Source organism: Sminthopsis crassicaudata, chromosome 2 (assembly GCF_048593235.1).
Source record: "Sminthopsis crassicaudata isolate SCR6 chromosome 2, ASM4859323v1, whole genome shotgun sequence".
Classification (NCBI taxonomy): Eukaryota; Metazoa; Chordata; class Mammalia; order Dasyuromorphia; family Dasyuridae; genus Sminthopsis; species Sminthopsis crassicaudata.
Genome location: NC_133618.1, coordinates 98,107,570 through 98,179,658, shown reverse-complemented (window position 1 = coordinate 98,179,658; position 72,089 = coordinate 98,107,570).

The window sequence follows — 72,089 nt, the reverse complement described above, 5'->3', positions numbered from 1 at the left end:
TGACATGTTCTGAACTGCTCTGGAAGATGACAGTGAGACAAACTGTCCTTTGCAAATCCAAGGGATTCCACTCTAGGACAGTTTGGTCCAGACATTTCTTTTGGATATGCTATCAGTATAAGCCTTTAATAATCTTTTTTTTTTCTTCTTGAGCATTTATGATTTTCTTAAATCGCTTAACCCTTGGAGAAATCCTTTCTTAATAGGAACTGCTGAGACTAAAGAAAGTGATGGGAACTTCTGTTGCTGTGGGGGAGAAGGCCTAGTGCCCACAAAAGACTTTGCCTAGTAAAGGATACTAAAAGGGGTAAAACAGGGCAATGAGCTTAGTTGGTAGATCAAGAAATTTATCACAGTTCATCCTTGATTTTAGAAATTAAATCTTCTACTTACCAAGCTTCTCTTTGCTTTCCTCAAATAGATTGCCATATTCTATTAAAAAGATGGGCCCATAATAAATATCATAACATGTGTAAATATATTAAGTAGTTATTCCAAGTATTTAATCAATTCTCCTGGATATCTTTTTGATATTAAACAAAAATTGTGGTTGGAGTGTGAACACATTAGGTATTTAAATATTTATTGAATCATCCAAATCATAGATCAGTTCTACTAAAGAACACTGAGATTATACATAATAGATACTAGAAATGTGGCTGTCAGTCAAATATAAACCTCTGAACCCTGTGGTTAGCCCCACTTTTATTATGTACATCTCCCAAGAGACAATATTTTTATTCAAAATTATATATGTATGTGTGTGTGATATTCATGAAAAGGAATCTTATAAAATTGTTTTCTTCTATAGACATTAGCTAAGAATTCAAATATTGAAATGAGAAATGAGTACATATATATTTTCTAGGAAAAAGATACTACTACATATAGATCTAAGAAATATGCAGCAGTATAACTTACCTGTGGAAGTATTTTTAGATTTCTAATGGGATATTATGGAGCCAGGCTTTTTATGGCCTGAATTTTGTTCAAAGAGTCTTGCTGGTTCTTCTCTGCAACCAAAGCATAGTGAAATATTAAGCAGTGATCTTGCACTAACTTATTTCTCATTAACTTTTTGATTTGAATTTTCATCTCCCTATTTGCCTATATATATTTTTCTAATAGTTTTTTCTTCATTAACTCTTTAGATATTGTATGATGTTATTATAAATCCTATAAGCAATAATAATTATCCTTTCTTATATGTTTGGATAATATGAATTTTTTCTCAGATCTCAAAAATGTACCATTTAGAAATGCAGTGACACCATCATGCAAATATCCATTTATTTGCTATTCCATGACCAAAAAGATACATAAATAGATCTATCTATATTTAAATGTAAATATAGATAAATGTATATATACATATATATATATGTATATATACATATATACCTATCTATAGGCATATAGACATTGAACTTATATAGGCATATTATGTGTGTATTGATGTATATGTCTCTACATGTGTGTATACAGTTACAGACACACAGCTGTGTATATAGAAGTGTGAGTGTGTGTGTGTGTGTGTGTATGTGTGTGATGAAGTAAGTGGTGGGGGCCCCTCATGTATAGTCAAGGACTCATATGTTACAAGGAGATGAATTTTGAAGAGAAGCAAAATAGATATTTCCAGACTCTTCTCTCTTTATTAGTAGTTCTTTATCCTTTCAGGAAGAGAAGATGCTGGAGCCAGAAACCAATACGCTGCTTTCCTCAGAAAGAGGGAGTAGAGGTCCAAAATTATATCTCTCTATCCCCTTAAAGATTATTTATCTAGGAAATATTTTCCTATCTACTTTTTGATCACTTTGTTATTTTGCAGGAAAGAAGAACCCCAAGCTCTTTATCAAAGACTTAATCCCTCCCCCCTCCAATATTAGTTTACATTGAATGTACAAAGAGAATAGCAAAGAAATCCATTTATGCAAATAATAACAAAGCAGAAAAGCTAGACATAAGAGAATATATACCAGATCATACAGAGTGAAGGAGCTCTCTCTTTGGGAATATGATAAATCAGTTCAAGATGAGTGTCCTGAATCTCACCCAAAGGAAAACTCCCTAACATTTCTAGAGTAGCAGTCTTGGAATAAGGACCTGATGAAGGCTGTCCACTTTTCTCATGTCTTCCCATAACTTTTTCCTTCAGCAGTCTAAAGTAGAATCAGCTTCTTCCATCTCTTTTAAAGCTGAAAGCCAACTCCATGCTACACTCAAAGAAGACTCTTGCTTAAAGAGTCCAATGGGGAAGCACCATTTGAAAGGTCCCCAAATAGAGAATGGTTGAAGATGGAATCTAGCTATCTCTGTACAACTCTCATCTCCCTATATGTGTCAGAGACTTTCTCTATCAATAAAGAGAAAGTCTGACAACAATGGGCATTAGGGCAGGGATATACACATACACACACACATACACATTTATATATATATATATATATATATATAAATGTATATACATATGTATGTATGCATACTGTGTGTGCCTATACAGTGTGGGCACATATACATATACTTGTACATACATATACACATGGTCTGGGGATGTCTACATATACATATTTCTGAAAGATGTTATGAATAGAAAGTCCCCAGGTGGTGTAGAGTTTTGTTTATTTTTTTTCTTCTAAAAAGTCATTATCACGGAAAATTAAAAAAAAAAAGTTTATGAGATGTGTGTGAGTGTGTGTGTGTGTGTGTGTGTGTGTGTGTGTGTGTGTGTGTGTTAAGGTCTTTTGATAGCAAAAGGTTTAAATAGGATTAAAAGGTTTTTGTCAGGATCTCTATTCATTAACTGCATTAAGGGGAGGCACTGTGAATCAATGTTTGACTTTTACTTTAACCTTAAAATGTCATTAAATTCCACACATGAAAAGGTTGATACAAACACCCTTTTTACCTAATTGACAACACTTTCATTCTCTGTAGCATCTTGTATCAGAAAGGCAGCATATGTGGAAGGGGTAACAAAGGTCAAGAAGAAACTTGAAATATTTAGCGTTTGGATAGAAATCTTTATGTGTGCAGATATTAATAATTAATTTTTTCTACCTTTACCATAAAACAATCATTATTTTTAGTAGGAATTACATCGCTTTCTAATGAATGGATCTCATGGTAGAGTACATCATTCAGAGTGGAAATTATTGATTCTATCCCAATATTCGAAGCTATCTAATAACCTTTTACATATTTTTACCACCCAGTCCATTCTGAATATTTTAGGAATTTTTGTGGCAGTTTATTATTTTAGACAAGTTTCTTTATTATTATGTAATTAATCATGATGACACAACAACTAAATAATGCAGAAGAAAAAATCTGGCATGTAGGCAGAGAGAACATCGAGTAACCTTAGTCACATTTATGTGGTCAGTAAAGGATGCAACTTAATCCTTATAGCTGAGGGAAAAAATAAATTCTAACACTGGACTTACTAACTTTCAAAAAAAGAGAGGCAACTTTTAGTTGCTAGTGAGACTATGTAGTTGTTCAACAAAGAACTCTAAATTCAAGCTTTGTCTTCCTAAATATTAGATGGTGGCGTCATTGAAATTTGCCCCATTAATTTTTGTTAGCAAAGTATAGCATGAATATATTCTAAAATAGGATATTCTATTTTAGGTAGAATGTCAAAAGATAGGTTATGCTCTGAAGATAGGTCTTTTTAGATGCATTACAATGCTACATTTTGCCATTTGTTGAATTTACAAATATCCTGAGAAATAACAGTTAACATTTAGATATCAGAGTTTATATCCAAATGTATATATATATATATATATATATATATATATATATATATATATATATACACATAGATAGATAGATAGATATAGATATAGATATAGATATAGATATAGATATAGATATAGATATAGATATAGATATAGATATAGATATAGATATAGATATAGATATAGATATAGCATGACACAAGAGAAACTCTTCTCTATGATTTTTTTTTGCCTCTATATCAACAATCTGAAGTTTTAAAACTCTAATTTCAGTTTTATAATTTTTTTTTATCTAGAAGATACAATCAATGATAAGGAAGAAGGAGAGTTGGATAGGTACTGGAAAAGGAAAAAAAAAACAGCCCAAAGCTAGCTTCTACACAACTCTAATTTACTACCACAGATATAATAATATTATTGTTGCTGTAGTTAAGTCATTTATGAGTCCTTCCCTTCCCACTGATATGTTTGGAATTTTCTTGGCAAAGACACTGGAATGCTTTTTTCTTTTCCAATTCATTTTATATATTGAGGAATTGAGGGGAGAAACTTAAATGGTTTGTCCAATGTCACACAACTAGGAAGTTTCTGAGACCAGTTTTTATATAAAAACAGCTATATATGTATACACATGTGTATGTGTGTATAAAACTATTACATAAAATGTTTATTTAATATTTAAATTATCTATTATTAAATAATATAATTTAACATGATAGCATGAATTAAATAACATAATAGAAAATGAAATATAATATATAATGTAATCTTGTAATACAAATATAAGATATAATTTAATATAAATGTCTTCTATATAAATTTTATTACTACCTAAAATTATATGTTATAAATATATCTAAAATAATTATATTTTATATATGTATATGCATATGTATATATAAAGAGAGAGAGAAGCGTCTATATCTATATCTATATCAATATCCATATATGTTTTTTTTCAGTTTTCATCTAACTTTTTGGTATTATGTAAACTACTGAGACACTTTGTAACTTATAAGTGGAGAAATTATAATATTAGACTAAATTCTTATCAATTTTCATAGGTTTTGTTTTGTTTATTTGAGTTTTTTTTTCTTTTGGTATGTTAGGCTGTTGTTTTGTTTTTGATTTTGTTTTGTTTTGTTTGAGGGAGAAAACCATATTATTCTAATCACTCCTATTAAAGGCAACAGATTCTTACATGTCACATATTGTTAGAGAAAAATACTAATCAATATTATCTCTAAAATGTTCTATTTTAGAGGGCTGTTACACATTTACATTTTAATGTGGTTAAGGCTAGAATCTTAATATTTTGCTTACACACATAGATCTAAATATCTCATTTTTTGGTCATGTAAGCTATAATTGCTGGAATTCTATCTTCCCAGAAATCAGCTGGAGTCTGGATCACCAAATGTCTTTGTTCTTGATCTTTTACAATCAAGGTGAGGGGATTAGATCTAGCAATCTCCACACACACCTTCCTCCCTCAAATGTCAGGAGAGAATTACCAATTTCCTCTTCCTCCTCCTACTCCCCCCACACATGTCACTTCCCCCTCTTTGTCCCACCAATCAAGTCAGCACAGAACAGCTGTGGAGGGTCAACCTTCAAACAAGTTAATAGAGAACTGTCCAGTTGGCAATTAGTCTCACGTGCTTCATTATCCAAGTGCATTGCTCAGTTCTAGCCCTTTACATATAATAGCTAAAAATTTTAAGTCATCTTGTGATTATGTAGTAGATGAAAAATATGTCTTGAAAATAGAAATGAATATTCTGGTGACAGGTAACTTTATGTTCACTAGAAACATTAAATTTTAATGTGGCATCTTTCTTTAGATGACCCTAATAGAAATGCTAGCTTTAAACTATAGCTACCTCTAGGCCTTAGTTGTGACATTAGTAATAGAAACAAATCAATATGTCTATTAAATTTTATTAACATTCTGAGATTAAGAGAACTATTCATATTCATATTGGTAGTAAGTGAAGCATAAGTCATGAGTCCTATTTACTTGAATTACATTATCTCCAAAGTCCCTTCTAGCTTTTAGTTCATGATTTTGTAAGCACATGTAGTGGGGAAAAATCAGTACACATGATGAAGATTAGCAAAACAGTAAAAAAGTTAGATTTGGAGTAGAAAATCACAAATCCAGTTAAACAATAAATATAAGATATCATCGGGATATCATCTAAGTAGAGAATGTTTGGAGTTGATTAAATGTAATTTAGAAGTACTATTATATGGTAATTATTAGGACACTTTAACATTATGTAATGTTATGGAAACATTTTTATTTACACAATGTTATATGATGTACATTAAGTAAGGTATGGGCTAGGATACTATAAAAGTACAGAAAAATAATCTCAGGGATATATACTGAATTGAGTTTTATGTGTGTATGCATATTAATATATATATATATATATATATATATACACATATATATATGTAATATATATTTGTATGTATGTATGTAGAAATTCATGTATGTTGCAGCATACATGTAAAACAGGCTACACATGCTTGTGTTTAGTAGCATACAAAACTGAAGTTAGACATATTTATCAAGAAGATCAAAATCATGCCTCAGACATACTGTACTTATTCAGACTCTGTCATATCCTAAATTAGGATAAAACCCTATTTGTCTCTAATTGAAAATAGTATGTTACAGAAGGACAAAATCAAAAAAATATGTAAATATATATAGATAAATACACACACACACACACACACACATATATATATATATGTGTGTGTGTGTGTGTGTGTGTGTGTGTGTATGTTCAAGACATCAGACTAATAATCTATTATATAGAGTTATGGTGAAATGTTGTCATCCTTCATATACAAAGAGGACCAGCATGATATCATTATGTTAGGGTCAAGATAGAATGTCTTTGACAATGGCTGATTAAATCAATACTAGATCAGAAAGCTCTACACAGACTGGACACAAATATTCTGCGTGAACTTTTGGAATGGAAAAAAAAATCTTCACTCCAAATGATATGGAGAAATAGCATGGAATAACAGATAGTATTGAAGCCAGGAGTATCTAGATTCAAATTCTGCCTTTCACACATATTGACTGTGTGCTAAGCAAGTCATTTAACTTATTATTCCTCTAAGCAATTGTCTAAAGTTATAACTTTCAAAGAAACTCATGATCTGCAGGGAATCTCTTACCCAGAAGATCACTATACTAGTGAACTTATAGGTGTGTTCATTCTTTCTTCTATTAGACTTGTATGTGGGTGATTGTTGAGGTACTAGAAGTGAAAGAATATACAAAATCATAACTTTAAGAATCATGAATTAGTGGGTCTAGTAAATAAAATGTTCCTGGAATCTACTAGTTGATTAATTGATATTGATTAATACGTTGCCAAATGGGACATTACTTGTTAGGAAAAGTAGTACATGAAGATATTTCAAGAATTGTTTAATCAAGTGTGGAATGTTTTAAACAGATAATGAATGGCTGTTAGCCCATACTCTTATGCATACCTATTGATGTAGAATAAAGATCAATTTAAGATCATTGTTTTTTCCAATTAAGATATCTTTGTTAACCTCTGAGAGAAAAAGATCATGAGAGTTGAAAAATAGAGGTGACAAAGTAGAAGGAGTGAACATAAACTTTCAATGAATTACCTTCAAAAGCTATGCTTCTTCCTTACTTCCAAATAACATGCTTCCCAAAACCCACTCAATTTTCTTTTTTGATGCTCCTAATAATTACAAAATATGCAGGTTTCTTGCTATAATTATACAAAATTTAACATTGGGGAAAATACAAACACTATTCATGTGGGAATTTTCTATGAAAAATTTAGAAAGAATTTCTTCTACACAATATTCTATAGGGAAGAAAAGATTCATGGTTCACTAATAATGGGATGGATATCTACATAAAGGTCTAGTCTTATAGTGCTAGAGTGGGTAGGATAAAACGGCGGTGCCATAAAAACCTTATCATAACACCAAAGTCATTCCCACAGCAATGTGAATTTTCACAATTTTGTCTTTTGGCTTAAGAATAATTGTTTCCCCAAAAGTCTCCTATCAAAACACAAAGCCATAGGTTAGGCATCTTCCTACTCTTAGGAACTCTTTCGGTTAGTTATCACAAAAATTCACATTCTGCAAAAAGAATAAAATAAAAGTATGTGTAAATCAATGGAGATATAACATATGCTTAACAAGGCCATGAAGAATTCCTCTTTTCCACATAAAGGGAGCTAAGGTCCTGTAAGGAGAATCTTGAAGAATCAACAAAAGATTGGCGTAGTTACTGGAACTTCTTTGGTAGAAAACCTAAAGATATTTAGAAAATGATGAATGTTGGAGCCTTTGTAAAGATTCAAATCCAAACATTTCAATATGTTTAACAGCATGGTCTGCAATAACTGAAAAATATTAAAAGAACGTATATATTTATTTGTTGTTCTTTATTTTAGTCACTGAATTCTTGGTGTAACATTCTATATAATTTATTCCTAAGTCATATCTTTTCATTCCACAAAACATGTTAAAAAGATGTGGTGAAAACCAGTTTTTAATCAGCATATTCCTTTTCCTCTAGGCTGTTCTATCACCTTGCATATTTATCAGGGAAATGGAATTATTTTAGACAATCCAATATCTGGCTATGTCAGAGTAATGTGCAACATCACCTCTTGGCCTGAGTTAATTGGAATGAATTTCTGAAGCACAATAGGGATTTACAAAGCTAAGTATGGTGAGAAACAGAATTCTAATTGAAATTCTTGGTTTGGTGATGAAAGATGAAAAAAAAGGAGACAGTTTCAACAGCAACCTAATTAAGGATCTCGTTTTTTTTAATATCTTGGCAACTTGTTTAATATTGAAAAATGTTGTATAATCACTAGTTCTTTTCAAGGAACTGGATAGTCTTGTTTTTTTTTTTTTTTTTTTTTTTTTTTTTTGCACTGAACTGATTTCTGAGATTCAAAAAGAAATAAACATTTATTATTTTACCATGATATAAATAGTACCAATGAAATTTCTGCATGAATCTTTTGCTTTCATGATTTATGTTTAGTTTATTAAAGATTTTGTCACATTTTGTGAGGGGAAAACAAGATAATTTAATGTATACACACATACGCACACACACACACTAAACACTGTGATTTAATTGAGAAAGAAATAAGGAAGTATTTTTAGAAATAGAAAGGATTTAAGAGATCATCTTGTTTAACATTGCTTAAATACCTCTAAGGTTGGAAAAAATCCACCTTAAATTGAGGCAACCCAAGTCACTTTTGGATAGCATATTTCACTGACAAGAAAAAAGACACAGAAAGATATTTCACCCAAATTACATGGCTAGTAAGCATCCTAACAGAGTAAGAATTTGGACTATGGTCATCAGACTACAAATCTGGTAGTTAGACATAAGTAAATGGATATAACAGGGATAGGGAAGTTAAAAGAGAGAAACAGAGACAGAGAGAGAAACAGAAAGAAACAGAGATAAGACACAGGCAAAGACAGAGAGTTTATATAATAAAAATAAAATGGCAAAATTTGGATGAATAACTTCCATTCTTATCACAGAATTTGAGAACTAGAGAAGGGTTTCTGTAGGTCTATAATTCATTGAATAAAAGAAGACTCCATATTCTAAAAATAAATCAAGTGGATGTATAATCACTAGAAACAGTATAACAGTGTATAAAGAACTATCTAAATAAGTATGATGCTGGAAAATTATGTGGGCAAGTGTTGTAATCTATCATTGTCCCAGATCTCTCTGTAAATCTAAAAGTTGCAGATCTGCATTGATAAATGTAATTTCTTTTTCAGTAGTTACCAGTTAGGTGGTATAAGGGATAGAGTATTAGAGTTGGAAGACCTCAATTCAAATCTAGCTTCAGCTATTTAACTTGCTCTGTGTCTCTGATCAAGTTACTTAATATCTCTCAACCTCAGTTTTTCCATGTGTAAAATGATAATAATAACAGATGTTCTGGGCTTGTTATGAGCATCAAATAAGATAATATTTGTAAAGTTATTTTTAAAACAAAATGTCATAGAATGTTAGTTATTAGTAATAGTATCAGTCTAATAAAATCACAGTTCCAGTCAGTTTATAAAGTACCTATTATATGCCAAATATTCCACTAAGAGTAGTCCAGTTTTAGATGTGTTTGTGTATGTGTTTGTGTATGTGTATATATATATATATATATATATATATATATATACATATATATATATATATATATATATGTACAAATACACATTTTACAATTTATTGCTTTTTCATCTTCCCAACAAATCTGTGATTGTAAGAATTATTTCTGTTGTATAATTCAGAAAACTATATAAGTTTACATATTTTATAAACTATGATAAGATTAATTGAATTACCAAGAGCCACACATGGCTTTGGACCCATGTCATATGATTCAAAGGACAACATTTTTCCTGCTAACATATACTCCCAGTAAGGAAAGGAGAATGAAAAGTTATTAATGCAAGAAAATAATTCAGAAATAGAACTAGGAGAGGAATACAGACATGAGCATAGCTGACTTAGACACTTAAATTTTTGTTGAGTAGATTCAGAGTCAATCTTTTTTTTCTTTCAGAATAGCACTAATTGCTAGGTTAAGTGAGTTATTGAGTCATATATGGTTTTGAAGATAGGTTATATGGGGGCAGCTAGGTAGCGCAGTGGATATAGCACCAGCCTTTAAATCAGAAGGACCCAAGTTCAAATATGGTCTCAGACACTTAACACTTCCTAGCTGTATGACCCTGGGCAAGTCACTTAACCCCAGTCTCAGGGAAAAAAAAAAAAAGAAGATAGGTTACATGATTCAAATGTTATATGGCTCAAATGTCATTTGACGTTTTCCCTATCGACACACAGTACTCAATAGAATATATAATGGTCAATATGTTTTCTGTTAATTCAATGTTCTGATATATAACTCTTTGCATGTTATCCCATTTGCAGAAAAGAAACTAGTTTCATTATTCTCTGTATGTCAGAAATAGAAGAAACATGTCAAAAGTCACAAAGAAGTGGATTTTTAGTTATCTAGATATCAAATAAAATTCCCTAGTAGTTAGAGCTTTCCTAAAAGAAAAAAGACTAAGTCAATTCAATAAGCATTTAATAATCCATAATTTTACTATATACTGGGTATCATGCTAAGTATTAAAATATACAATAAAAAAAAGAAAAATAACAATTCCAGCCATCATAGAGCTTACATTCTAATATAGGAATACAACAGAGAAAGAAGGGCTAAAAATCAAATAAGTGCAAGGGGATATCAGGGAAATGGAAAAATGGAAAATTTTGGAAATTCATCAGTAGAACTGGGGGAAGTCTTTAGGTATGAGCAGAGTTAATCTGGACACCGATTCAACATGAAGTTTCTGAGAGAAATTCATCAACCAGAAGACAGGTTATAGAGACAATGAGATCTCTGAAGATGAGTAGGCTACGTGTTGATAGCAGGAAAGAACAGAGTTAGGAGAACTGGGAAAAGAGTTAAGTAATGCTCTATTTTTTGACATCTTCAAGTGGAGCCTAAATGATCACTTTCAAAGATGATATAGAGAAGATTCTTAGGCAATTCAATTTTTAAAAAAAATCCAATCTTAATAACCTAGTATGTGCTAGGTGCTTTACTGAGTTCTGGAAATACACGTATACTGAATAAAACAATCCCTACTTAAAAGGAGCTTACATTGTAATGTAGGTAAGAGAGTGGACTAGATGAACTGTTGATTCCTTTGGCTTCATGAGATTCATGATTTTTAGGAAAACATGAGTTTTACATCCAATTTTTTTTTTCAGCAATAGGACATGAAATTAAAAAAAAATCCTATCAAATTAATGTCCTTATCTTATCTTGGGAGTAGAAAAGAAGATATGGATGATTTGTTCAAAGCTTAAGCCAAACTTTTTTTGTTAGAAAGCATTACAGAATCTCATTTTTTTCTTTTTCTCTCAGAACATTGTCCAAAGGTGCCTCTGATGCCAGGAGATGAAGAGTGTTAAACGTCATAATAAATTTTTTAATGTCTAATTTTTAGAAGAAGAATTTTTTTTAATCAAAAACAGAGCCACAGGTAATGCATTTAAAAATTAAATATAGTCTGGCTTAAAATAATGGAATTTCTTCCATCAGGGCTGTTACATAAAAACTTTCCAAGGATTAGTTAATAGGTACTGCTGCCAATCATATTTATCAACATGCAGAGTTATTTTAACAACTTGTTTATTATTTATGTAACATGGACCCATGATATACATTCACATACACACAAAAATGACCCCAAACATTTAGTTTTATCATATTTTATTTAGGCTTTATTTAATTTATTTAATTTTATTTAAATTTTATTTTTTGTATTTTATTTAGATTATATCAACAAAATGGACGCATGGAATTTTAAGTAAGGGCAGAAGGGTAAGGTAAAGATATACACATCAAATAACAGAAGGCACAAGGAGAAGATCTGTATCAGGTAAAATTATAGATTAACCAGTAAACAATAAGGGATCAAACTGGAATTGGTAAACTAATACTAGAGTAATAGTTATTTTGGAATGTGCTTAAGTAAATAAAAATAATAAATTATTTTATCTTTATCATTAAAGATTATCTTATCATTAAATAATCACTCTAGCCACAATGTAATTATAGGTAAATTTGGAAGTTCCAGCTTGCTTTATGCCTAGATGTCTTAAGGAAATGGTGATTATAAGGTCAATACATACATACATACATACATACATATATATATATATATATATATATATATATATATATATATATATATATATATATATATATATATTACTGAATCTGAAATAGCAAGACTCAAAAGAATCTAGATATCTTTGAGAAGAAACTGTAGATTAATCAAACATCTAGATGGATTTAGTCTTAATCATACTGTGGAGATTCCTGTTCCCTCTAAGATTGATAGGTTATAACAAATGCCTTATAATAAGGGAGGAAAAAAAATTATATTCTTGGAGGAAGGAGGAGGAAAATGTTTGGAGGAAGAAAACAATCTATTCCTGTCTCTTCAACAGGATAAGACCTCAAGCTGACCATAGGAAAATGTTAGTTGTAGTGAGGAAAATGATGGAAATTGAATGCTTCTATATTTTCCAGGTGAATAAGTAAATAGAGTTAAAAGACAGTTGATGACAGAATAAAACCCAGAACCTCAGTCTCCTAATTCATAGACAATAATTTTTCCATTATTAGTTGCTGATGCCAATGAATATTTGTCATTCTAAAAAGTCGCAATTGTGGTTCTTAGAATAAATCGCATTTACTAGTAGAAATATTTGCTATATTGAAAAGGTTGCCTAGTCTTATATCATGAAAGACTAGATAGCATAATGGATAGAGTGCTGAAAGTGGAGTTAGGAAGTACTGAATTCAAATCTAATCTCATAAATTTACTGGCTATATAACCACAAGTTACTTAAACTTTTTTTTTCTTACTTTCTTTAACTATAAAATGAAGATAATAATAGCCCCTATAGGACAAAGATGTTGTGAGGATCAAATGAGATAATTATTATAAACTTAGAAAAATACCTGCCACATAACAGTAAGCAATATCTAGATGTTGACTATTATTATTGATAATCACATCAATAAAAATAGTAGTTAGCATTTATACTGTATTTTAAGATTTGCAAAGTGATTTTAAGTTATTGTATCATTTAATCAATCCTAGGAAATCATCACTATGATTATTCACAGTATACAGAAGAGGGAACTGAAATAGATGAAAATTAGTAACCTACCTGGGTCACATAGCTAGAATGTTTCTGAAGATTCTAGGTCTTACTGAATTTATGTTCAGAATTCTATCCACTAGGACTCCTACCTGTAAGGCTTTGAAATTTCAGTAATCAGTGTTACTTTTAGGATCATACAATGTAGGCAGAGTAAGTAAGATCCTCAAAGTCCAGTCAATTCACCTCACCTACTGTGACTAAATCCCTCTAGATGAATTTATCAGTAGTCTATTCTTTAAAAAAAAATAATAGCCAATTTTTAAACATTTTATTTATTTTCTGGTTGTACATGGATGTTAACTTTTTTTTAAATACACATTTCTTTACAAATCATGTTCAGAGAAAAAAATCAGAACAAAAGAGAAAACTCTATAGGAGAGAAAAAAAAAAGTGAACATAACATGTGTTGATTTACATTCAACCTCTACAATTGTCTTTCGATGCAGATGGTGTTTTTTTATCCAAAGGTTATTGAGATTGCCTTAGATCACTGAATCACTGAGAAGAACCAAGTATATCATAGTTGATTTTTGTACTATTTGCTGTTACTCTATGCAAATGTGTTTCTAATTCTGCTTGTTTCATTCAGCATCAGTTCATGTAAATATTTCCAGACTTTTCTAAAGTCAGCTTATCCATCATTTTTTATATAACAATATTAGTCCATTATCTTCATATACCGCAACTTACTCAACCATTCCTCAACTGTTGAGCATCTATTAATTTTCCAATTCTTTACTGCTACAAACATTATTGCACATGTGGGTCCTTTTCCTTCCTTTATGATTTCCTTGGAATACAGACCCAGTAGTGGCACTACTGATTCAAAAGGTATGCACAGTTTTATAGACCTTTGGGCATAGTATCAAATTGTTCTCCAGAATGGTTGGATCACTTCACAACTACACCAAGAATGCATTAGTATCTTAGTTTATCCATATCCCCTCCAACATTTACCATTATCTTTTCCTGTTATCTTAACCAATCTGAGAGGTATAAGGTGGTACCTCAGAGTTGTTTTAATTTGCATTTCTCTAATCAAGAGTTATTTACATCTTTTTTTCACATGATTATAGATGGCTTTAATTTCACAATCTTAAAATTATCTCTTTATATTCTATCAATTAAGAAATGACTTGTATTCTTATGAATTTGACATAGATCTTTACATAAATTAGAAATGAGACCTTTATCAGAAACACTGGTTGTAAACTTATTTTTTTTTTTCCTGAGTTTTATACTTTCTTTTTAAGAAAGTTCTTCATTTTTCTGTTGGTTTTATTTCTGCAAAAACTTTTTTTTTATTTAATGTAATCTAAGTAGTCCATTTTACCTTTACCTTTCATAATGTTCTCTACTTCTTCTTTGGTCATAAATTTCTCCCTTATCAAAGATCTGATAAGTAAATTATCCCTTGCTCTCCCAATTTGTTTACCATTATGCCCAAATCATGTACTCATTTGGAGCTTTTTTTTTTTTTTTTTTTTTTTTTTTTTTTTAATAAGAGGTGAGATGTAGATCTATGCTAAGTTCCTGACATATTATGAAATTTAGAGATTTAGTAAATACTAAGTTATCACAGACATTGATTATTGTGTCATATGTGTAACCTATTCCACTGGACCACCATTCTATTTCTCAGCCAGTACCAAATAGTTTTGATAACTATTGCTATGTTTTATGGATAGTACTGCTAGATGACCATCTTTTGAATTTTTTCCATTAATTCCCTTGATATTCTTGATTTTTTGTTCCTGCAGATGAATTTTGTCATTATTTTTCTAGCTTTATAAAATAAATTTTTGGCAGTTAGACTGGTATGGCACTGTACAAGTAGAATGATTTAGGTAGAATTTTCATTTTTATTATATTAGTTTAGCCTATCTATGAACAACTGATATTTTTAAAAAAAATTTTAGATCTGATTTTATTTGTGTGAGAAATGTTTTGAAATTGTGTTCATATAGTTCCTGGGTTTGTCTTAGCAGGTAGACATCCAAATATTTTATTTTGACAACATTTATTTTAAATGAGATTTCTTTTTCTATCTCTTCCTGCTGGGATTATCAGTACTGTAGAAATGATGATTTGTATGTGTTTATTTTTTTTAATTAAAGCTTTCTATTTTCTAAAATATTTACATGGATAATTTTCACATTCACCCTTACAAAACTTTGTGTTCTATTTTTTTCCCTCCCTTTCTTCCACTACTTCTCCTAGACTGCAAGTGATCCAAAATATGTTAAACATGGGCAATTCTTCTATGCTTATTTCCACAAATATCATGTTGACAAGAAAAATCAGATAAAAAAGGAAAAAAATGAGAAAGAAAATAAAATGCAAGCAAAAGACAACACAAAGAGTGAAAATACTATTTTGTAGTACACATTCAGTTCCCACAGTCCTTTCTCTGGATGAAGATGACTTTTTTTCATCACAAGACCATTGAACCATATCGATCAGAATTGATTATTATATAATCTTGCTCTTACCATTTATAATGACCTCTTAGTTCTGCTCATTTCCCTTAGCATCATGAATGTCTTTCAAGCCTCTCTGGCATCATCCTACAGTTCATTTCTTATAGAATAATAATATTCCATAACATTCATATACCATAACATATTCAGATATTCTCCAACTGATGGGCATCTATTCAGTTTTCAGTTTCTTGCCACTACAAAAAAGGCTGCCACAAATATTTTTGCACATGTGGGCCACTTTCCTTTTTTATGATAGCTTTGGTATATAAGTCCAGTAGAAACACTGTGGGATAAAAAGGCATGTACAGTTTGACAGCTCTTTGAGCATAGTTCATATTGGTCTTTAGAATGGATGAAACAGTTCCCAATTCCATCAACAATGTATTAATGTCCCACTTTTTCCTCATCCTTCCCTCCAACCTTCATGATTTTCTTTTCCTGTCATGTTAGCCAATCTGAGAGGTGTGTATTGGTACCTTAGAGTTGTCTTGATTTGCATTTCTTTCATCAATAATGACTTAGAGCACATTTTCATATGACTAGAAATGATTTTAATTTCTTCATCTGAAAATTGTCTGTTCATATCTTTTGACCATTTATCGATTGAAGAATGGCTTGAATTCTTATAAATTTGAGTCAATTCTCTATATATTTAAAAATGAGGCCTTTATCAGAAGTCTTGAATGTAATATTTTCCCCCAATTTACTTCGTCCCTTCTAATCTTGTCTACACTGGTTTTGTTTGTACAAACATTTTAACTTAATATAATCAAAATTCTCCATTTAGCATTCGATAATGTAAACCTACTTTCTTTGGACACAAATTTATTCCTTATCCACAGATCTGAGATATAAACTTTCCTCTGTTCTTCTAATTTACTTACAATATCACTTTTGATGTCTTAATCATGAACCCATTTCAACCTTATGGTATAGGTGTTTAGTGTGGGTCAAGGCCTAGTTTAATTTCTATTTTTCCTAGCAGTTTTTGTTAAATAATGAGTTCTTATTAAAAAACAACAACAACAAAAACCAACCAAACAAACAAAAATACCCTGGGGTCTTCAGGTTTGTCAAACAGTAGATTACCATAATCATTGACCATTTTGTCCTGGGAGCTTAACCAATTCCACTGATTGACTACTCTGTTTCTTAGCCAATACATAATGGTTTTGAAGACTGCTGCTTTATAATATAGTTTTAGGTCTGGTACAGCTAGGCTACTTTCATTTGCACTATTTTTCATTAATTCCATTAATTTCATTAATTCATTAAATTGACCTTTTTTTGTTTTCCAGATGAATTTTGTTATTATTTTTTCTAGCTCTAGAAAGTAGTTTCTTGAGAGTTTGATTGCTATGGCACTGATTAAGTAGATTATTTTATGTATTATATTAGCTAGGCCTACTCATAAGCACTTGATATTTTCCCAAGGCATTACATCTGACTATATTTGTGTAGAAATTGTTTTGTAATTGTGTTCACATAATTCCTGATTTTGCCTTTGCAGACAGACTGCCAAATATTTTATATTATCTACGATTATTTTAAATGGGATTTCTCTTTGTATCTCTTGCTACTGGACTTTGTTAATAATGTATACACAGGTTGATGCTTTATGTGGATTTATTTTGTATCCTGCAACTTTGCTAAAGTTGCGAATTGTTTCTAGTAGCTTTTTAGTTAAATCTCTAGAACTCTGTAAGTATATCATCATATCATCTACAAAGAGTGATAATTTTGTTTGCTTCTTACCTATTATATTTCCTTTAATCTTTTTTTCTTGTTTTATTATCAAAACAAACATTTCTACTACAATATTGAATAGCAAGGGTAATAGTGGACAATCTTGTTTCACCCCTGATTTTATTGAGAATGGTTGTACTTTATCCCCATTATATTTGATGGTTGTTGATGGCTTTAAATAGATGTTATTATCATTTTAAGGAAAACTCCATTTATTATTTTTTCCTGGGGAGTTGATTAATAGCTTGTTCTATTTCTTTTTCTGAAATGGGACTATTTAAGCAATTTATCACCTCCTCTGTTAATCTAGGGAGCCTATATTTTTGGAGAAAGTCATCCATTTCACTTAAATTATCAAATTTATTGGCATAAAGTTGGGCAAAGTAACTCCTTATTATTTCTCTAATTTCCTCTTCATTGGTGGAAAGATCCCCCTTTTCATTTGTAAGACTAACAATTTGATTTTCCTCTTTCTTTTTTCTGATCAAATTTACCAAAGGTTTATCTATTTTATTGGCTTTTTCATAAAACCAACTCTTGGTTATATTTATTAATTCAATAGTTTTTTTTACTTTCAATATTATTGATTTTTCCTTTTAATTTTTGTATTTCAATTTGATTTTTGGTTGGGGGTTTTTAATTTGGTCTTTTTCTAGCTTTTTAAGTTGCAAGCCCAATTAGTTAATCTTCTCTTTCTCTATTTTCTTCAAATAAGCCTCTAAAGATATAAAATTTCCCCTTATTACCACTTTAGCTGCATCCCATAGATTTTGGTATGACGTCTCATCATTGTAATTATCTTGGGTGAAATTATTAATTGTTTCTATAATTTGCTGTTTCACCCAGTCATTCTTTAAGATGAGATTGTTCATTTTCCAATTACTTTTTGGTCTATTTACCGCTAACTTTTTACTGAATGTAGCTTTTATTGCATTGTGATCTGAGAAGAAGGCATTTATTATTTAGGCCTTCCTACATTTAATTTTGAGATCTTTATGTCCTAATATATGGTCAATTTTTGTATAGGATCCATGAACTGCTGAAAAGAAAGTATATTCCTTTCTATTGCCATTCAGTTTTCTCCAAAGGTCTATCATACCTAGTTTTTCTAATGTTCTATTTACTTTTTAAATTTTTTGTTATTTCTTTTGTGGTTTGATTTGTCTAAATCTGAGAGTGCAAGGTTGAGATCTCCCACTATTATAGTTTTACTGTCTATTTCTTCTTGCAATTCTCTTAACTTTTCCTTTAGAAAGTTAGATGCTATACCACTTGGTGCATATGTGTTTAGTATTGATTTGGCTTCATTATTTATGCTACCTTTCAGCAGGATATAATTTCCTTCCTTATTTTTTTTAACTAAATCAACTTCTGCTTTTGCTTGATCTGAGATAAGGATAGCTACCCCTGCTTTTTTGGCTTTACCTGAAGCATAATAGGCTCTGCTCCAACCTTTTACCTTTACTCTGTATGTATCTCCCTGCTTTAAGTATGTTTCCTGTAGACAACATATTGTAGGGTTCTGCTTTTTGATCCAATCTGCTATCCGTCTCCGTTTGATGGGAGCGTTCATCCCATTCACATTTACAGTTAAAATTACTAATTCTGTATTTCCTGCCCTCATATTATCCCCAGATTATGCTTTTTCCCTTAACCCCCCTGATCCCCTTCCCCGATATGTAATTTATAGACCCCCCCTTGTGATGCGCAGCCCTCCCTTTGTTTTAGTATCCCTCCCCCCTCCCTCCAAGTCCCTTCACTTATTCTCCTTTTCCTTTTCCCTTTTCCTCTCCCCCCTTTTAATGAAGTGAGAGAGAATTCTCTGAAAAACAAATATGTCAATTATTTACTCTTTGAGCCACTTCTTATGAGAGTAAGATTCACACAATGATTCTCCCCCTCACTAAATTCCCTCAGATATGGTGTATTTTCTATGCCTTTTCCTGGGATGTAGTTTCCCTCTTTTTATCACTCCTTCCCCTTTTTCTGAAACGACCTCCTTCCCTTTACTATACCCCCCTTTTTTTTCTTTTATATCAGTAAAATCAAATTATCCATGAGTACTTTTTATATACCCACAACAGAGTTACAGTTTTCAAGGGTTCTGTGTACCTTTTTCTGTTTCTCTTCAGTCTTGTGGATGTAGATCAAATCTTTTGTTTAAGTCTGGTTTTTTTCTTAGAAACATATAGAATTCCTCTATTTCATTGAATGACCATCTTCTTCCATGGAAAAAGATGCTAAACTTAGCTGGGTAGTTCATTCTTGGTTGCAGTCCTTGATCTTTTGCCTTATGGAATATCAGGTTCCAGCCCCTTCTATTTTTTAATGTGGAGGCAGCCAGATCTTGAGTGACCCTTATTGTGGCACCTTGGTATTTAAATTGTTTTTTTCTAGCTGCTTGCTAGATTTTCTCCTTTGTGTGGTAATTCTGCAGCTTAGCCACAATATTCCGTGGTGTTCTTTTTTTAGTGTCTATTTCAGAAGGAGTTCGATGAATTCTTTCCACATCTACTTTCCCTTCTGTTTCTATTATCTCTGGATAGTTCTCTTTGATAATTTCCTGTAAAATAGAATCTAGGCTCTTTTTTTGGTCGTAGTTTTAGGGAAGTCCAATGATCCGTAGATTATCTCTCCTAGATCTATTTTCCAGGTCTATAGATTTTCCCAGTAAGTATTTGACGTTATTCTCCAGCTTTTCGTTTTTTTTTTTTTTGTTTGTTTGTTTGTTTTTGTTTTGTTTTGTTTTGTTTGACTGATTCTTGGGTTCTCTGTGAATCATTCATTTCTATTTGTTCCATCCTGACTTTTAAGGAGTTATTTTCTTCTTTCACAGTTTTTAGTTCTTTTTGTAAATGCCCAATTTCGTTTTTAAATGAATTATTTTGCTCTATTGAATTTTTTTCCATTTCCCTAATTTTTTTTTTGAGAATTATTTTCTTTTTCCAATTCAGAAATTCTATTTTCTTGAGACTTTTTTAATCTTTTCCAATTCAAAAATCCTACTTTCCTGTGATTTTTTAACCTTTTCTAATTCACAAATTTTGTTTCCCTGCATCTCCTGTGAATTCTTTATTTTTTCCAACTCCAATTTCAGAACGTTGTTATTCTCTATCATAGCTTCCCTTTCCTTTCCCCATTTTTCGTCAAACTCTCTTAGCTTTTTAATAGTCACTTCGAGGAGAGAGTTATGTGATGGGGGGCAGGTATCGTTCCCCTTTAGGTTGTTATCTGCTGACTCTCTGCTGATAACTTCCTCGGGGTTGGATACCCGCTCTTTCTCTCTATAGAATGAGTCAATGGTTCTTTTTGGCTTCTTACTCATATTTAAAAAATCTTTTGGGGTCTGTCCCTGGGGTAGGAAATTATTTATTTACTTCTTTACCAGCTTCCTTCCAGACCGGATGGATGCAGAGGATCGTGCGCCTGAGCTAAGAGAGAGCTCTGGGAGAGAGTTCCCCAACCCCTCCCTGGAAGTGCCTCACAGGTGACTAGCACTGCTGTGCTTTGAGGGCACTGTGTTCTAGCGGCTTCCCTGAGGTTTGAGACTGAACATTAAAGGCAACACAAAGCCCAGCCTGTGCATCCTGGTGGGGCGTGGATGTCAGCAGCAGGTGATGTGAAAAGCCCCTGTGCTCAAACTGGAAGTGTCTGCCAGAAACTGTGGTCCCTAGTTCAAAGGTTCCGCTTCTCTGGGACTTCCCTGGGGCTGATTTCCATAGCCTCCAGCTGAGCCAGGTAGTGTGTGTTTCCCTGGGCTGTATCCGCCCACTTCTCAATCTCTTAACTACTCACAGGTGAAAGCTAGGGGCCACACCCACAGTGCTGAGATCTGATGAGTCACCTCCAGGATCGGGGAAGATCCAATCTGGCTTTTTAAAGTGGCTTAGATTTCTCTTCTGAACTGCTGTTTTATAAGCAGAGAAGAGCTAACAGCCTGTGCCAGATTCTTCTATCTCAGTGGCTTCTCTGATCCCAGAGCCCTCCCCAGTGGGATCGGTGCAGTGTGCTAGCACCCAGCTGTCTGTGCTGGCCTCTCTTCTTCCTCCCCTGGGAACTGACCTTTTCTGTTGAAACTCCAGATTCTCTTCAGCTGGTAAGTTGTGCTTCCAGTCCTTGTGGATTCTATCAGTCCAGTGCTATTTCTGAGGCTGATTTATCTAATTGGTTGTGAGGGAGTAAGGATGTTCACATAGTCGTGTGTATCTTCTCCGCCATCTTGGCTCCGCCCCCCCTAAATCACTATTAATGAGAGAAATTCAAATGAAAAACCACTGATATAACAAAAAACAAAAAGAATTTTTGTGAGGATAAAAGAAGATAATAAGTTAAAAAATTTTTCAACCATATGAAATACCTTGCTCAAAATAAAATGTTATGAAATATATATATATATATATATATATGTGTGTGTGTGTGTGTATATATATATATATATAAATATATGTATATGTATTTATATGGATGTATATAAATAATACATTGCATACAAAAATCTTTAACTCAAAATATTAAGTATTTTTGATACTTTATTGAACATGAAAAAGTAAAAGAAATCCATTAATTTAATGTAAATACAAATTAAATTTCTTTCTGACAACAACATTGTCTACTCATTTTAATTGTACATACTGACAATAAAAGAACTTGTGATAGATTAAGGTAACATGCTCTTAGGTATCAGCCCTGGGATTTGAATCCAGCTCTTCAGATGCTACATTCATTGCTCACTCCACTGCTAGACTCCACCCACTTTGGTTTTTCCTAGATCAAACTTTTGAGGCAGGGATTATTTTAAGGCTAAACCTGAATCTGCCTCTGATCCAGGAGCCTGAACTATTTGGAAAAATAAGCTAAAACCTCTTTGCCTTTCAATCTCCCTGTGTTCAAAAAAGGATTTTAAGTCAAATTCAACAGTTAATGAAGAAATTCAACCAAGCAGCTAAATAAATGTAAACAAGCAAATAAATAAAAGGAAGTGGTTTGCAATCAAAGTAATTGGAATCCTCCTATTTCAACTCTGTTGCTAAGATTTGCCAGGAAGTTGAAGCTATTGATATATTTTCTGTCAGTTTTCATTCACTGCACTCAGCATCCTTTCAGAAATGTTGATTAGACCTCTTTTAAAGGTGAAAAAAAATGTAACTCAGATTGTCTAAGTACCGTTTTGGGAAAATCTTGAGCAATATAGTTTCTTATTTATGAATATAAATGTTATTTCCTTACCTCTTAAATCTGGTTTTCATTCAAATCATAGCTCCTAGACAAGCCCTTGCTTAGATCCTCATTCAATGAGCTTTTTCTTTTCCCAGATTAAGAGGGAAAACCTTATTAATTTATACTTTTTAAAATTATTATTTCCCAATACCTCACAAAGTAGAATGTAAGATGCTACAGAACAAGAATTACTTTAAGATTTTTCTTTGCATTCTCCAGAACTTTGCCTCCTCTCTTTCATAAAAAGATCATTACAATTTTTATTTTGGTCAATTTTTAGAGATAATTCTCTAAGTACCCAGTTTGGTAATATATATATATATATAATGTTCCTCTGTGTCTTTTTTTTTTTCCTTTTTATGAGGCTGGGGTTAAGTGACTTGCCCAGGGTCACACAGCTAGGAAGTGTTAAGTGTCTGAGATCAGATTTGCACTCAGGTCCTTCTGAATTCAGGGCTGGTGCTCTATCCACTGCGCCACCTAGCTGCCCCATTCCTCTGTGTCTTGTACATAGAAAGTTTCATATGAAAAGGAATTGGGGAATTTTACATGTAGCACTAATTCTTGGTTTCAGGTACTACCAGTAATTAATGCAACTTTTCAGGAGGGAAACTCTGGGACATATGATTTGGTGGGCCAGTGCCCTACTGCTACAAAAAAGAAAATGAACTTTATAAGGAAAAAAAAAATCAAAGCAGCATGCTTAAGGAAGTTTGTCTGAAAAAAAGTGTCTCTCCATATGTATCATTTTTTTAAGATTTAGTAAATTTTAAACTCTGTACCAGTCAGCAGTGTGATGTGTCAAACAAACAAACAAACAAAAAATACTAATAGTACAATTCATTAAGAGTCAGAGTTTTCTGGGATGAGAAAGTAATAGAAATGCAGTTTTCTACAATGATCAATACCAGGTACCATAATTTCAAAAAGACACTGATAATCAGAAGATTTAGAAGCAGGCAACCAGCCTGATAAGCCACTTTGAGTCCATGTCATATAAAAGTACATTGAAGGAATTTGGGATATTTAGCTTAAAACTTTCATTTTAAAAACAAAGTAGCAATTTTAAACTTAATTTAAGGTTAACATGTTAACAATAAGAGAAATAAAATTGCAGTGATTTACTTCTGAAACTATTGGGACCTTAAGTATGAAGACCTTATTAGAAGTCTTTAAACAGAAACTAGATGACCTTTTGCAAGTTATGTTGTACTGAGCATTCTTTGGGAATGCTCAATGGACTGTACAAGATCAAACTTCCCATTCAAGAATTTCACAAGGTATCTGAAATCACAGATTATGTCAATCTGTAACTGCTTTTAATCTGGTTTTTCTACTATGATTTTACATAATTTTGAATACATTCTTTAAGAGGTGTTTATTGTTACTTCCATTAATTGCTTTCTAGAGGTAGTTAAAAAGATTATAAGTAAGCTATCTAAATTATAAATGAAATATCATTTGCTTGTAGAAGTTATAAAACAAATAGATAAAGACTGGAAACCAGGCAGATGAGATAAAACCTCCAAAGTATAGGAACTATTCAAATAGTAAATGATGATGAAGGGACATTTGGGATAATTTAAACAGCTGAAGGAGCCACCAGAAAAATTGCAACAGGAGCCAAACTTTAGCGATGGAATAATAATAATGATGATGATTAAGAAAAAGATGATGATTACATCTCTAGAGCACATATTATATGCCAGAAACTATTTTTAGCATTTTTACAAATAATATTTCTCAACAATGTTGAGAAGTACTATTATTTCCCCCTATATTGCAGTTAAGGAAAATTAGATAAAGAGTTAAGTGGCAGGGGCAACTAGGTATTGCAGTGGATAGAGCACCAGCCCTAAACTCAGGAGAACCTGAGTTCAAATGTGTCTGGTCTCAGATACTTAACACTTCCTAGCTGTATGACCCTGGGTAAGTCACTTAACTCCAATTGCTCCAGCAAAAGAAAGAAAGAAAGAAAGAAGGAAGGAAGGAAGGAAGGAAGGAAGGAAGGAAGGAAGGAAGGAAGGAAGGAAGGAAGGAAGGAAGGAAGGAAGGAAGGAAGGAAGGAAGGAAGGAAGGAAGGAAGGAAGGAAGAGAAAATAAATAAAATAAATTTTAAAAAAATTTAAAAACTTAAGTGACTTGCCCATGAGAGTAAAACTAGTAAGTGAGACCATATTTGAACTAGTTTTCCTGATTTCATGCCCAATGATTTATCCAATTGGCCCCTAACTGCCTATGTATGTGTCAAGCTATTATATTAAAATAAGATAGGTTATATGATCCAATCCAATTAAATATCTATAAAATACTTTCACATGAAAGGCATAATATGACATTAAGGATGAAAAGTAAAAAAAAATTATATTTCTTGTCGAGGAGCTTATATCCTACTAGAGGAAGATGGCATATACATTGATAAGTATTAAGCACAACATTTTAAAAAATACAATGGAATTGTAGAATTGGATGAAACTTCTTTATGGGAATTTCTGAGAAAATTACAAGTCAAATGGGGAATAAAAAGAAATTCTCTATTTCCCATCAATGGAATTTTTTCCTCCAAAAACCCTTCTTCCTTTTTCAACTTCCTTTTGTATTTTGTCTTCTTTCATTAAAGTATAAACTTCTTTAACATGGGAGTTATATTTCTTTGTATCATTTATAGCTTTAGCACTTAGCCTACTACTTAATAAATATTTATTGAATTTATTTGTAGAAAACTATAATTCCTTTTAACATGATAGGAAGGAAGGAATATTAGTCCTAGAAACTTCAAGTAGAGTTGAATCAATAAGTGATTTCGGAGTAATAGGGGTGGATCTAGGGAATAAGAAAAGATTCCATTTGCATGGAAGTTTAAAAAAGAGTGATGGAATACTTCCAGAGAAGAAAAAAATTATATGTGCCAACCAGGATGTAACTTATATGAGCCCATGAAGTTATTGTATAATTTTAGATGAAAATCTGTCATATTTCCCTGAGTTATGTTTTTTTTCCTACTTCCTGTTGATTACCCTAATATGTAATTGATTCTTACACATAAAAGAAAGGCACACATTTCACCCAAATAAATTAAAACAAGATCCAATAACTTAACCAATTTTGCAAGGAGAATGATATTGGGGGAGAGCCAAAATAATGGGGTAAAGGAAGCACTATGGCTGGCCTCTCCCAATATTCCTTTCCAAACCTTAAGCTAATGCCTTAAATCAAATTATACAGTGGTAGAGACATTGAGATATTGGATCTTGTTTTAATTTATTTGGGTGCAATATCAAGATTTGATAGTGGCAATATTAGCAGCTGTTAGAAGCACTCTACACAGAAAGAGCAAAAGGAATAATTTGATTAGTTGGGATGATATAAAAAAATGATAAAGAGAAAACACATTGGAAAAAAAAAGAAAAGGGAGAAGAAGAATGGATAATATCAGTTCAAAAAAAAGAGGAATTCAAGTGAAGGAGAAAATGGTTGGGGAAGGCAATCTTTAAACAACACTAGAATCTAAATTTGTTCAAAGACTAAATGTGTGTGTGTGTGTGTGTGTGTGTGTGTGTGTGTGTGTGTGTGTACATACATTTGCATCCAATTTTGTATAGAAATCTATCTTGCCCATAAGGAAGTGGGAGGAAAAGGGAACAAGAGAAAAGGGGAAGTGATAAAAGAGAGAACAGATAAAGAAAGGAAGTAGTTGGAAGCTACATAGATTTTAGAGTAGTTGTTTATAAGAAATATCAATAAAACATACACATAGAGTTGTTATAGTTCACCTACAAGGAAAAAAAAAAGATGGTAGCAATCATAATCAGACAAAATAAAGAAAAATATAGGCAGTTAATAGAGATAAACAGGAAGATTATATCTTATACTAAGAGGTACCAGAGACAATGAAGTTATATTAATACAAAAGTGTATATTTAAAATGGTATAGCATCTATAGCATCTACATTCTTAAAAGAATATAGATAATTCTTTAGGATTTGTAATAAAACATTATACAGTTGACCTCACAACAACCCTTATCATATATCTGCTCATGAAATAGTGAAGTATAAATGATACTCTAGTTAGCATCAAAAGAAAAACTTTTTGCCATTGTTACCATCTGTCCCTTTTTTCTTCAGTATCTCAAATCCTCTCAAACTCTTTTAATCACATACAGTATTCAACACATACACACACACACACACATACACACACACACAGAGGCATGCACACATACACACCTTGAAGGTAATGTGCAATTAAAAAAAAATTAAAACAAGAAAGAAAATATAAATTGGAAATAATGTACAATAGTTCCAGGTAGAACTTTTCTTTCTTTTTTTCCTTCTTAAGATAGCGATGGCAAATTGGTTAAAGTTCATGACCTATCATTGCACATTCATACGATGGGTTTAGTGTCCATAGAACATTATTTGCAATACAGCTGACCTGAAATCAAAAGGAAACAAAAGTCCCATTTTTATTTTTATTTTTTTTGTTTGTTTTTATTTTTATTTATTTATTTATTTATTTATTTATTTTTGTTATGGCAGTTGGGGTTAAGTGACTTGCCCCGGGTCACACAGAGCTAGGAAGTGTTAAGTTGAGCCCAGAGTTGAACTTAGGTACTCCTGACTTCAGGGCTAGTGCTCTATCCACTGTCCCATCAAGCTGCCCCTCTAGATTTTCTTTTAATTGATGCATCATTTTATCTTCCATCACTCACTAACCCCAGTGACAGGTAAAGGCCAAAGGAAACCCAGGATTTGCTACATCACATCAACTCACAAACTCCTTTCAGGACTAGATCATAATGAGACAATAGTGATCCCAAGTTCCTTCTTAGTTATTCAGACTCTGGATGTGTAATATGAGCACAATTTTTAGAATGCATTACCTAGTATTTAATAAAAATCAGATTCTGAAAAGGTGAAAAAGTTCCTTAAGAGTCCAAAGACTTAATTTGAATGAGAGCTTCAAATGGGTGATAGGGTATAGGCTACAATAATAATCAGGGCTCAGTGAGTATGATAAGGTTTAACTTGCATGAGTTTTGGTAACAGCCTCAAGAAACAAGGGAAAGAACTTAGTGACATCTGAGTCAATGTGCATGAAAGAGCTGATCAGTGAAAAAAGGGATATTAAAAAATAGTAACCAGCCTATTTTACAGAAAGCTATGAAAGGAATTGGAGCAGCTAAGTGATTCCATAGATATAGCATTGTGCCTGTAGTCAGTAAGATCTGAGTTCAGATCTGGCTTTAGACATTTACTAGCTGTATGAATGTTGTTTGCCCAAGTTCCTCATTAATAAAAAGAGTTGGACAAGGAACATGGCTGAAATGGAAATAGCAATATAAAAGAAATTAAAGAAAAGCTCCAACAAACAAAATATATATCACAAAAATAAAGGCATGTGACTGTCTAAATAAGATAATGGATATAACTCCACTGATAAAGGATCTTGAATTCCAAGGTCTGAAGTTAAATTAAGAAGGTTGCTTAGTAGCTTAAAAGTTAATTTATGTGTCCATCAAAAAAAAAAAAAAAAAGTGTGATCTAGAATAATTAAAGAACAAAGAAACATTTTTTGAGAAACCAAATGTTTATCTTGCTTGAGGGCTCCAAAAGGATGCTATTATACTTAGCCAGAGAATAAGAAAGGTACCTGAGTATCCATGGGTTTAATTTATATAAAAAACTGAAAAACAGTAAGGGAATACTCCAATAGCAAAAAGAAATCCATAAATATCCCACTAGAAAATCTGAATAAATGATTGAGTGGAGTAATGGACATAGTGGCATTGAATAAGAAAGGCACTTGAATACCCAAGGACTTATAGTAAATATAATAATATAATAATTATATCTGTATATGTATATGTATATATAAATATGTTTATATATTTTATAATGGTAAATAATTATGAGATGCTTATAAAGAACTACAATTTCTTAAGAACTAAGGGCTTACTATTTACAATAGTCTAAAAAGAATGATAGGAATAAGCAAAGAGTTGGAAAGATACAAGTGATATAAGGCTTACATTTCATAATAGTATTTAAGGTGTAATGAAAATACTACTAGGGATAATGTTTTGTTTCTGGTTGCTTTGAATTAGCATTCATAAGGTATGATGGAATATCTCCAGAAAAACAGATATCCTTAAGTAATAAAGAGTTTAATTTGCAATACTGTTTTTAAAAACATGGAATAGTTCCAATAAGCAAAGAATGTCAGTCATTGCATTAGTCCATCTAAGTGACCCCCATTCTAATTCTGCAAAACCTTTGGGTGTAATGCTCAACCACCTTTAGGACTAATCCCATCTTCTGCAGAGTAATTCTGTTTCCTGAAGCCAATAACCAGACCCATCACCTGAGGACTAGTCACCTTTCCCAATGATGTTGTAATTGGGAGGAGCTAAAGAGAAGGAGCTAAAGAGACACTAATTCCATATTCTCATGAAATATCTCCCCAAAAGATTGTATTACCCTCATATGTAAATTGTTTTATTCCTATCTTCTAAAAGTATCTTATGTTGAAATCGGGTGGCCCCTTTCTTGATGCTTTGAGTGCCAACAAACACCTTTTATTTTAGTTCCTTAATTTGCCATTAATTGGCTAGTTTAAGGACTGATTCAAAATTTTATTTTAATGAATTTGGCAACCACAAAGAAAACCTTCACTCACCTGGCTGTCACTGGTTGAGCCCAATATCCCACATTAGGGCCTGAACTCAGATTTTTCTCTGTTTCCAAGTTAGAATTGTCTCTTTCAGCAAATAGTCAGCCATTAAGTGATTGGAGAGTTAAACTCCTCAAACTATGGAGGGATAATGAGAAATAAATCCCAGATCTCAAACTGATTCTTTTATTCATTTGTATATGAAGAAAAGGAGTACGTTCATAAGAAAAAACAATCATGAGTAGATCATATTGTTCAGCAGTAACTAGATTAGATTGTCCTTTCATCTCTGAGAAAGGTAGGGTTTGATCTTTATCCATTCTCTTAAATTATAGGGGTTAGGTAAGTTTAACAACACAAAAAGTATCAATATAGTTCATTTGGATTATTTTATTTTTTATTGTTTTATTTTTTCTAGTTATACATGACCATTAACTTTTTTAATACACATTTCTTATTTTATTTTTTTTAATTAATCCCCCCCCCCCAGGCTGGAGTTAAGTGACTTGCCCAGGGTCATACAGCTAGGAAGTGTTAAGTATCTGAGAGCAGATTTGAAATCGGGTCCTCCTGAATTCAAGGCTGGTGTTCTATCCACTGTGCCATCTAGCTGCCCCATATACATTTCTTTATGAATCACATTGGAAGAGAAAAATCAGAACAAAGGGGAAAAAACATGAAAAAAAAAAAAAAACAGAAAAAAATGAACATAGCATGTGTTGATTTGTGTTCATTCTCTATAGTTCTCTCCCTTGATGCAGATAGTGTTTTCTATCCAAAGTTTATTGAGATTGACTTAAATCACTGAAATGTAAGAACTGTCTTTCATATTTGATCACTGCAAAACCTAGTATTTCTGGTTCTGTTTGTTTCACTTAGCATCAGCTCATGTAAATTTTTCCATATCTTTCCAAATCAGCTTGTTCATCATCTTTATAGACTAATAATATTCCATTAATTCCATATACCATAACTTATTCAGCCAATTCCTAATTGATGGGCATCTACTCATTTTTTTTTTTAATTCTTTGCCACCAAAAAAAGAGCTATTACAAACTTTTTTGCAAATATGAGCCATTCTCCTTTCTTTATTATTTCCTTCGGTTACAGACCCAGTAGTAGCACTGCTAAATCAAAGGGTATGCACAGTTCATTAGGTGCTTTTAAAGAAAAAAAGAAAACATTGTGGGAAGTTGGTAGTGCCACCACAAACTTTTGAACATAAGTACCCATGGGAAAAGTGAGATTTAGAATATTACCTTTAGTGATCATTCCCAGTCAGCAACACCTGTGTCAGTAAAGGCTGCCCTGCAACTCCTTCAGATGCTAAGATCCACAGCTGTGGAGGCTCTTGGAGAATTGACTTGTCCCTTAACAATTCCCCATTTTTTTGTTTTTTGCTGTTATTTCCCCCCAGAGCAGAGTCCACAAACTGTGGAATATAACCATCATCTGGATGGTTGTAGCAGGTAAATTTTCAAATGGAGAAGAGGATTGTAGTCACTTAAGTCTCTCATCAGTCTCCTGGCTTGACCCTTTGATCTGTTGGCTCTTTTAATTACCCTGATTAAAACAGTCTTAACCTGGGCTCTTTTTCCTTAACACTGGAAAGATCCTTCTTACAAATAGCTCTGGTTCTTCTTGAAATTCTTATGCTTCTTATGTCCCTGGAAGTTGTCCCTGTTCTTATGCCCCTGGCATCCTTATCTCTGTGGCTTTTGCCACAACAATTTTCATAAGCATTAGTACTTACAAACTTGTTAATGGAAGAGTTGCAAGACAGCTTTTGCTGACACAAGTGTTGTAGACTGGGAATGAGATAAATTGGAGGCAGAAGAAAGAGGAGAGAGGTCAGACAATGCAATGGCCTCTCAGTCAGAGAGGTCAGAGAAAAGCAACTGCCTCTAAATCTCCTTGAATAATCCTCTCACACAAGGAGATCCATTGTGCAGGTCTAGGTTGGATCTCCAGCAGCTACTGTCAGGTGGCCCCTGTGTATTCCTATAGCTCTCCTGTGTATTCCAACACTTTATGTCCTGATATATGGTCAGTTTTTGTATGAGTCCCATGAACTGCTGAGAAGAAAGTATAATCCTTTCTGTCTCTATTCAATTTTCTCCAAATATTAATCATACCTAATTTTTCTAGTATTCTATTTATCTCCTCAACTTCTTTCTTATTTATTTTGTGGTTTGATTTATCTAGTTCTGAGAGAACAAGGTTAAGTTCTTCCATTATCATAGTTTTGCTATTTCTTCTTGCAGCTCTCTTAACTTCTCCTTTAGGAATTTAAATTCTATACCACTTGGCTCATATATGTTTAGTTGTGATATTGGTTCATTTTCTATGGTATCCTTTAGCAAGATTTAGTTTCCTTCCTTATCACTTTTAATTGGTTCAATTTTTGCTTTTGCTTGATCTGAGATCAGGATGACTAACCCTGTTTTTTTTTTTTTTTTTTTTTTTGTTGTTGTTGTTGTTGTTTTTAACTTCACCTGAAGTATAATATATTCTGCTGCAGCCTTTTACCTTTACTTTCACTATCACTCTGCCTTAAATATTTTTCTTGTAAACAACCTCTTGTAGGATTCTGGCTTTTAATCCAGTCTGCTATCCACTTCTGCTTTAAGAGACAGTTCACCATATTCACATTAATGGTTAAAACTACTAATTCTATAGTTCCTGTCATCTTATTCACCTCAAATTTTTCTCTTTTCTCTTTCCTTTTTCCCTTTCCCTCCTCTCCAGTATTTTGCTTATGAGCACTATTTGCCTAAAGCAGCCCTCCCCCATAGAGTTCCTCCCTCTATACTTGTCCCCTACTATTTCTGTTTTCCCTTCTATTTAGTTTACCTCTTCCCTTTTCCCCTTTCCCCTCTCACTTTCCTATAAGGTGAGAGAAGTTTCTCTGTGAAACCAACTATGCCTAATATTTTCTCTGAGCCAAATCTGATGAGAGTAAGATTCACACAAAACTTATTTCCCTCCCTTCTTTCCCTCAATTTTAGTAGGTTTTCTTTGCCTCTTCCAGAGATGTAACTTCCCTCATTTCACCTCTACTTTCCCCCTTTTCTGGTATAAACCCCTTTCTACCTCTAGTTTCTTTTTATATTATAACAGTAAAATCAAATTATACATGCACTTTCTATGTATACCCATAACAAAGATACAGTTCTCAAAAGTTGCTTTCTTTTTACCTTTTTATACTTCTCTTGAGTTTTATATTTGGAGGTCAGATTTTCTGTTTAGTTCTGGTCTTTTCATCAGAAATAAATGGAATTCACCTATTTCATTGAATGGCCATCTTCTTCCTTGAAAGAAAACGCTCAATTTAGTGAGGTAATTTATTCTTGGCTGCATTACAAGTTCCTTTGCCCTTTGGAATATCATATTCCCAAGCCCTTCAAGTTTTTTAAGGTGGAAGATCTTAGGTTCTGGATAATCCTTATTGTGACTCCTCGTTATTTGAATTTTTTGGGTTTTTTGTTTGTTTGTTTGTTTGTTCATTTTTCTGGCTGATTATAATATTTTTCCTACATCCAATAGTTCTGAAATTTAGCCATGGTATTCCTTGAAGTTTTAATATTGGGGTCTCTTTCAGAAGTTATTTGGTGAATTCTTTCAATGGCTATTTTACCTTCTGATTTTATGATATCCAGGGAGTTCTCTTTCTTGATTAACTGAAAAATAGTGTCTAGGCTCTTCTCATCATGTTTTTCCTGAAGTCCAATAATCCTTAGATTGCTTCTCATAGATCTATTTTCCAGGTCAGTTGTTTTGCCAAATAGGTATTTTAATTTTTTTCTATTTTTTTTTTCATTTTTTGATTTTGTTTGACTGATTCTTGATGTCTCATTGAGTCATTCATTTTCATTTGTTCAGTTCTGATTTTTATTGAATTATATTTTCTTCAGTTACTTTTTTTTTTAACTTCTTTTTGTATTTGTCCAACTGCGTTTTTAAATGAGTTGTTTTGTTCTATGGAATTTTTTTTTTTCATTTCACAAATTCTGTTTTTAGGGAGTTGTTTTGTTTTTCTGTTACACATATTTTGTTTTTCTGGGAGTTTCCTTTTTCCATTTTATCAGATCTATCTTTTAATGAGTTATATTCCTTTTCCAAATCCTCTTGCAAAGTTTTCATTTCCTTTCCTCATTTTTCTTCCAGCTCTCTTTTAAGATCTTTCTTAATTTCTTCTAGGAGATCCTTGTGTGATGGGGATGAGGTTATATCACCTTTTGGGGCTTCATCTGTAGACAATCTGCTTTTAATCTCCTTAGGGTTTGAAATCTGTTTTTCTCTTTCACCATAAAAATATTTATCATAAGAGTTCTCTTTGCTTTTTTACTCATTTTTTTTAATGTTAAAGTCTGCTTTTAGGGCAGGGGAGGTTTTCCAAGCTTCCTCTATAAGCAAGAGCTTCCTCTACAAGTGCCCATGGCTGTGCTGGGTCAGTGCTGACTAACTCCTGGAGCTGGTAGGTGTGGCCAGGTCCTGTGAGATTCTGACTTTAGAGTTCACTCTTTACCTTTTGTGTTTGGGTTGGATGTTTTATAACTTCTCTGCTAATTTACTGGCTTTCAGCCAGGGAAGAGTAGCCAACACTACTGTAGATTCATCCCCTGTAAATTCTCAGTTGCATGGAGCTCCCACCATCCCAGGTCTGCAGTGCTGTACTGCCATCTGTGCTAGGCCTGCTGGTACTTGGCCCACTTCCCTCTGTGCTGCTTTGAGACAAACCTTTTCTGGCAATTTTTGAAATTATCCTCTGCTAGGAAGGTGGTCTAAGTGTACCTGATCTAAAGCTATATTATATAGCAGCAGTCACCAAAACCATTTGGTATTGGCTAAGAAATAGACAGGTAGATCAATGGAACAGATTAGATACAAAGGACAAAAAAGGGTACATCTATAGCAATCTAATATTTGACAAACCCAAAGATACCAACATTAGGGATAAAAATTCATTATTTGGAAAAAACTGTTGGGAAAACTGGAAATTAGTATGGCAGAAATTAGATATGGATCCACACTTAACACCATATACCAAGATAAGACCAAAATGGGTCCATGACTTAGGCATAAAGAATGAGATAATAAATAGATTAGAGGAACAGAGGATAGTCTACCTCTCAGACCTGTGGAGGAGGAAGGAATTTATGACCAGAGGAGAACTAGAGATCATTATTGATCACAAAATAGAAGATTTTGATTACATCAAACTAAAAAGTTTCTGTACAAACAATACTAATGCAAACAAGATTAGAAGGGAAGTAACAAATTGGGAAAATATTTTTAAAGTTAAAGATTCTGACAAAGGTCTCATTTCCAAAATATATAGAGAACTGACCCTAATTTATAAGAAACCAAACCATTCTCCAATTGATAAATGGTCAAAGGATATGAACAGACAATTCTCAGATGATGAAATTGAAACTATATCCACTCATATGAAAGAGTGTTCCAAATCACTACTGATTAGAGAAATGCAAATTAAGACAACTCTGAGATACCACTACACACCCTTCAGATTGGCTAAGATGACAGGAACAAATAATGATGAATGTTGGAGGGGATGTGGGAAAACTGGGACACTGATACATTTTTGGTGGAGTTGTGAAAGAATCCAGCCATTCTGGAGAGCAATTTGGAATTATGCCCCAAAAGTTGTCAAACTGTGCATACCCTTTGACCCAGCCGTACTATTACTGGGCTTATATCCCAAAGAAATACTAAAGAAAGGAAAGGGACCTGTATGTTTGTGGCAGCTCTTTTTGTTGTAGCTAGAAACTGGAAGTGGAATGGATGCCCATCAATTGGAGAATGGTTGGGTAAATTATGGTATATGAAGGTTATGGAATACTATTGTTCTGTAAGAAATGACCAGCAGGAGGAATACAGAGAGGCTTGGAGAGACTTACATCAACTGATGCTGAGTGAAATGAATAGAACCAGAAGATCGCTGTACACTTCAATGCTGTATGAAGATGTATTCTGATGGAAGTCGATATCTTCAACATAAAGAAGATCCAACTCACTTCCAGTTGATCAATGATGGACAGAAATAACTACACCCAGAGATGGAACACTGGGAAGTGAATGTAAATTGTTAGCACTATTGTCTATCTACCCAGGTTACTTATACCTTCGGAATCTAATACTTAATGTGCAACAAGAAAATGGTATTTACACACATATATTGTATCTAGGTTATACTGTAACACATGTAAAATGTATGGGATTGCCTGTCATAGGGGGGAAGGAATGGAGGGAGGGCGGGATAATTTGGAAAAATGAATACAAGGGATAATATTATAAAAAAAAAAAAAAAAAGGAATATCCAGAGGGATATGATTATATCTTGGGGAGTTTTGGCTAACATAATTGTGTAAGTGTGGCAAATCTTTAGAACAACATAAATGTAGAATGAATGAAATTATGGAATAAGTTAATTAGGAATGATTGCCTATATCATATAATAAATAATATATTTTAGAGTCTTTGCAAAAAAAAAAAAAAAAAAAAAAAGAAATTATCCTCTGCTGGGAATTTGTTGCACTCACAATATTTGTGGCTTCTGCCAATCCAGAGCTAATTTAGAGTCTGGATTACATATGTGTGTGTGTGTGTGTGTGTGTGTGTGTGTGTGTGTGTGTGTGTGTATAAATCGATAAATAAATGTAATGTTCTGGTACTGTAATTTGAAGCAATTTCCAAAATTGTAAATAATTAAACATTTACTATTTCTAGAATTTGGGAACAGTTACAAGTAGTTAATGCATTCAGAGATGGAATGAAATAGAGCATATATTCCTTTACTTAAACTCATAGAGTAAATGAATCTGTTGTTTAGATCATACATTAGGATTTACATTTTTATCTATATACCATGACTGAAGGAAAGTCTTAGTCTGGAGAAAATTATTCTTTAAAAAGAGATGCTTTAATTGAGTCTCATTCTTTCTTGCATTTACTTTTATATTTTATTGCTGCTTTTCTAGTCCCTTACCTGCTTCAAGTTATTTCCTATTGACTCATGACCAAAAAATACAGGGCTTCATTTCCAAACCATCCCTTTAGTTTACTATGTACTTATATTCTTTTTGGCTCTTTTCACTAATTATATTTCCAGTTTTATGTTCCCTGAATTTGCAAAGGGATAAGAACTGACCTAATAAATGAATTTAAGTTTAGGGGGAATTGGTAAAAAAATGTTTTTAACTACTCATCTTTGCCTTTATTCTTCTTACCTCATAATTAACTCATTTATCTTTCTAAACTGTTATTTTATCACTTCATCTTATGGAAATATAAATATAGCCAAGGAAAGAGGAGGATATTGAGAGGAACTAAGGGTATTGTAGATCTCAAATCATAGTAGATTGCCATGTACAATCCCTATGCAAAAGATAACCTTTAATTACATAGGAGCTAGAGGTTGTAGAACCACAGACATAATGATTTACCTCTCTTCCAAACAAAGGTACTGGACTTACTTTGAACATTTTTAGTCAGTACTCAGGTTTCTTATTTATCATATCTCAGATGTAGCTTGAAACATTGAGCAAATCTGAATTTTATTTTAAGATGTTGCATTTCCAATGCAATCTCTAGTAATATTAAATATAACACAGTCCAAAAGAGTAGGAAGTCATAAAATGCACGGTTTAAAAATATTTTCCTAATTATTTTAGAATTTAGCAGGAAATTATTTTAAATATTCAGACTGATTTTTTTTTCTTTTCTTGATATATTGAATCATGTATTTGTCCTTCTAAAAGTTACTCCACATTTACAGAAAATTATTTTGGCTACAAAAAGCACATATTATCCCACATTCCTCTTTTTTCTTTCAATCATCAGAAACAAGTGACAAATAATCAAGATATTTCTGCAAGTATTTCAGCCATAAGGTGTATTTGTTTTGCATGTGTGTATATGTTCTCATTTATCATCAGAAATGAAATTGTATAATATCTGAGCAGTATCTTTATGGTGACTATTGTTCTATTTCTACTTGATTTGATACAATTAATATTTGAGTATAACATATGAATTCAATGGCTTAAGTTTAGATTTCACTCTTGAACTAAGCAAAATTCTTTTTAAAAGTAAATGATATGTTAAAAGGTGTTAGGATTCTGGAGACCTAGATATTCTTCCTAAAAATGCTCCTATCTAATTATATAAGGTTTGACAAACTATTTCAATTTTTTTCTGAATATGCAAGTTGTTAGAAAAGATTTGTTTTCTAAGGCCCCTAATATATCTAATATTATGAATTTGACAATATGTATGAAAAATTACTTCATCTGATGTATTTTCTATAGCTTTGTCAATTAGTTATCTTCCTCATCATTCTACTGTGTTTACTACTAAAAAAGGAAAGGTTTTATGAACTAATATATTCATTCTGGGGATTAGAAACTTAATTCAATCAGTTAGGATATAATTTTAATTGTTTATAAATAGATTTGTATTATTTACATGAATAGCAAACAAACCACTCATTATCCAAGAAGTTATTATTAAGCATTAATTTAGCTCTGTTTCTTTTGTTTATGTTAACTAAATGAATGAAAAATTACATTATGGTTTCACTTTAAAGATTGTGTTTAATATTTTTAATTATTTTATATTAACATGATATCTGTGTTTTAGCACACAGTCTGTTTTTGAAAATGTATAATTTGGCATAGAAAATATGAATATATATATATATATATATATATATATATATATATATATATATATATATATATATATATATATATATATATATATATATAAATATTTCCATTCAGAAAATTCCACATTTTTCAGACCAAAATACCCAAACAATTTGTTCTTTAGGTGATTTTCTTTTCTATTATTATTTCATTATATGTTTTTATGTCTGAGATAAAAATGGTGAAAAATCTACAATTATTATGTTACTGTCCTTTTTGTCACTCCTGTTGTCATTCTATTATTCTTAAAATTAAATTTAAAAACTATACCAGGTGGTACTTTTACATTTAATATTGTCATCGTTTCATTATCTATGGTTCTTTTGTTCCTTCTTAATATTATGTGTTTTTTTTTAATTTTTGTTTAGTATCATTGCATGATTGAAACTCACTTTTTTGATCACTTAATAAATATGTGTTATTTCTTCTCAAGTTTTTCTTATTCAACATGTGCTGTATTTTGTATCCATTATCTGTCTCTCTCTCTTTTTTTCATTTTATTGGAATGTTATTCTAATCACATTTAAAGTTATAATTCATTGATTTGTAGTTTCCTTATTTTTTCTTTTTCTTTTTTGGTCTTTTTTTAAGTCAGTGTTTTATCCCTTTCATTACTTTTGCTTATGTTAATTTGATGCTAGTCTGTTCTCACAGATTCTCCCATTAAAACTGCTCTAGTTTGTTTGTTTAACCCATCCTGAGTTGATTTTTCTTGAATTGTTTGGTTTGTGTGTATGCATACATGCATTAGATACATTTATCTTTTTTTCTTTGCCCTTTCTTTGTCTAAATAAATGAGTAGTTTAAAATCTCACACCATCTCTTTTAATTTAATAGTTTTAGCAAGTTTGTATTACTATTCTGTTTTATAAGATCTCATTTGGCTTTTTTCCCAATTATTTTTCTGACATTTGAGGTTTTTTCTGAATTTTACAATATTTTCTGATTCATGCAAGGTAATCCTGTTTCTTCTTTGCTATCTCAGATTCTGAAGACTTCTTTCATTTCCTTGTATGATTTATTGTAACTGTAAAGAAATTCTATTATTCAAATAGAAGCATTTCTATAATATTTTTATATTTTTCCTGGTCAATTGTAAAATCTGTTTCTTGTCATTGAAATCACATTTAACCATACCATTACATATTTCAGAATTTAGAGTACCTTTTTTTATCACTATTGGTAGATTATTTAATTCAATGCTTTGTTGATCATATTCAGAAATTTGGGACATTTTCCTTCTATTTTATTTGCATGATAGTCTTTTCTCATTTGGCAATGTGATAATGTTATGCTGCCTCTTTGCTGACATGAATTTGTCCAAAAAAAAAGGAGGAAGTTTCCATGGAAATCCTCCAGTGAAGAAAGAGAAGTCTTCCAAAAAACAGAACCTTAATGATCAATCAATTAATATATATTTATTAAATGCCTACTTGCAAGGCACTCAGGTACTGGAAAAAAAATAAAGACAAAACCAAAATATTTTCTGCCTTTCAGGAGTTTACATACATTCTAATGTGTGAGAAAATATGGTCATATATATGTACATACAAAATAGATAAAAGATAACCTTATTCATGGTGAGCAAAATGTCTCAAGTGGAAGGCAATACATAAGCTGAATCTTGAAGGAAATCACATATTCAAATAGGCAAAAAGCAGGAAATAGTGTATTCCAGGCATGGAAGATAGGCAATGCAAAGTAGAATTCAGAGATAGAGTAAGGTGTGAGGAACAGCAAGTTCAAACCTGTTCAACTGTACTCGAGTGTATTTTGCAGTGAAGAAGAAAAATAGATAGTTCAATAGATAGTGGCAGGTCTGGAGTCAAGAAGACCTGTGTTTAAATTTGGGCTCAGAAACTTACTAGTTATGTGACCCTGGAAAATTCCCTTGTCTTTTATTTGTCTCAGTTTCCTTATCTAAAAAATGGGGATAATAATAGCATCTATCTCCCAAATTATTCTGAGAACCAAAGGAGATAATAATTGTGAGTCACTTAGTACAGTGCCTGATATAAATATTCACAATATTCACTATGATGATGATGATGCTACCTATAAAGATAGAAATAACTGAGGTTTAAGTCTACAATAAGAGGAGCTCATATTGAAAACTAGAGATAATAAATATCCATTAAAATTAATTCAGTGACATTGTTAGACCTGTATTTAAGGAAAATTCTGTCAGCAATGGTGTGGAAGATAGTTTGGAGTGTGGAAAAATTGGAAACAAAGACACCAATTATAAGACTATGGCAATAATCCAGGCACAAAGTGATAAAGTCCCAAATTAGCATAATGTTTGTCTAAGTGGAGAAAAAGTAATTGATATAGCCATGTAACAAAGGGAAAAAATGATATAATTTGGTAAATGATTTACAATATGGGATAAGTGAAGGTGCAGAGTCAATAATGACACCAACACTGTAATCCTGGTTACCTGGAAAGATATTACCTTTAACATAGTTAGGTATTTGGCTCATAGTAGTCATTTAATATATGCTTGATGCCTAAATGACTAACAATAATAGAGAAGTTCTGAAAAGAGTAAATCTGTAGAGAAAAATTATTTTGTGCATGTTGATTTTGTGATGTCTGTAGAATATCCAATTTTTTAAAAATCCAATAAACATTTGGTAATATGGGACTGGAATTCAAAAGAAAGTCTATGGTTGGATAGATATAGATATAGATATAGATATATTTTTCACTCTGTTGAAGAAATTAAACCCATGAAAGTTAAGGTGGCTACCAATTGAGAGTATAGAAAGAAAAGATTTGAGGATCCAGGAGCATAGAGTGTTAAAGAAGCAGGAATACTGACTTTGAAGCTGGGGGACCTTCACTTAGTCTATTAAGACCTCAGGCAAATCATTTAATATTACTGAAACTCATTTTCCACATATTTAAAATAAGAGGATTGAACTAGATGGCCTCTAAAATTCCCTTTTAGCTTTTAATCTATTATTCTTTGATCCTTGGGGTTTACCTTAAGGGATGGAATACTGAGAGTAATTCACTAATAGACACTGAAAAGGAATAATGAGACAGGAAAAGGAAAAGAAAGAATAATGACAGCAAAATCCAAAAGCAGAGTGTAGACCTCAGAAAATGGTGGCCTTTAAAGTCCAGTGTCAGAACTAAGAAAAGACTATTGAGCTCCCATTATAAAGAAGGGAGGGAAAGGAGGAACCAAACTAGTACAGGTCTTTTCCTATTGCAGTGAATGGATATGTGAAGATTCTGCCTTTCAAAATCATTTGAATATAAGCCTCTGGTTCTTTAGTAAAATGATAGACATGAAACCTCACTCTTCCTTTTGGGGAAAAGAATACTATCAGCTAAGGATTCTAGTTGAAATCATAAAGTACAAGCAAAAAAGAACATCTCACAAATATAATTCCCAGAGGAGTAATTCCTGGAATTGAATAGCAGTGAATTGAATTGAATTGAATTGAACAGCCAAGTGTACCAGACCAACTATCAATGAATCAAAAGGCACTTATTAATGGACTATTATGTGCCAAGTCCTGAGGATATAAGTTTAAAGAATAAAACAATTTCTACTAACAATAAATAATCATGGAAGACTAGAAGGAAGCAGTAGCCAGCAGACAGGTAATCTTGTTTTACCATATTCACTCTTCCTAATGATTAGACAGATGATAAAGTATGGCACTCCTATCTCTGTACAGAAGGTAGATGGACTCCAGATGCAAAAGAAAATAAAAATGCTGGATATGGCCAATAGTTAAGATACAGTGTTACCTGGAGGAAGGACAAACCAGCCTTGGATTCTGATAGCCCTGATTTCAAGTTCTATATCTGACAAATACAGCATCTGCTATCTTGAGTAAGGGTATCCTTGAAGTACACAAGAACCTTTCTAAGACTTTAGATTGTAATATAATTGAAGATTTACATTAATAGAAGGCATTTCCTTCCATTGAAATCACAGCTCTTGATCACCCATCTGGTTAGCTAGGAAGCTAGCAGTCTTTAGATACATATATTACCTCATTGGATTCTCACAACAATCTATAAGGTAGGTATTAGAATTGTTAACCTCATTTTATAGACAAGTAAAATTAGAGACTAAATAACTCATGTAGGAGGAAAGAAACAGACACTGATAGATAAATAATCCATTAGTGGTTATATAATATTTTGTCCCTTAGTCAAATTCCTTGAAAAATAATGTTGCCTCTATTTCTCTTTCTTTAACTCTATTTTTGACTCACTATATAGCAGGTACTATGTTAAACATGCAGAATATAAGTAGATGCAAGCAAACAATCCTTGCCCTCAATAGGCTCACATTCCTATAAGGTGGCACCCAAAACAGAGCTAGCCACAAAGAAAGGATGGGGAGAGGAGCATGGTTCATAGTCTATGAAATTAGAACCATAAGGTAAAGGATTGTGGGAAGATGACAGAGTAAGTCAGAAAATGTCAAGCTCTCTAGATTTCCCTCAGAAACAGAATAAAATTGAGCCTTAGGGAGAACATAAAAAATGAAAAACAAATAAGACGGGGTAGAACAGGGATCCTTTTGGGACAATCCAAGAAAATCAGAACAAAGACCCAAGAATTGGGGTTAAGTCACTATGCAGGATAAACACTTCTAGGCTAGCTCCACAGAAACAGAATGCTGGGAACTCTGAGACTAGCTTGGTTTGGAGGTAGCCTCTATCCAAACCACAGGAAGTTTTACCTCCCAAACAAGAGAGGACTTGGAGGACTGAGTCTGGGAAGACAGTGGAGAACTTCTGCTAATTAGGAAAGCCATGCCCAATTGTGTTACTGAGCAGTGACCCTATAAGAACTGAAGCAGTGAGGCAGGGACTCTGCTGGCTGTAGGCATGTAGAGGAAGGTAGAATAGTTGGCTTGAAGTTCCAGGTCAGAGGAAAGCTGAGTGAAATTGAAATGGGAAGCCTGAAGAAACTTTGTCTCTCAAGGAGAAAGCTACCTTGAACTTTGCCTCCCTACCCCATCCAGACAAACAGGATGACCAGTCTCATTCTATTAACTGGACAGACTACCCCCCCATTGATAACACTCACTACTGATTAAGCTTTCTATAGAGTTAAATAGAAACCTATTCAATTCCAAAATTCTCCATTGTTTCAATAGTCCCAAGCCCTGGGATCTGCCCATAAAACTAAGTACCCTCAACAAACCTCTTTACAAAATCTCCTAATTGTTTCAGGGGTTTTTGTCCTCTAAGGGAGTCTCTTTCTTAGTGATATTCAGAAATAAACTTTCCTATTCTTTGCCATAGAGTGAATTCTTTCACCAGAACTCACACTCTGCCTTTAATGCCTCAGTTTAATGAGGGAAAGGAAAGGGGGAACCCCATTTCTTGGCGCAAAGATCCCATGAGGCGCAGTGTCCCCTGTAAATGAATTTACAGGCCCGAAACCCTAGATTGATAAATAAAAAGTTTATTGTAGAAATTTGGAAGTAAAGTTCAGTTAGAAAAACGCCAGGGCCAGAGGTGGCTGCTGGGCAGGCAAGAACCCTTACATGGTCGATAGGATACCATGTGTTGGCTGGGAGGGCTGCCAAGAGGGGGCTCCAGTGTGGCCCTTTTTATACCTAAGAGGAGATGGGTAGTACCCCTAAGTTCTTGGCGGGCTTTTCAGTCAGCTCAGATCAGGTGAGGGCTGGGGGAAGCTGAGCTGATAGTGGGGCTGGGCCGGATATTCAAAAGGGTTCTTTTGACCAGTATTTGTGAATCAAGGTTAGCCATGAGCAGCCAGAGAGGAATCGTAAAGGAACCTCAACTCCCATCAAGCTCATATCCCATCAAAACCAGAGGCATGACCCCACCCAAGCACCACCCTGCACTGAGATTAGAGGTGCTTACAGTAATAGTTCTCATTTTAAAAATAAATAATAATTATAACTTTTTATTGACAAAACATATGCATGGGTAATTTTTTACAAATTATACCTTGCACTCATTTCTGTTCCGATTTTTCCCTTCCCTCCCTCCACTCCATTTCCTAGATAGCAGGCAGTCTCATAGATGTTAAATATGTTAAAGTATATCTTAGATAGAATATGTGTGTGCAGATCCATACAGTTCTCTTGTTGAACAAGAAAAAAAGAATTGAGAAGGTAAAAATAACTTGGGAAGGAAAACAAAAATGCAAGTAGTCTACATTCATTTCCCAGTAGTCCTTCTCTGGGTGTAGCTGGTTCTATCCATCATTGATCAATTGGAACTGAATTAGATCTTCTCTTTGTCCATTTCCATCAGAATAGATCCTCATAGAGTATTGTTCTTGAAGTGTATAATGATCTCCTGGTTCTGCTCACTTCACTCAGCATCAGTTCATTTAAGTCTCTCCAAGCCTCTTTATATTCATCCTGCTGGTCATTTCTTACAGAACAATAATATTCCATAACATTCATATACCACAATTTACCCAACCATTCTCCAATTGATTTGCCTCCATTCATTTTCCAGTTTCTAGCCACCACAAAAAGGGCTGCCACAAACATTTTGGCACATACAGGTCCCTTTCCCTTCTTTAATATTTCTTTGGGATATAATCCTAGTAGTAACACTGCTAGATCAAAGAGTATGCACAGTTTGATAACTTTTTTTAGACATAATTCCTGATTGCTCTCCAAAATGGCTGAATTCATTCTCAACTCCATAAATGAATCAATGTCCCATTTTTCCTGTATCCCCTCCAACATTCATCATTATCTGTTCCTGTCATCTTAGCCAATCTGACAGGTGTGTAGTGGTATCTCAGAGTTGTCTTAATTTTCATTTCTCTGATCAATAGTGATTTGGAACACTCTTTCATATGAGTGGAAATAGTTTCAATTTCATCATCTGAAAATTGTCTGTTCATATTCTTTGACCATTTATCAATTGGAGAATGGATTGATTTCTTATAAATTAAGAGTCAGTTCTCTATATATTTTGGAAATGAAGCCTTTATCAGTAGTTCTCATTTTAAAAAATGAGCAGACAAAAAGAAAGAACACTGTCATAGAATGTTATAGGAACTTATATAGGAAATTTCTTCATATAGAAAATTCCCTATAGGAATAGGGAAGACTAGAGTTCATTTTGACAGGAGGGCGGTGAAGTAAAAAAAGCCTCTTGTCCCCAAAAGGAATGTTAAATGGATATCTGTTCACAAATAATTTATAAAACTTTAAAAAGGCTTAAAAATTACATAAGAGAGATTGAAAAGAAACAAAACAAAGCAAAAACTCTCCAAGAACAACAAGAATATTATGAAAAAAAAATGTTGACACTAGAAAAAAAAAAGTTTTAGAGTCTGAAACAATAAAATCATTCTTTGAAAATTATAAGTGGGCAAGGGAAAGCCAATGAAGATATGAGACCAAAAATAACAAAATTAAATATAAAGAATAAAAAAAAACCAGAATGTGAAACATAAGAAAAACTGTATATCTATAGAACAGATCAAGAAGAGAAAACATAAGAATAATTGGACTACCTGAAAGTTGTGATCAAAAAAAGAACCTTGACACAATAATACAAGAAATAACCAGAGAAAATTGTCCTGGAATGATAGAAAAAGAGAGGAAAATAGAAATAGAAAAAAAATCCAACAATTACCACCTCAAAGAGATCCTACATGGAGAACACAAAAGAATATTACTGCCAAATTTTGAAATCCCTAGATCAAAGAGAAAATCATACAAGAAAGAAAAAATAAATTACTAAAACAATACAAATATTCTGAAACTACAATTAGAATTGTGTGGGATTTATCAAAAAATATCATAAAAGACTACAGGCCCTAGAAAATATCCTATCCAGTGAAACTAACCATTTAATATTGAATGAAAAAAAAATGAACATTCAACAAATTTGCAGATTTACAGGACTTTTCTTCAACCAAAACTCAACTTTATAGAAAATTTAACATGTAAAGATTAATTTGAAGGGACTCAAGAAGGACAAAATTTATGTGTGTGTGTGTTTTTTTAATATAGATTTCCATGTATATCATATGCTTAAGATTGCTTGTTAATTGTGTAGAGCAAAAAAGAAAGATTGGGACAGACCTGAGTATAATTAAACTCTAAAAAGCAAAACTGTCTAGGGAGAGATAAAAATAGTAATTATGCTATTCCAGTGAGGTAAAGAAGAATAGAAGGGGAAGGAGGATTGGTAGTTCTGAAACCTTATATCAGGAATGGGGTAAATGGAGAACAATACATACATGCATACATATATGCTATGTAGGATATAGCACTCTCCAGAATTTATGAAAAATAAAGGGAGAAGAAAAAGATAAGGAGGACAGGAGGTAGAGAAGGGCTTGTAGATTTATGGTAGTGGGGAAATGTCTGCAAGGAATGGGAAGAGGATAAAAAGGAAGGGAAAGGGTGGCATAAGGTAAGGTGGGGTTGAAAAGGATATTTAGACTAACAGAAGTGGGATACAGTATGTATATTAATGGAAATATAATGTACAAGGAAGCAAAGAATAGAAGGATACTAATGAATGCATTTTTCTATTATTATATTATGCTTTTTTGAAATGTAAATATTTTGTTATATATTTTGAATTCTCCTTAATGTTCTACTGGGCACATGGCAATGTTATTATTTTTTTTTTCTTTTATACAATTTTTTCCTATTTTTTCCTTATTTTGTATTTAGTTTTAAATATGTTTTTTATAAAAGAATCATAGCCAGGAGGGTAAATGAGGTTGGCCAGCCTGGGAAGCTCCCTAAAATGTAGGCCTTATCAGTAACCCTCCAATAGAAAAGTGGATCAAAATTTATTGGAAAAGTTTCATAATGAGAAGACCTGAGGATTATTTAGACATTCCAGACAGTGAAGAACCTGGGGCCTGATGAAAATTTTAGGATAAGACAGAAACTAAAGCATTGTATATAATTTCCAAAACTGAGAAGTATAGCCAGGCAGAAAATATCATAGCAGAATAATAGTTACACCCTAGACTGTCAGTGGTCCTTTCCCATAAAATTTAGGATATTTGATATGTAGTTCTTCTAATTCTATTAGTCTCTAAATATAAGGCTCCATATAAGACCCCTGCAAATAAAGATCAAATTTATTTATTACATATAACTTGGTGTGTGGCATAATCAAATGTAAACCACTGAAATTTTAACTGATCAAGAGAGATTAAGATGGCAATATGAAAGTCAATAAAGTGGGTTACAACCATTGTCAAGTCCTCTTAAAATAGTGAGCAAAAAATAAAAACATTAATATAGGATAATTTTGGAGTACTAATGGTCCTTCATAAATCCTATTGGGAAGTCTGGTCCTAGAGAAAATTATGAAGTGGATTAAATTTGTTTTAAAAATTATTTACAGAAAAGTCGAGATGGAGAAGTAAAGGCAGGATCTTATCTAACCTCTCCCTTGAATGGCTCCAAATTCCTTTAAGTAAATGATTCTAAACAATTTTAGAGCATCAGAACACCCAAAAATAGAACATTTTTCCAGCCAAAGGCAGAACATTTTTCCAGCCAAAGGCAACTTAGAAGCTTAGCAAAAAAGAAAATGGAAATATTTTGTTATATATTTTGAATTCTCCTTGGTATTCTACTGGGCACATAGCAATGTTTTATTTTTTGTTTTCTCCTTTTATATCATTTTTTCTATTTATTTTTTTAATTTTGTATTTAATTTTAACTTTATATTTTTAAAAAGAATCACAGGAACACCGGGGTTGGAGTCCAGTGTACAATCCTTATGCAAGTTTCATAGGTACAGGCTGGGACCCGGCTCCAGTCCCAGCCCAGGATCAACCTCTAAATCAATGACAATACTAATGACTTTCAGACTTCCCATCCCATAAATACCAAAGAGGATCTAAAAGGTCTGTGGAACCAGAGTGGAAGCCCAGTGCATAATTCTAGTGCAGGCCTAACCCCAGTCCCATCTCTGTCATGAACCCAAGCATCAGCAAGGCAGGATCACTGAATCAGCAACAGTGATGAAATCTTTTGGACCTCTCAGTCTGAGGACACAAGGGAGGACTCAGTGGTGGCAATGAGGTGGGATCTAGTGGGCAGTCTCAGAGGAGACTTGCTCAGTTGTCAGTGGAGTTCCAGCTCCAGCAGGCTCACTTGATCTTATAGCTGCAGTGGGACAGGAAGACACCTAACAGCTCCAGGGCAGAAAAGAGTACTTGTGGTCAGAAGGAAAAGGGACCTGTATGTACAAGAATGTTTGTGGCAGTTCTCTTTGTGGTGGCCAGAAACTGGAAACTACGTGGATGCTCATCAATTGGAGATTGGCTGAATAAATTGTGGTATATTCATATTATGGAATATTATTGTTCTGTAAGAAATGACAAACAGGATGATTTCAGAAAGGCCTGGAGAGACTTGCATGAACTGATGATGAGTGAAATGAGTAGGTTGTATACTTCAACAACAATACTATATAAGGATCAATTCTGATGGATGTGGCCATTTTCAACAATGAGATGAACCAAATAAGTTCCAATGGAGCAGTAATGAACTGAACCAACTACACCCAGCAAAAGAACGCTAGGAGATGATTATGAACCACTGCATAGAATTTCCAATCCCTCTATTTTTGTCTGCTTACATTTTGGATTTCCTTCACAGGCTAATTGTACACTATTTCAAAGTCTGATTATTTTTGTACAGCAAAGCAACTGTTTGGACATGTATACATATATTGTATTTAATTTATACTCTAATATATTTAACATGTATTGGTCAACCTGCCATCTTGGGGGGGGGAAGGAGGAGAAAAATTAGAACAAAAGGTTTGGCAATTGTCAATGTTGTAAAATTACTCATGCATATATTTGGTAAATAAAAACTATTAAAATTTTTTTTTAAAAAGTACTTGTGGTCAAGATTCCTAAAAGCATTTCTGAAAACAGATATACAAACTCTATGAAATTTGGGACAGTGCACCCTACACTTTGGAAACAGAGAAGTTATTATGGTGATAGGAAATAGCAAGACTCAAACTAAGAAGAGGACAATCTCAAAACACCTATGACAAAACTCCAAAGATAAATAGGAAATGATGTCAACCTGAGAAAAAATTCATTGAAGAGTTCAAAAGAAGCTGAGAAATCATATTAAGATAGAAAGTAGAAAGATTTAGAAAAGAAATTAAATTGTACAAGAGAATTGTGAAAAACAAGACAATAGCTTGGAAAATAGCTTTAAAAAGTAAAATCAATCAAACGGAAAAAAAGATACAAAAATTCATTGAAGAAACAACTTCCTAAAGAGTACAATTGGTCAAATAGAAAAGAAAGTATGAAATCTAATTGAGAAAAAAAAAACTGCACTTTAAAAGCTAGAATTGGGCAAGAGGAAGTTAATGACTGTATAATATAACAATCAATCAAACAAATTCAAATGATTGATAAATCTGGAAGAAAATATAAAATACTTCATAAGAAAAACAACCAGTCTGGAGAAACAATCATTAGATACCTGGAGTCATAATCAAAATGAGAATCTGGACAATATAACGGCCCTGTTGTACTGGAAGCAGAGAGCAAAATAGGCATTGAAATAATCTACCATTCACCTCAAGAAAGAAATCCCAAAAGAAAGATTCCAAGGAACATAATAGCCAAATTTCAGAACTATTAGATCAAAAAAAAAAAAAATACAAGTGTCCAGAAAGAACCAATTTAAATAGTAGGAGTAACAATCAGGATTGCACAGGCCCTGGAAACAATAACTAAAATATATGGAGAACTAAATCAAATTTATAAGAATAAAATCAAAGGATATGAACAGGAACATTTCAGATAAAGAAATTAAAGTTATCTACAATTATATTAAAAAGTGCCTTAAATCACTATTGTTTGGAGAAATGCAAATTAAAACAACTCTGAGGTACCACCTCAAACTTTTCAGATTGGCTAAGATTAAAAGAAAAGATAATGATAAATGCTGAAGAGGGATGTGGAGAAACAGACACTAATGCATTGTTGGTACAATTTTCAACTGATATAACCAATCTGGACTGTGGAGTTGAACTATCCTCAAAAGACTATAAAACTATGTAGTGCTTTGATCCAGTAGTGCTATTATTGGGTCTATACTCCAAAGAGATTATAAAAAAAAAGGGAAAAGACTCAGGTGCAACTATTTTTGTGGAAGCAAGAAATTAGAAATTGAGTGGATGCCCATTAATTGGGGAATGACCAAATAATTGTGGTATATGAATGCAACAGAATACTGGTACAATTCTATACAAAATAGTGAGCAGATTGATTTCAGAAAAGCCTGGAAAATCTTGAATGAACTGATACAGAGTAAAGTGAAAGAAAACAGGAAAACACTATACACAGTAACAGCAAGATTTTATGATGATAAACTATAATAGTATTAATTCTTCTCAGCAATACAGAGATTCATGAAAGTTCCAGTAGACTTGTGATGGAAAATGGTATCTATATCCATAGGGGAAGAAAGCTATGAAGACTGAATGCAGCTAAAAAAAAAATAATAAATAAACTGTTTTCACTTTTTTTTTTCTCTTCCTCATGTTTTTTTTTTTTCCATTTTTTTCTGTTTTTTTTTCCTATCAAACATGAATAATACCAATCAAACTACCAAAAAGTATCTGATAGAGTTAGAAAAAAAAATTAACAGTTTACCTGGAAGAACAAAAGTTTAAGGATATCCATGGAATTAATGAAGAAAAAATACAAAGAAAAGTGACCTATCAATACCAGATTTCAAAATGTATTATAAATCAGTAGCAATCAAAACTATCTTGAAAAGCTAAAAGACAGGTAAATTAGTGAAATATATTAGGTGCAAAGACACAGTAGGGAATGACAAAAGTAACCCACTGTTTGATAAATCCAAAGACTGAAACTTTGGGGATAAAAATTCACTTTTCAACAAAAATTCCTGGGAAAACTGGAAAACAATAAGACAAAGTAGGTATCCACTAACATCTCACACCATATATCAACATAAGGCTAAAATGGGTGAATGGTTTAGACATAATGAGTGGCACCATAAGCAAATTAGAAAAGAAAGGTATAGACTACCTGTCAGAGCTATAGGAAAGGAAAAAATTCTTTATGAAATAACAGCATTATAAAATGGAAAATTCACATTTTTATTGTATTAAATTAAATGTTTTGAACAAAACAATGAAAAGAAAAATAGAAAGATAGAAAAGATAGAATCTTTATAGCAAGTGTCTTTGATAAAGGCTACATTTCTCAAATATATGGAGAATTGAGAGAAATTTATAAAAATACCAGCCAATGACCAATGACAAATAACCGAAACAAATGAGCAAGAAGTTTTCAAAATAAAAAGAAATTAAAGCTATCTGTAGACAAATACCTAATTCCCTATTGATTAGAAAAGTGTGAATTAGAGGCACAATTATCAGATTAGTCAATATGACAAGAAAGGAAAGTGATCAATGTTGGAGAGGATTTGGGAAAATTGTCACATTAATGAATAGTTGGTGCAATTGTCAATTGATTTAAACATTCTAGAGAACAATTTGAAACTAAGCCAAAGAGTAATGGAATTGTTAATACCCTTTGATCGAGCAGTACCAGTTACTAGATCTGTATCACAAAGAGATTATAAAAAGGGAAGAGGAACTAATGTGCAAAAATACTTTTTCATGGTGGTAAAATATTAGAAATTGAAGAGATGTCCATCAATTGGGGAATGAATGAATAAGCTATGGCATATGAATGTAATGGAATATTCTTGTGCAAGAAGAAATGGTGAAGAGGCAAATTTCAGGAGAAAAAACCGGCAAGACTTCTACAAAATGATATAAAGTAAAATCAGCTGAACTAGAAAAAAAACATTGTACATAGTATTGATAACATTGTGTAATAATCAATTATGATTGATTAAGATCTCAGCAATACAATAAAGAGAAATACAAAGGATTCATAAAGGAAAATATTATGTATAACCAGATAAAACGTGATAAAATCTGATTAACTTGGAATGCAGGTTGAAGTTCTTTTTTTTTTTTTTCCCACTTCATTCTTTTTTGTTTTTTGTTTTTTGTTTTTTGTTTTTCCTTTTACTTCTTTCATGATTGTAACAAATATGGAAATATATCATGATACCATATGTATAACTAGATCAAAATGACTACCTTCTATGGAAAAGGAGAGGAGAGAGAGAAAGAGAAGGAAAAACCTTTGGAAATCAAAATATTGTAAAAATGATTGCTTATAGAGGGTTACAGATAGTGGGGGGAGCCTGGGTGAGGTATAAGTCCCTCCAGCTACACAAGGGAACCTGATGATGCATCTGGTTTGGCTGCCCATCCTTCCTGGAGGCATCTCATCCTTCCTGAGAAGTCAGGGGACATGATAACCTGTGTTGAAATTAAAGCATAGTTATACTAAGTGGAAAGGAGGCATCTTACACAATAGCAAGTTGTTTATGTGATCCCATCTGTAGTATAAAGTTAGCTAGTTAGCTCATGTGCATTGTACTCTAGTTATGTAAGAGTATTAGGGTGTATAAGGCTGAAGGGATTTTGAATAAATGAATTCCTGTTTTGACCATCTTCTTGAGTTCCACCCCTTTATTCTTCACCCATGATCAGGATTTGGGCTGGTACTGAAATCCTCCAGTAAGCAGGTCTGCATAATTGAAGAAAATTTTCTTGTCATTTTTTGGGGGGAAGTAAAATATTATTATGAAAATTTATTTACCTTATTTCTTATTTATTTTCTCTTCCTTCTCAAGTCTTTTCTTATTCCTACCTTAAACCTCACCTCCTGTACCCCAGGTATTCATTCTTCAAATCCATGTTTTCTGTCTACATTGCTTTCACCTCTTTTGTGAGGAAAAAAAAAAAAAAAAAAAAAAAAAAAAAGGAGTTGAAAATACTTTATGGCAAGTTAAAGACAACAAGTTTATATGATGAAAAGAAGACAGAGTTTATCATCTGAAGATCTGTATTTAAAATCTTGTTTGGCCTATTTACAGGATAACAAGGTAAGTTACAATTTTTCTGGTGTTCTGTTTCTATATTTATAAAATAAAAGACTTGTACTTGGTGACTGATAATAATTCCCCTTCCAAATCAGTCTTTTAATTATAGTTGTATGTTTTATATGTTAGAAAACTAAAAGACACACACCCAATGTTCGAATTTTAAATGCTAGGACAATTAGAGAGGGTGGATGTTTTTGTTATAAAACTAGCATTCCAATCATCCTCAAGTTGTATCATGTTAGCAACTCTACTTTCACTATATGTATGTGCAGATTATAGGATTTCTGAGAACAAATACATATCTTCTTTAATATATGACTTCCAAGAGGAGTTATATGTACAAGCTCATTTGCTTCATTTTGCCTTTCTGTTTCTGAGAACCAAGGACTTATGAAAGGATTTCAAATCCTATAGATGGTAGAAATTGTAACAAAAAAATGCCTTTGTAGAACAAGATTAAAACTGGTCTAGAATGGCTATCCATGATCTTTTATCAGTACTGTCATAGTAGCATTGTATATTTAAAAATTGGAGTTTTTTGTTATATTGTCATAGTTCCTAAGAAAGTAAAAATAACAATTTCTAATTTGCCCATTTTCCTAGAGTTCCCAAAGAGAATAAGATTATATATATATGTTGAAATGAATCTTAATAATAAATGGAGGCAAGAAAGAAAAATACTATACTTAAGTTTAGTCTGAAACAAAGTGGGCTATTAAAGAAATGCCATAAACCCTAGATCAAAAAGAAACAACACCTTCTGTTTTTCTTCAGTAAATAATTGTATTTAAACAGTGAGCTAAGTTCCTCTACATCTTACCGAATTGGCCATTTGGCCCATGCTTAACTCATAATGTACAGCTTTTATTTCCAGATCTTAGTTATTTTCATTTTCAACAAGCACTACTTAATACAGAGTCTGCATTGTGAAGTTGCTGCATGGCCTTTTCAAACAAGGCTAATACTTTCAAAATGAATTACAACCCTTTGCCCTCAGATAGGAGTTTTCATCAGAGGATTCCAAAGTACTTCACTGAGACTAATTAGCTAAAAATTTTCACAAATACCCAGAGAGATAGGAAGTCTTATTTTATTGGATTACAGACAGCTATATAGTAGCAAAGAAAAAAATTAAATGAGTTGCTTCAGGCTCCAAAATAACTCAGCTGGGTACAGATATTTAGAACCTGAATCCTTGAAGCTTGTCCCTCAGTTGTGATTTTGATCTGAAAAAGGGAAATATAAAGTTGTGGGTTTTTTTTGACAATCGTCAACAAACATAGAAATAATATAAATGGTAAATGAGACTTGTATCATTTGTCTTAAAACAAATAAAGAAATCTTGGGGCACTTTTATGCAACATTCTGAGATATGGTAATCTCTGTTGATTGCTGTATGAACTGAATTGACTGATTAACCTTCATTTAGATGTATTCTAGTTTATCATGTATATCAGCAAAGTATGAAGATTATGTACTAATACAAATCATAGTCATAATTATTTATATAACAATTACTTTGCACTATATTAAGTGCAATTTTACAACAAAAATGTTAGGTAGGTGCTATTATTATCAGTTTAGGAAACTTAGATAAATAGAGGTTTAATGTCTTACCCAAGATTACACAACTATTAAGTGTCTAAGACTAGATCTGAATTTAAGTACTCCGAACTCAAGATCTTATGCTCAGACTATTATGTCACCTTTCTGACTAAATATACTTTATGTGAGGATGATTGAGAACACACACCTAATATATATATATATTCCCATGTTTTATATATGCCATACATATACATATACTAGTTATATTGCTATATATATAATATGCACATATACACATGTGTATAAATACCTGTCTCTGTTTAATGTGTTATACATGCATTATATATAATTTATATATTATATGTTTATTTATTATATTCATACACATATGTATATATATACATATATGTTATATATGTATATAATATATTATATATAAATATATACATATACATATATTATACATACATACATACATATATATCTATATATGTATTATTCACTCATATCATTTGAGAATAAATTATGGGAAGAAACAGGGAATTTTAATCTGGACCAAAAATAGATAAAATTTATGAGAAATGTCAACAAATATTTGAAGGATTGTCATGTGGAAGACAGACTAAGCTCATTCTGCTTAGCTCCAGAAAGTAGAAATAGCAAAGAGGAAAATTTAGGTTTAACATTAGGGTGAGATGTTCAGAAGTATAAATGACTGTTGCAAGAGATGAGTTTCACTCTTCTTAGAGTGAAACAGGGGATGGGTGACCATTTGTCAAGTAAATATAGTTTAAACTAGTTAGCCACTTTTGATCCCTTTCTACTTTCAAATTCTGTGCTTTTTGTTTTACACACACACACACACACACACACACACACACACACACACACACACACACATATGACTATACATATCTCTTCTCTTACTCTTACTGGCTCTGTGACTCAGGGCAAACCATTTACCATCTATATGACTCAAGTAATTATATGACTGTTGCATTTATGTTTCAAATAACTGATGGATTTCAATCTGTATCGTGGAGGGAATCATATATATATATAAGTACTCTCTTAGCCATACACTTTTCTAAATGCTGGCAATATGGTGAAAATAAGCTCTATCTTCATGAAGCTCACAATCTAATGAGAAAGAAAACATGCACACAATTATGTACAAACATAATATATAATTTTAAAAGTTGAAGTAATGTGTCTAAAACTTTTTTTTAAATTAATTAATTATTTATTTATTTTATGCAGTTCATAGGTAATTTAGCACAAGAAAAAGAGCAATGACTTTGGAACTAGTAAAAACTGGGACATATTTATGGGAAAGTGTAGTATGGGGAAATTAACACTATATCAGTAAAGGAGATTTGGCTCTGCAACTCTATGTATAACTTATAATAAGTCCATTAATTTCACTGAGCCTCAGTTTCTTCATCTGTAAAACTAGACATAAGAAGTAGCTATGAGATAATGAATAGGCAGCCAGTTTTAGAGTCATAAAACTTGGTTAGAAGTGCTACATAGTAGCCATGTAACAATGACTACATTTAACTTCTTTATGCCAAGACAACTATTTGATGAAGTTACAAATACTTATTTGTTTTTCTTTCTTTTTTTTCTTTTTTAGTTTTTTTAGGGCTTTTTGGTATTTTTTTTTATTTTTAAAGCTTTTTTATTTTCAAAACATATGCACAGATAATTTTTCAACATCAACCTTTGCATAACCTTGTGTTTCAGATGTTTCCCTCCTTCCCTCCACCCCCTCCCCTAGATGGCAAATAACCTAATACATGTTATACATTTTAAAATGTATTTTAAATCCAAAATGTGTAAATATATTCATACAATTCTCTTGCTGCCCCAAAAAAAAATCAGATCAAAAATGAAAAAAAATGAGTAAGAAAACACAAGTGAACAACAATAAAGAGTGAGAATGTTATATTGTGATCCACATTCAGTTCCCACAGTCCTCTCTCTGGATGTAGAAGGCTCTCTTCATCACAAGTTCATCGGAACTGGTATCAATCATCTCACTGTTGGAGTCACATTCATCAGAATTTAGAGTCTGTATCAGGAGGGGATTTCCATACTAGGATTTCCCTATTTCACTGAAATTATGTCTGGGAAAAATGAATTTGTAAAGAAACAATAATGCTTACAATATGTGTGTGTGTGTGTTTTAAAGTTGGAACAGGCAATTATGTGGCACAGTGGATAGAACACTTATCTTGAAATCAATAAAAAATGAATTCAAATCCAGCTTCAGATAGTTTCTAGCTTTATGATCCTGTGCAAGTCATTTAATTTGTCTATTTCAGTTGCCCCATTGTAAAATAGGGCTAATAGCATTTATTTTCCAAGATTTTTGTGAAGATAAAATGAGTTATTAGTTATAAAATGTTCTTAGTACAATGAATGGCACACAGTAGTCACCATATAAATATTTATTTCCTTGCCCTCTTCCCCTGGTTGAGAAATTAGAGAATATCAAATTCAGCCTTCTCAATCTACCTGTGAGGAAACAGACTAAAACAGTGTAAGGGACTTGCTATATGTACTATAAGTAGTAAGTGTTAAAGTCAAGATTCAACAAGTAGTAAGTGAAGATCCTCTGAGCACAAATGCAGTGCTCATTCCACTGAGTCATACTTCTAGTACTTGCTTCTTAATACAGTTCTGAGATGCAAATGACACACTGTATGTAAATGTATAAAATAATTGTGACTTTATAAATTTGGAGATTTTGCTTGTGCACTGAGAGATTCAATAGCTTGCCTAGGAGCACAAAATAATTAAGCGTGAGACACAAGTCTTCTTGAACACAGGTACCATTATTACAAAGGATACTTCTCTATGCTAACAGCAACATTGCCTTTTAGCTCTTAAAGTTCAATACAAAAATCCAGTTGCTGATTGTACTTGTATTGTTATTGCTGCTGTTGTTCTTGCAATGGCAATAAACTTTTCACCATTTAGGAATAGGATTCCAGTACAGCTGTGATTTAAAATAAAATAAAATAAAATCACCAGCTTGCTATTAACCTGGTGAGAGCATTGTAATATTTATTTAGGCTTATCCTCAGACAAAAAGGACTTCAATTACCAGGTCTATATTTTGCAAATTGGTAGCATCTGTGAGACCTTGCATCCCACAGTCACAATCTTTAAGAAGATAGGGTGATTTGTCTACAAATCACAAGAAAGTCTCATATCTTGTCAGTTCATTTTGCCCTTCCTGCCTGGATCCTATGACAAGAAGGGAGGACCATGAGCTTCTGGATGCCCGTTTAAAGAGGGGTGAAGCATATTTTTTCTACTCTCTTATACCACAATATATTGATTTTGGACTTCTCTGCAACAGTGTAACATGTTTCACTTCTGGGTACTTTACTTCAAACATAATAAAGTGCCTCATGCTCCTCTAATCCCTAAAACAACATGGTGTCTTATCTGGTATTCTGTACCACTACCTCTGTTATTTAGTTTTCAGATCTGGCACTAGCAAAGAACTATTGCTTTTAGTATTTCAGTATCCAAAGTTCTAGGTGTAAGATAGGGAAGAATATATAAGTATTTTAACACTAGTCATGTGTCCTACCCCTTTCCCTTTATTTCTAATTTTCCTGAAAAAAATTATATATATACATACATATATATATACACATATATACATACATACATATATATATATATATATATATATATATATATATATATATATATATATATATATATATATATATATTTGTGGCACAGAAAGACTATTTTTGTGGTCTTAGGAGGCTTTTATGTCTAAGCAAAGCAATCTTCTGTAGCATGAACCTGAAACCCAATAGCAATGGAAAGAGAGAAGGGTAGAGCCAGAACATTGGACTGAGTTTGTTATGGGCCTACATTACTGAATAGGCTAATGTAGTTCCACTGGAAGCAAGGTGGAAGGTTGAAGGATATGTTATACTTTGTGAAATCACTATAGTTATCAAGTTGTTTTTTGTTTTTGTTTTTATCTTGTGTGGTTTAAACCATTTTTTTTTGGATCCCTGGTTTCCTATTCCATAGATACATTTAAAGGTACTTTAACTTTGTTACATAATTTCTGTTTTATAACGATTTAAGAAGTTGTAAGGATCAAACTGAGCCAATCTAATCTTCAATCTTCTTGGTCACATGATAAAAAAATGTATGATCCTATACTAATTACTGCCAAAGCAGTTGTGTTTAAAGTTGTTTTTTACAGAGACTGAATTTTTTCAATATTACAAAAACCAGAGATGATTACTTAAGAGATTCCAAACTCAAGGTGATATAAAATTTGTAGTTTTTCTTAAATCAGCTACTTAATCAAGTATTTTTTTTTCCATCTTGCTCTCATTAATTGGCCTCCTAAATGGTAGTTTCTATTCTGAGCATTCATTTCATATCTGAAAATTGATTGCTCATTACAGTGATTAAGTCATTATTATAAGGAAATGATACATCAGTATGTTGGCAATCTGAATGGTTCTTATTCTGAAAGAAGATAAATGCCATCTCTGTACTTTTCCGATTTTATCCCATTGTGCCTTCTTAACATGTTCTAAATTACCTGATTCTGCTTGGGGTAGTGGGAAGAATGTGAGATTTAGAGTCAGTAGTTCTGGCTTTAAATAAGTTTTGCTATTATCTATGCCATTTTTCATATGTTACATCATTCTTTGATCTTCAGTTTGCTTATCTGTGAAAAGAGGTGTTGACACAGATATCCTCTGAGCCACCACTCTCCAAAATTGCCCTCCCATACACACATGTCTCCTAAGCCTCTGTACCTGCATTCTAGTTTTATTACTTTTCTTTGATTGGATAGTTAAAAATATTAGCACAGTAAGACATATAGGACTTAAAACAGTACAGTAAAAGTAACTGTACAAAGGACATAGGAAATTAGTCATTTAATATAGGAAGCATTCCATAATTATCTGGAAAGCTAGAATATTTCCCTGCTAAATATTGAATAGAAATTGTTGGATAACCCATGGATGCTTTTAAAATTTATCTATATTTTGGACTTGAAGAAATTAATCTCATGCTAATTTACAATAGCATTATACCCATTGTACTCTTTTGTTCATTTACAGCTACTTCCACATTGTTTTTTGGAACCATTCTTCTAGAAAAAGTACTATCTTGCAAATGTCATCTGATTCTATTGGCATAGACCAATACTTATGCTTGTACTTATATCTAGTTATATCTCTATCTATGTATCATAGAAGAGTTACAAAGAAACAATTACAATTAACATATCAAGAAATTCACAGGAGGTCCTAAACTAAGATAAGGTCAAAATGGATATGTGATATAGACATAAAGGGCAATACCATAAGAAAAATTAGGAGAAAAAGGAATAGTTTATCTGTCAGATCAGTTCATTTTGCTATTTTTTCCCTTAACTTACTTAGCTTCTCCTCTAAGAATCTGGATGCAATAGCATTTATTGCACATAGGTTTAGTTCTGATATTATTTCATTCTCATCTATGATATATTTTATGAAAGCAGAGTTTTCTTCCTTATTAATTTTAATTAGATCTGTTCTTACTTTAGCTTTATCTAAATTCAGGATCATTACCCTTGCTTTAAAAAGAAAAAAAAAAACCCTTTAATTGAAGCATAATAGATTGTGTCCCAGTCTTTTATCTTTACTCTTTGTTACTCTTTGATTCAATATGTTTCTCTTTTAAACATTTTTTGTAGGATTCTGGTTTTTAATCCATTCTGCTATTTGCTTTTGTTTTATAGGAGAATTTATACCATTCACATTCAGTTATGATTACCAACTCTGCATTTTCCTCCATCCCATTTTTCTCCCCTGTTCATACTAGTTTTTCTCTCATTTCATCTTCTTCCTCCTCAATAGTGTTTTGCTTCTGATCACTGCTTCCCTCAATCTGTTCCAACTTCTATCAACTCCCCTCTCTTTTCTTTCCTTTTTTTTGTCTTACTTCTCTATAGGAAAAGGAAAACCTCTATACCCATCTGAGTATGTATGTTATTCCATCTTTAAGCCAAAGTGGATTCAGGGTTAAGATTCAGGCAATCTCACTGCCTTCTATTCCTTTCATTCATGGAGTAGATTTTTATGCCTCTCTGTTATGTAAATCACAACATTTTGCCTCTCCTTTCTTTTTCTTGCAGGGCAACATTTTTTCTACCCCTTGATTTTTGTTTTACATCATTACATCAAGTTCAATTTGTAACCATATCCTCTGTCTGTATATACCCCATCTAACTGCCCTAATAAACCATTCTCAAGAGTTACAAGTATGATCTTTGGTTGCTGATCTGTGCTATGGCTAAGAGGCTTGAAGTACATTGTCCCAACACTATCAGCATTGGGCTGTGCTCCCTTTTTACCCAAATGGGACCAACTTTTCTTGAAGTATTTATAAATTATCTTAAGCTGAGAGATTGTTTCACTCTGTCTTTAGGTTTTATAACTCCAAAATCTATTTAGAGACTTTATTTGCAACTTCCTGTCTTCTCTTCATCATTTTGGCTCCACCTCATACCCTAGATTTTTGAAAAGCATATTACATGAGATTTCAAGGAAAGAAAATTGAGATTCCCTTGTAGTAAAATATTTTAGAGGAAAATAATTGAGAGGGAATGTGAGAACTCAAGAATAAAATTCTTAAGACACAGAGGAAAATAATTCTAATAAGGGAGCAAAATGAGATTTATCTGAATAGAATGAAATGAATCCTAGGTGAACTTATTCAATAATTTAAATATTTAAAATGTTGAAAAAAAATAGAAGAGTTTGGTCTAGTTCTTTTAAAATAGTTTCAGGAATTGTAAACCCCAGGCTGAGCAAAAGAAAGTTAAGGACACTTTTGTGGTAAATACAATCAAAATAGAATAGGTTCTATACTTAGTATGTTTGGGACAATGACAACTGATAAAATAACAAAAAAGAGTATTCAGTTCTTATTTTGTTAAATGGAATGTAACTTAGGGAAAAAAGCTGAGATTCCCACAGTACAGGACTTCAATCAGGCCTCATCTAGAGTTTTGTGTTAATTTATTGCCATCACATTTTAAATCCTCTTATAAGAAAGAGGGTATCCAAAGAAGGGAAACTTGAAGAGTGAAGGAACTTGAAATCATATTATTTGAGGATTCTTTGAAAGAAACCTGGAGAAAAGAAGAGTAGGAAATAAGAATGCCATAATTGTCCTTGAGTAAAACTACTATGTAATGGAAAGATTAACCTTGATCTGTTTAGCTCCAGAGGGTAGAACAAAAATTCATTGGTGGACATTGTAAAGAGGGAAAAAATCTGTTAGGTATCAAGGGGAAAAATTAATTTCATAACTGCTACAGCTGTCAAAAATGGGATGGACTTTCTTGAGCAATAGTGACTCCTTTTCTGCAGAAGCTAATCAACCATGTTTGCCTATATTGTCATGAAGTTTCCTTTGGCTTTTTACTATATGTCTACTGAAATCCCTTCCAATGCTCAGATTCTATGACAAGGAATGATAATGCTAGCCTTCTACCCATTATTGACTAACCTTTCCTCACTGTTTTTTTGTTTTTTTTTTAAGCACCATTTAATGAATTCCAGCACCTCCTAGGGATAACAACTAAACTGAGATTTAAGTACCTGAAGTCACCTGCAGAGACAAAATTTTCTCCAAACAGAATATTATCACATTCTACTAAGTTATACAATTCATGGACTTATGGCTGTTACAGGCACTCTTCAGATAACAAGTTCTGTGTTCTAGAGCAGTGACTTATGAGTAAAAATTATTACAGATTTATGCACAGAATTTTAAGTGGGAAAGAAATGGTAGCAAAAGAGAGTTGTAATCTACATTATATATTTCATTTCACTATCTCTCTAGTTAAATTTTTTTCATCAAATAAGCTTCTCTATTATTCCCTATTCTCTATTATTCTCTAGGGCATTAATATCCTTTCAGTAATCCACTATCCTAGATTCTTCCCTCTATCTTAAACTATATGTTTTTTTCAGTTCCCAAATCTGGCCATTTTTATGATGTCTAAATTTATAATGATATTCTTTCTATTATTACTATTATTAAAGGTTTTTATTTACAAAGCATATAGCATATACATGGGTAATTTTTCCAACATTGACTCTTACATAACCTTGTGTTCCAAATTTTCCTCTCCTTTCCCCCTCCCCCTCTTACTCAATGTTGAAGAATTGATTGTTGTATAGTATTCTTGTTGCTGTGTATAAATGATCCCCTGGTTCTGCTCATTTCATAGCACCAGCTCATGCAGGTATTTCCAAACCTCTTTGAAATTATCTTGTTGATTGTTTCTTACAGAACAATAGTATTCCATAGAATTCATGCACTATAAATTATTCAGCCATTCTCCAATGGATGGGCGTCCATTCAATTTACAGTTTCTTGCCACTACAAAAAGGGCTGCCACAAACATTTTTGCCCTTGTGGGTTCCTTTCCATCCTTTAAGATCTCTTTGGGACATAATCCCAGTAGTAATACTGCTGCATCAAAGAGTATGCACACTTTGATAACTTTTTGAGCATAGTTCCAAACTGCTCTCCAGAATGATTGATCTGTTCATAGTTTCACCAACAATGTATCGGTGTTCCAGTTTACCCACATGCTCCAACATTCATCCTAGCCAACCCAAGCCTCCTATCATCTTAGCCAATCTGACCAATTTGTAGTTGTATCTCAAAGTTGTCTTAATTTGTATTTCTCTGGTCAATAGTGATTTGAAACACCTATTCATGTGGCTATAGATAGTTTCAATTTCTTCATCTGAAAATTGTCTATTCATATCCTTTGACCATTTATCAATTGAAGAATGGCTTGAATTACTATAACTTTGAGTCAGTTCTCTATATATTTTAGAAATGAAGCCTTTATCAATTCCATTGGATGTAAAATTGTTTTCCCAGTTTATTGCTTCCCTTCTAATCTTGTTTACATTAGTTTTAATTCATACAAAAACCTTTTTAACTTAATATAATCAAATTATCAATTTTATAATTAATAATAATCTCTAGTTCTTCTTTGGTCACAAATTCCTTTCTTCTCCACAAATCTGAGAGGTAAACTATCCTATGTTCTTCTAATTTGTTTATAATATCATTATAATGATATGTCTATATCATTAACTTATTTAGACCTTATCTTGGTATACATTGTTTTCTGTAGGTCATGACTTACTAGGTTTCTGCCATACTAGTTTCCAATTTTCCCAGCAGTTTTTGTCAAATAATAATTCCTTATTCCAAAAGCTGGGGTCTTTAGGTTTGTCAAACACTAGACTGCTATAGTTATTGACTATTTTACCCTGTGAAACTAACCTAATCCCACTGATCAACTATACCTTAGCCAGTAACAAATTGTTTGATGACTGCTGCTTTATAATACAGTTTTAGTTCTGGTACAGCTAAGGAACTTTCATTTACTTTTCTCTTCATTAATTCCTTTAAAATTCTTGACGTGTTGTTCTTCCATATGAATTTTGTTGTTATTTTTAACTAAGTCAGTAAAATAGTTTTTTGGGGGATTTGATTGGTATAGCACTAAAAAATAGATTAGGTTAGGTATTATTGTCATCTTTATTATATTTGCTCGACCTATCCAATAGCACTCAGTATTTTTCCAATTGTTTAGATCTGATTTTATTTGTGTGGAACACATTTTTATAATTTTCTCATATAGTTCCTGACTTTCCCTTAGTAGGTACAGATTCCCAAATATTTTATACTATCGACAGTTATTTTAAAACATCTTTGTAACTCTTACTTTTGGATTTTGTTAGTGATATAGAAAAATGCTGATGAATTATGTGTATTTATTTTGCAACTTTGCTAAAGTTGTGGATTATGTATAAAGTTTTTTTAATTGATTCTCTAGGGTTTCCTAAGTATATCATCATATCATCTGTAAAGAGAGATAAATTGGTTTCCTCATTACCTACTTTAATTTCTTTAATCTCTTTTTCTTTTCTTATTGCCATGATTAGCATTTCTAATACATTATTGAATAGCAATGGTGATAGTGGTCAACTTTGTTCATCCCTGAGCTTATTGGGAATTAATCTAGTTTATTTCCATTACACATGACGCTTGCTGATGGTTTTAAAAAGATGCTACTGACAATTTTAAGGAAAAGTCCATTTATTCCTATACTATCTAAGAATGGGTGTTGGATTTTATCAAATGCTTTTTCTGCATCTATTGGGATAATCATGTTTTTTGTTAATTTTGTTATTGATATAGTCAATTATGCTAATAGTTTTCCTAAAATTGAACCAGCCTTGCATTCCTGGTATAAATCCTACTTGGTCATGGTATATTTCTTGGGGATGATTATCTGTAATCTCTTTGCTAATATTTTATTTAAGATTTTTGTATCAATATTCATTAGTGAGATTGGTCTATAATTTGCTTGTTTTTGTCCTACTGGTTTAGGTATCAGTGCCATGTCTGTGAATTTGGTATTTGGTAGAATTCCTTCATTCTGTATTTTTTCAAATAGTTTATATAGTATTGGAGTTAATTTTTATTTAACTGTTTGATAGAATTCACATGTAAATTCATTTGGTTTCAGGTTTTTTTTCTTAGGGAGTTGATTAATAGCTCGTTCTATTTCTATTTCTAAAATGGCACTATTTAAGTCATTTATTTCTTCTATTAATCTGATATATATCAGATTAATATATATTATAATATATATATATATATATATAAAGTATTCCTCCATTTCACTTAGGTTATTGTATGCAGCTGGAATTACTGACATATCCCCTGGAAAGGTGAAATCTGTCCCTGTTCAGTCTTTAGACCCTCTCCTCCAAGCAGTTTATCTATCTGGTCCCTTCCATTCACCATTTCTGGATCTCTCCACATTACCTGGAAATTATCTAAAGATAGCGAAGCTGATCACACTGGACAGTGCCCTTCTGGCAGGTTATAAAACTTGCCTGCCAAAGCCAGTGCATCTTTGTCAAAAATCAGAAAATTAATAGTATGTAGAACTAAATTTAAAAGTTCTCTAGGGTTACTTGTGGCTCCCCCTCTCTTTTGTTTTTGGAGGAATGTCTTGATATCTCTGTTTCTCTGCTCTACTATTGCCTGTCCTTGAGAATTAAAAGGTATGCCAGTGGTATGTGAAATCTTATACTATGAACAAAAGTGTACAAAATGTTTAGAAATATATGCAGGTAAGTTATCTGTTTTTATTGCTTATGGCACAACCATAATTGCAAAAGCATGTATATGAAACTAAGTGACCACTTGCTGCTGATATTGCAAAAGAAATCCTGAAAAAGTATCTACTACAACATGGATAAAAGATAGACAACCAAAAGATTTATAATGGTCATATCCATTTGCCATATTTCAATGAGTTTCAAACCACAAGGGTTTTTTCCTGGAGGGAGCATAAGAGCATGAAAAGAAAGGGAAGCTGTATAGGCTTTTATTATGCTCCTAGCTTCCTCTTTTGTTATCCCAAATTGCAAACATAAAGCTTAAGCATTCTGATGATATTTAGAATGAGATTCTTGGGCTACTTGAAATAAAAGAGTATTGGCTAACATGGTTAGAAGGTTATCTGCCTTTGAATTTTCATCAAAAATAGTACCTGGAAGTCCACCTTGCGAGTAGACATGCAAGATATATACCTAGATATTTTCTCACTTGCTCTTGAAGTTCCTTAAAGACCTGATATATATTAGAAGCTACAAATTTTATTTGGATTGTGATAATTCTTTGTACAACACCTAGTGAATAAATCAAATCAGATATTACATTTATATCTCCTGGATATTAAGAGCTAGCATGATTGCATACAATTCATTCTGCTGACTGTACTGAAAAGGAGTTCTGACTAATCTCTTTATAGTTCAGTTATGAGAGTACACAGCACAATTGTCATGTTTGGATGCATCTGAAAAAAATAGTTGGCACTTTAAGAGGAACTTTAGAAATCTTTTTGCCAATTACGTAATAGACAAGTTATCTTTAATATAGATCAATGTGTAAAAATTGGAGCAATGGCCAAATAAAATTTGCCACTCTGGGATGGCTTCACAGCATATATTAATTTGTGCATAGGTATAAAAGGTGAATATCTTGTCAAGTCTTATCCCACATAATTGTACTACTCATTTAATGGCCTTTAATAAAATTCTAGCCACAAGCACTGGGTGAGAAGTAAGGATTTTTTCTGATTATGCTGGGAGGTTTACCCACCCTATCACACTGTCTCCTTGATGAAGGACTGCTGTGGGTTCCTCTTGTGTAGCAAAAACTGATATTTCCAATGGTTTTTTAGTAACTCTTTCAAACACATTGGATAAAGCCAGTTCAACTTCTCTCAAAGCCTCTTGAGCTTCTTTTGTAAGCTGACATGGTGAGTTTAAAGCACTGTCTCCCCTTAAAATGTCATATAATGGTTGTAATTTATAGGTAGTTAAGCCTAACACTGGGTGCATCCATTGGATATCTCCTATCAATTTTTGAAAGTCATTGAAGGTGTTCAATTTCTCTGTTTTTAAAGAAAGTTTTTATACTGTAAACAACTTATCATATACTTCATATCCTAAATATTGAAAAGGAGCATGCTTTTGAATTTTTTCTGGACTTATAAACAATTTATAGTTCCTTAGTGTTTCTATGGTCTTTTGTAGATATGCTTCTAACATTTGCTCCACAGGTGCACATCCCAAGATATCATCCATGTAATGTAATAGTATAACTTTTGGAAAGGCTTTTCTTACTGGAGTAAATTCAGCAGCAACATATATTTGACACATAGTAGAGCTATTTTTCATTCCATTCAAATTATTTATAAGGCTCAGCTAAATTAATGTGGGGTACTGAAAAGGCAAATCTTTTCATATCCTCCTTATCTAGAGGGATAGAATAGAAATAATCCTTAATATCTATAATCCAAAGAGGCATTATTTAGGCAGTTAAGTAGAAAATGGAAGTCCAGGCTAAAGAGTTCCCATAGTTTTCATCTGTTCATTTATTTTTCTTAAATCAGTCAACATCCTCCATTTTCCAGATTTCTTTCTTACAATAAATACTGGGGTATTCTAAGGACTTAGAGAAGTTGTAAATATCCTTGGTCAAGTTGCTCTTTTACTATGAGCAAAGTAACTCCTAATTATTGCTCTAATTTCTTCTTAATTGGTGGAAGTTCTTCCTTTTTATTTTTGAGACTAATAATTTGATTTTCCTCTTTTCTTTTTCTAATCAAATTAACTAAAGGTTTGTTGGTTTTTTCACAAAACCAAATTTTAACTTTATTTATTAATTCAATATTTTTCCTTCAGTTTTATTGATTTCTTATTCCTGCAATTTTAAGTTTGTTATTGGATTGGGGTTTTTTCATTTGCTTTTTTTCTAGCTTTTTTAGTTGCAAGCCCAATTTACTGATCTTGTCGTACTCTATTTTATGCAAGTAAGCATCTAGAGATGTAAAATTTCCCCGTATTACCACTTTGCTGCATCCCACAAATTTTGGTATGTTGTCTCATTATTGGAATTCTCTTGGATGAAATTATTAATTGTGCCTATGATTTGCTGTTTCACCCATTCATTCTGTAGGATAAGATTATTTAGTTTTTCAATTACTTTTTGGTCTCTTTTCCCTTGATCTTTTGTTGAATGTAATTTTTATTGCACTGTGATCAGGGAAAAAAAATGCATTTACAATTTCTGCCTTTCTGCATTTGAGGCCTTTATGTCCTAATATATGGTCAATTTTTGTATAGGTTCCATAAACTGCCAAGAAGAAAGTATACTATGTTCTGTCTCCATTCAATTTTCTCCAAAGATCTATCATAAATATTTTTTCTAGTATTCGATTTACCTCTTTAACTTCATTCTTATTTATTTTGTGGTTTGATTTATCTAATTCTGAGAGAGAAAGGGTGAGAACTTTCACTATTATAGTTTTGCTATCTGTTTCTTATTTCAGCTATCTTAACTTCTCTATTAAGATTTTGCATGCTATACCATTTGGTGCATTTATGTTTAGTATTGATATTGATTCATTATCTATAATTCCCTTTAGTAAGATACAGTTTCTTCCTTATCTCTTTTCATTAGATCTATTTTTGCTTTTGCTTGACCTGAAATCAGGCTGGCTACCCCTGCTTTTCTTTTGTTTGTTTGTTTTGTTTTGTTTTTACTTCACCTGAAGCATAATAGATTTTGCTCCAGCTTTTTACCTTTACTCTGTATGTATCACTCTGTTTTAAATGTGTTTCTTGTAAACAACATATTGTAGGATTCTGGCTTTTAATCCAGTCTGCTAATCACTTCTGCTTCATCACATTTGCAGTTAAAACTACTAATTCTATATTTCCTGTCATCTTATTAACCCCAAATTATACTTTTTTTCTATTCCTCTTTCTCTCCTTCCCAGTACTTTACTTATAAGCACCACTTCCCTCAAGCAGTGTTCCCCTTTCTTATACCTTTCCCTTACTATTTGGTTTTCCCTTCTATATAGCCTACCCCTTCCCTTTTCAATTTTCCCCTCCCACTTTGCTGTAAGGTGAGAGAAGTTTCTCTGTGAAACCAAATATGTCTATTATTTTCTCTTTCATCCAAATCTGATGAAAGTAAGATTCATACACTGTTCATCCCCCTTCCTTCTTTCCCTTGATTATAATAGGTTTTTTTGCCTCTTCCTGAGATGTAATTTCCCTTATTTTACTTCCATTTTCCTCTTCTTCTGGTATATTTCCCCTTCTACCATTAGTTTTTTTTTTAATATTATAGCAGTAAAATCAAATTATACCTGCACACCTATAACAGAAATACAGTTCTCAAGTACTTTTCATTTTACCTTTTTATGCTTCTCTTGAGTTCTATGTTTGGAGGTCAATTTTTTTGTTTAGCTCTGGCATTTTCATCAGAAATGATTGAAATTTACTTGTTTCATTGAATGCCTATTTTCTTCCCTGAAAGACCTCAGTTTAGGGGGTAGGTTATTCGTGGATGCATTCCAAGTTCCTTTGCCTTTCAGAATATCAGATTATCAGAATATCAGGCCCTTCAATCCTTTAAGGTAGAAGCTGCTATATCCTGGGTAATCCTTATTGTAGCTCCTCGATATTGAATTATTTTTTTCCTGGATGCTTGTAATATTTTCCTTTGTCCAATATTTCTGAAATTTAGCCATGGCTTTCCAAATTCCAAGAGTTTTAATTTTGGGGTCTCTTTCAGGAAGTTTTTGGCGAGTTATTACAATGGTTATTTTACCTTCTGATTCTATCCCAAAGTCTATTGGGATTACTGCAGATCACTGAACCACTGAGAAGTACCAAGTCTTTCATAGTCTATCATTGCACATTTTTGCTATTATTGTTTACAATGTATTCTGGATTCTGTTTGCTTTCCTCAGCATCAGTTTATGTAACTATTTCGAGGCCTTTCTAAAGTCAGCTTGTTCCCCATTTTGTAAAGAACTATAATACTCTTTTACCTTCATATACCACAAATTGTTCATCCATTCCCCAGTTGATGGACATGCATTTGGCATATAATTGTAGTGTGTATAATTATTAGTATAGCATTACCTTATTTAATTCATTTTAAAAGTAAATATGAACATATTGAGCATACATATATACTCTATCTTTCCCCTTATAAATGAATGAACAAGAATTTAGGTAATACTCAACTATTCCACATGACTTTAAAATAAGTTAACTGTGATCATTCATCAAAAATCATGAACCCAGGTTTTCTGAAGTTATTTTTGTTTTCTACTACTACCTAAAAGAATTTTGCCTCCTTCACAATAGCCAGCTATTAATTCTAATTCTACTCTCTACAGCTAAACATATTCAATCTACTGATTTTTTAATACTATTAAAATTTATTTTGATGTTAATAAACTGATTCTTTGTAACTAGACAAATGTGTTCTTTTGTAGGAAGTCTTCCGGTATGCTATGTATTAATTTTGTATTAGGGTATACATGTGTGCAGGTATGTGTGTATGTTTATAAATCATGGTTATAATTTAATTCTCTTATTTTCTTTTTATCCCCAGCATCCAGTATTATATCAAGCACATATTGGTATGTAATAATTTCTTAGTGAGTGATTGATTAAAATGTGAAATAATTGAACTTTCTTATTGAAATTGCTATCCAATCACTCCTGTCACTGTGACTTCTTACTTTTCTAGCATATAAGTACAGATATCTTGTATCTAATAAATTCCACTGAATCACATGGAAATGTGCTATGTCTTATCTATTTTGCTTAGGATATGTTGAATCTTCTGAAGTCTCCAACTTATCTGTCTATATCAATGAGGGGACAAGAGATATTCAGTACTTGAATTATGTAAGGCAACAGAAGTTAAAGACTGGGGATGAGAATGTGTCTATTCCTAGATTAGAGATTGTGTCTCCTCTTTTATGACTTCACTTGATTCTTCCAGCAAAGGGAAAAATGCAAAGTGAGAAACAAAAATTAACCAATGAGTGGTTAATGACATCACAGACTGTAAGGAGGCTGAGGGTATGGTTTCTATGACAGCTTTGTGTTGTTTTGATTGCTACAAATTCCACCAACATTTCTTTCCTATTTTAAATAGTTGAATTGTTTTTCATAAGGTGAGCTGAATGAGAGTCTGTAAATGACTCAGGATTGTTCCCCCAAGAAAATCAAACAAAATGAAATAAAAAGCACCTAAAAATCCTAACCAATTATAATGGGCCACCTTCTTGAATGAAGAAGTCACTAGTAATTGAGAATAATGCTATCATTTTCTAGACATCTTTTTACACCCCACCCTATTCCATCCCCCAGTAAAATCCCTTTTGGTCCAATGTACTCTCTTTTATGTATGTCAAAACATAAAACGTAACAACCTGATATCACTGTTAAAATAGGAATTTAGTTACCTTAGAAATCTGTTGAAAAAATATTATCAGTAATCTGTGTCACAACCATATTATTGATTAAAATTACTTCTCTTTACATATATGTAATCTTATTCTTGTGTTTTAGAAGTGAGTTTATTTATTTGAAACAATCTTCAGTTAAGTCTTAAATTGTCTACTTTGTAAAAGGACCCAAT